The 60,020-nt window shown below is 53.0% G+C and overlaps 5 protein-coding genes across 13 annotated transcripts; 2 read left to right on the top strand and 3 right to left on the bottom strand.

Moving 5' to 3' along the window:
* Positions 1-16,202: 16,202 nt before the first annotated feature.
* LOC112656617 (protein TsetseEP-like) lies at positions 16,203-18,341 on the top strand. The gene is made up of 3 exons (XM_025442014.3): positions 16,203-16,395; positions 16,793-17,003; positions 17,613-18,341. The coding sequence occupies exons 1-3, from the start codon at positions 16,261-16,263 to the stop codon at positions 18,158-18,160; spliced, it is 894 nt and encodes a 297-aa protein (XP_025297799.2). The 5' UTR covers positions 16,203-16,260; the 3' UTR covers positions 18,161-18,341.
* A 10,796-nt stretch (positions 18,342-29,137) lies between these two features.
* Positions 29,138-36,789, bottom strand: LOC125755774 (translation initiation factor IF-2-like). Of its 4 annotated transcripts, XM_049114386.1 has the most exons (5): positions 35,619-36,789; positions 33,243-35,014; positions 32,853-33,051; positions 32,206-32,454; positions 29,138-31,955 (listed from the first exon to the last, which is right to left on the bottom strand). In XM_049114386.1, the coding sequence occupies exons 2-3, from the start codon at positions 34,101-34,103 to the stop codon at positions 32,869-32,871; spliced, it is 1,044 nt and encodes a 347-aa protein (XP_048970343.1). In that variant the 5' UTR covers positions 34,104-35,014; positions 35,619-36,789; the 3' UTR covers positions 29,138-31,955; positions 32,206-32,454; positions 32,853-32,868. The 4 variants fall into 4 exon arrangements, with proteins under 4 accessions (XP_048970343.1, XP_048970342.1, XP_048970345.1 ...); XM_049114385.1 differs by having other exon boundaries at positions 33,243-36,789; XM_049114388.1 differs by having other exon boundaries at positions 32,853-32,949; positions 33,243-36,789.
* Positions 36,790-36,936: 147 nt separating this feature from the next.
* On the bottom strand, positions 36,937-39,712 carry MRPS2 (mitochondrial ribosomal protein S2). Its single transcript, XM_049114389.1, has 4 exons — positions 39,584-39,712; positions 39,330-39,455; positions 38,652-38,781; positions 36,937-38,079 (listed from the first exon to the last, which is right to left on the bottom strand). Exons 1-4 carry the CDS (start codon positions 39,621-39,623, stop codon positions 37,488-37,490), a joined length of 888 nt encoding a protein of 295 aa, XP_048970346.1. The 5' UTR covers positions 39,624-39,712; the 3' UTR covers positions 36,937-37,487.
* Positions 39,713-39,832: 120 nt separating this feature from the next.
* Positions 39,833-43,886, top strand: PIERCE1 (piercer of microtubule wall 1). 2 transcript variants are annotated; one of them, XM_025475652.3, is made up of 3 exons: positions 39,833-40,417; positions 41,521-41,599; positions 43,512-43,568. In XM_025475652.3, exons 1-3 carry the CDS (start codon positions 40,272-40,274, stop codon positions 43,566-43,568), a joined length of 282 nt encoding a protein of 93 aa, XP_025331437.1. In that variant the 5' UTR covers positions 39,833-40,271. The 2 variants fall into 2 exon arrangements, with proteins under 2 accessions (XP_025331437.1, XP_025331436.1); XM_025475651.3 differs by having other exon boundaries at positions 39,883-40,417; positions 43,466-43,886.
* Positions 43,887-47,049: 3,163 nt separating this feature from the next.
* PPP1R26 (protein phosphatase 1 regulatory subunit 26) lies at positions 47,050-55,582 on the bottom strand. 5 transcript variants are annotated; one of them, XM_025475648.3, is made up of 3 exons: positions 55,492-55,534; positions 54,568-54,665; positions 47,050-52,632 (listed from the first exon to the last, which is right to left on the bottom strand). In XM_025475648.3, exon 3 carries the CDS (start codon positions 52,107-52,109, stop codon positions 48,561-48,563), a length of 3,549 nt encoding a protein of 1,182 aa, XP_025331433.1. In that variant the 5' UTR covers positions 52,110-52,632; positions 54,568-54,665; positions 55,492-55,534; the 3' UTR covers positions 47,050-48,560. The 5 variants fall into 5 exon arrangements, with proteins under 5 accessions (XP_025331433.1, XP_025331434.1, XP_025331435.1 ...); XM_025475649.3 differs by having other exon boundaries at positions 54,618-54,665; positions 55,492-55,510; XM_025475650.3 differs by lacking the exon at positions 54,568-54,665 and having other exon boundaries at positions 55,492-55,582.
* Positions 55,583-60,020: the final 4,438 nt, after the last annotated feature.

The following is a 60,020-nucleotide window of genomic DNA, read 5'->3' as shown; positions in this document are numbered from 1 at the left end:
CTACGTATTGCTAAGGCCTTTGAATGACACACTGGACCAGATAGACCTCACAGGTATATTCAGACATTCCACCCTAAAGACACAGAATACACATTCTTTTCAAGTGCACATGAACATTTGCATCACATACTGCGTCACAAGCCAGGTCTCAACCAGTACTAAAGGATTGGGATCCTTCCCTGCATAATATCAGATGATAATGCTTTGAAACTGGACTCAATCAAAGGAAATTTCAAAAGACCTAATATACATGGAGACTAAAGAGCATCCGTCAACCAGGAACTTAAAGAATTTTAAAAATTCATGGAAACAAATGAAATGAAAAAAAAAAAAACTGCTCAAACCGTTGGGATGCAGCAAAGATGGTCCTAGATGGAAATAATAAATACAAGCCTTTCTCAAGTTACAAGAAAGATCTCAAATACACAATCTAACCTTACACCTAAAGAGGCTGGAGGAAGAGAACAATAAAGCCTAAAACCCCGCAGGAGAAGAGAATGAATAAAGATTAGATCAGAAGTCAATGAATTAGAAACCAATAAAACAGAACACATCAAAGATTTTAGGATCTGGTACTTTGGAATAATTAGTAAGATTGATAAACTGTTAGCCACACTTATGAAAAAGAAAAGAGAAAGGACCCAAATAAACAAAATTATGAATGAAAGAGAAGAGGTCACAACCAACACCAAAGATATACAAGCAATTATAAGAATCAATATATTGTGAGCAAACATACGCCAACAAATTAGGTGATCTGGAAGAAATAGATGCATTCCTAGAAACATAGAAACTACCAAACTGAAAGAGGAGGACATAGAAAACCTGAACAGACCTATAACCAGGAAGGAAATTGAACAAGTAATAAAAATCTCCCAGCAAACAAGAGTCCAGGCCAGATGGCTTCCCAGGGGAATTGTACCAAATAGTTACAGAAGAATTAATACTTATTAACTGAATCTGTTAAAAAAAAAATAGATGGCAGCCCGGGTGGCTCAGTGGTTTAGCGCTGCCTTTGGCCCAGGATGTGATCCTGGAGACCTGGGATGAGTCCTGCATCGGGCTCCCTGCATGGAGCCTGCTTCTCCCTCTGCCTGTGTCTCTGCCTCTCTCTCTGTGTGTGTCTCTCATGAATAAATGGATAAAATCTTAAAAAAATAAAAAAGTAAAAAATTTAAAAAATAGAAAGGAAGGAAAACTTCCAAACTCTTTCTAAGAGCCAAGCATTACCCTGATCCCAAAATCAGACAAATGTCCCACCAAAAAGGAGAATTACAGAAAATATCTCTGTTGAATATGAATGAAAAAACTTTCACCAAGATACTAGCCAATAGGATCCACAGTGCAGTATTCACCACGAATAAATGGGATTTATTCCTGGGCTGCAAGGATTGTTCAATATCCACAAATCAATCAGTGTTATATATCACATGAATAAAGAAAGGGCAAGAACCATATGATCCTCTCAATTGATGCAGGAAAACCATTTGGCAAACTACAGCACCCGTTTTTTTTTTTTTTAAGATTTTATATATTTATTCATGAAACACACACACACACAGAGGCAGAGACACAGGCAGAGGGAGAAGCAGGCTCCACACAGGAAGCCACTCCAGGATAAAGCCCTGGACCGAAGGCAGGCACTAAACCACTGAGCCGCCCAGGGATCCCCTACAGCACCCTTTCCTGATTAAAACTCTCCACAGCATAGGGATAGAGGGAACATACCTCAATATCATAAAAGCCATACACAAAAAGCCTACAGCGAATCTCATTCTCAATGGGGACAAACTGAGAGCTTTTCGACCGAGGTCAGGAACATGACAGGGATGCCTACTAACAACACTGCTGTTTAACATAGTACTAGAAGTCCTGGCCTTAGCTATCAGACAACAAAAGAAATAAAAGTCATCTGAATCGGCAAAGAAGAAGTCAATTTTCACTCTTCACAGATGACTTGATACTCTGTGTGGAAAACCCAAAGGATTCCACCCCAAAACTGCTAGAACTCATACACGAATTCAGCAAAGTGGCAGGATCCAAAATCAATGAGCAGAAACCAGTTGCACATCTCTACACTAAGAATGAGACAGAAGAAAAACAAATTAAGAAGTCAATCCCATTTATTGCACCAAAAACAACAAGATATCTATGGATAAACCTAATCAGAGAGGCAAAGGGTCTGTACTCTGAAAACAATAGAACACTCATGAAAGAAATGAGGAACACAATGAATGGAAAAATATTCCATGCTCATGAATTGGAAGAAAAAATATTGTGAAGATGTCTGTGCTCCCTAGAGCAATCTATACATTCAATGCAATCTCTATCAAAATATCATCAACTTGGGATGCTTGGGTGGCTCAGCGGTCGAGCATCTGCCTTTGGTTCAGGGTGCGATCCCGTGGTCCCAGAATTGAGTCCTACATCGGACTCCCACAGGGAGCCTGCTTCTGCCTCTGCCTGTGTCTCTGCCTCTCTGTCTTTGTCTCTCTCTCTCTCTCTCTTCCTCTGTGCCTCTCATGAATAAATAAATAAAATCTTACAAAAATACCATCAACTTATTTTACAGAGATGTAACAAAGACTCCTAAAATTTGTATGGAACCAGAAAAGACCCGGAATAGCCACAGGAATGTCAAAAATGGAAACCAAAATGGCTTTCAACACAATCCTGGACCTCAAGTTCTGTTACAAAGCTGAGTATCAAGACAGTATGGTCCTGGCACAAAAACAGACACATAGATCGATGGACCAGAAGAGAAACCCAGAAATGGACCCTCAACTCTATGGTCAACTCATCTTCAACAAAGAAGGCAAGACTATCCAATGGAAAATTGTCAGTCTTTTCAATAAATGGTGTTGTGAAAATTGGACAGCCACGTGCAGAAGAATGATACAGGACCATTTTCTTACACCATATGCAAAAGTAGACTCAAAATGGAAGAAAAGACCTAAATGTAAATAGGAATGCATCAAAATCATAGAGGAGAACACAAGTAGCAACTTCTTGCTAGACACATCTCCAAAGGCAAAAATGAATTATTGGGACTTCATAAAATAAAAAGCTTTTGCACAGCAAAGGAAACAGTCGACCAAACCAAAAGACAACTGACAGAATGGGAGAAGATACTTGTAAATGTCTTATCAGAAAAAGGGCTAGTGTCCAAAATCTGTAAGGAAGTTATCAAACTCAACACCCAAAGAACAGATCATCCAATGGTCAGAAGGTACGAATAGATATTTTAGCAAAGAAGACATACAGATGGCCAACAGACACCTGGAAAAATGCTCAACATGGCTCAGCATCAGGGAAATATGAATCAAAGTCACAAAGAGATACCAATTCACATCTCGCAGAATGGCTAAAATGAATAAGCCAGGAAATGACAGATGTTGGTGAGGATGTGGAGAAAGGAGAACCCTCCTTTGGAGGGTTGATGGAAATACAAGCTGCTGCATGCACTCTGGAAAGCAGTGTGGAGTTTCCTCAAGAAGTTAAAAATAGGGGCAGTCCGGGTGGCTCAGCAGTTTAGCACCACATTCAATCCAGGGGGTCATCCTGGAGACCTGGGATCAAATCCCGCATCAGGCTCCCTGCATGGAGCCTGCTTCTCCCTCTGCCTGTGTCTCTGCCTCTCTCTGTGTGTCTCTCATGAATAAATAAATAAAATCTAAAAAAAAAAAAAAAAAAAAAGAAGTTAAAAATAGAGCTACCCTATGGCCTCGCAATTGCACTACTAGGGATTTACTCTAAGTGATCCAAGTGATGTAGTGATCCCAAAGGGTGCCTGCACCACAATGTTTATACCAGCAATGTTCACAGTAGCCAAACTATGGAAAGAGCCCAGATGCCCACCAACAAATGAATGAACAAAGAAGTGGAACATATATATATACACAATGGAATACAACTAAGCCGTCAAAAAGAATGAAATCTTACCTTTGGCAAGGACATGAATGCAACTAGAGGGTTTTATGCTAAGCAAAATAAGCAACTAGAGAAAGACAATTATCATATGATTTCTCTCATGTGTAATTTAAGAAACAAAACAGAGGATCATACGGGGAGAGAAGGAAAAAACAAAACATTTTTTTTTCTGACGAAATCATTAAGGAGGGCACATGATGTAATGAGCACTGGATGTTATACAAGACTGAGGAATCACTGAACTCTACCTCTGAAACTAATAACACATGGTATATAATTTCTTTAATTTCAAAGAAAAAAAAACAACAGTGGATGACTCACACTTCATGGTTTCAAAACATATTACACAGCAACGTTCATCAGAACAGTGTGGTGCTGGCTTAAAGACACATCTATAGTGTGGAAGTACAACAGAGAGATGGGATGATGGCTTGTATCCATGGCTAAATCATCTTAGGCAACATTGCCAAGACCACACAACAGGGAAAGGACCGTCTCTTCAACAAATGGTGTCGGGAAACTAGATATACCCATGCAAATATACAAAGACAGAACCTTCCATTTCAACATTTACAGAAATGAGTCAGCCATGGATCAAAGACCTCATTGAAAGTCCTAAAATGGTCAATCTCCCATAAGAAAACATAGAGGAAAAGCTCCATGACACAGGATATGACAATGATGTTTTTTAGATAGGACACCAAAAACACAACAATAATAATATGGCCAAATAGGACTACATCCAAGTTAAAAACTGTTGTGAAACACAGGACACAAGAGGTGAAAGGCATCCTACAGAAGAGGAGAAAATATTTGCAGATCATGGATCTGATAATGACTTCTTATCCAGTTTAAATACAGTACTCCTACAACACAATAACCAAACAATCAAATGACCTGATTTAACAATGGCCAAAGGACTGGAATTGACATTTCTCCAAAGATGAATGAATGGCCATCAAGCGTATGAAAATATGCTCAATATGACTAAAAATCAGAGATTAAATGAAAATCACAGACATAAAATCTCGTACTCAATGTGATGACTACTTGGGAAAAAAAGACAACCAGAAACAGAAAACACCAAACGCTGGCAAAGTTTCAGAGAAAGTAGAAGCCCTGTGACCCTCTGGTTGATTGCGAATTGGTGAACCACTATGGAAAACAGGATTGAAGAATCTCAGAAAATTACAAATGCAACTAAAGTATGATCCAGCAACCCCTCCTCTGGGTATATGTTCAAAAGAATTGAAAGCAGGGTCTGGAAGAGATAGTTGCACACCCACGTGCACAGCAGCACTCTTCACAGTAGCCGAAGGGTAGAAGTAACTCAGATGTCCACCAATGGATGAAGGGAGAAACCAAATGTGGTCTCTCCACCGATGAAATAGTGTTCAGCTTTAAAAAGGAAGGAAACCCTGACACCTGCTCCAGCATGCATGAGTCCTGAGGACACGAAGCCGTCACAGAAAGACAAGTACTGCATGAATCCACAGTGTGGGGCACCTGGTGGCTCAGTCAGTGAAGTGTCTGCCTTCGACTCAGGTCATGATCCCGGGGTTCCAGGATGGAGTCCCGCATGGGGCTCCCTGCTCAGTAGGGAGTCTGCTTGTCTCTCCCCCTCCCACCCTCTTTCTCAGCCACCACCCTCTTTCTCAAATGAATAAATCAAATCTTTAAAAAAATGAATCAACACCTGGGCATTCTCCAAAGTAGCCATATTCAAGGAAGTAGACACTGGAATGGTTGTAACCAGGAGATTCAAGGGAGGGGAAAAGCCGAAGCTGTGGGCTAATGAGCATAGAAATCATGGGTCAGTGAGAGAAAGATAAATACCACATGGTCTCACTCATATGTGGAAGTTAAGAAAGAGAAAGAAGAGAAGAAACAAAGCGTAAGAGACTCTAATGACAGAGAACAAACTGAGAGTCCCTGGAGGGAGGTGGGGGAAGGGGTGGGAGGTGATGAGCGCTCTGGAGGGGACTTGTTGGGATGGACTCTGGGTCTTGTATGGAAGTGATGAATCACTGAACTCTAATCCAGAATCCAATATCGCACTGTATGCTAACTAAAATTTAAATTAAAAAGTAAATAAAGCAGTTTTTTATATTAAAAAAATTACAATCCTGTGTATAAAATTTCATATTTGCAAGATGCAACTTTCTGGAGGTTGGTTTCACAGCAGTGTCAATATACTCAACACTACTGAACTTAACTCTTAAAATGTTTAAAAAGGGAATCTCAATGGTATGATTTTTTTACAATTAAGGAAAGAGTACAACCTGTAAGATTCCAATATTTATAACAATTTCCTTTATTTATTGGTGAGAGAGAAAAAGAGAGAGCACATGGCACAAGAGAAAAGAGGGCCAGGAAAGGGAAGGGAATCTTGATCAGCTCTGCACTGTACAGGGCACCTAACGGAGCTTACTCTACCCTCATACCATAAACAAATCAATACTAGGCAGATATTAAATATCAATGTGGAATTTTTGGACAACAGTCTTCGTAAAAGACACCTTAAGAGATAATTGCAAGATCTTGGGGGCAGCAAAGATGTATTACAATGTGCAGATTACTAACCATTACGAAATAATGGGTTCATTGGGAATTACTGAAATGAATGACTATTTTCAAAAAAGACACCTTTCAGAGAGGAAGGAAGGCAGGTACAGAGAGGGAATAAACATGTGTCATCTACTTCTTGGGCAGAGGACTGGTATCTAGGATTCGTACCTACCATACATTCATCGAAACAGACAATCCACCAGAACACACGGGCATAATCTGAGAGGCGTTTCCCAGGAAAGATAACAAAATGGGAACAAGTGCACGGAAAGGTGTCCGCCTCACTCCTCCTCAGGCAGGTGCAGGTGGACTCCACAGTGAGACACCTCCACACGTGGGCCGCACTGGGGACACACACACCTGAGCCGCCCCGTGTGGGTGAGGATAGGGTGCACTGGGGCTCTCACACTGGCTCTGAGGGTAGACCTGGAAATCTCTGGGGTCCAATCTCCCAAGAGTGCCACACACTTACTCCAGGACCCTCCCATTCTTCTCGCCCCCCCCCCACCCCAACTCAGAGGTGCCCCGGTGTGCAGACAGGGCTCAGAGCAGCGTTCCTCTCCTGTCAGCACAGGGCCACCACCCGGGAGTGTCTCAGCAGCGGCGTGGGGGATAGAGGGAGTGACACGTCTTATAGGGGAATCTATAGGGGAATACAAACCACCAGAGCCCCCCTGAGACTAGGAATGAGTCCCAGAAGCAGAATGAGAGAAGCCGGACGTGACAGAGACACTCTGATTCCATTTCTTGAGGGTCAGACACAAGACAAACCAACTTGGAAGTGACACTATGGGGTCCCCTCGGGGGACAGAGGAAGGGACCTGGGGTGTGCGCACGAGGGGGTGACCGGCGGGTCAAAGGAGGGTTCTCCCAAAGGTTCTCCCAACCCAAAGGAGGGTTCTCCCAACCCAAAGGAGGGTTCTCCTTTCTCCACATCCTCACCAACATCTGTCATTTCCTGGCTTATTCATTTTAGCCATTCTGCGAGATGTGAATTGGTATCTCTTTGTGACTTTGATTCATATTTCCCTGATGCTGAGCCATGTTGAGCATTTTTCCAGGTGTCTGTTGGCCATCTGTATGTCTTCTTTGCTAAAATATCTATTCGTACCTTCTGACCATTGGATGATCTGTTCTTTGGGTGTTGAGTTTGATAACTTCCTTACAGATTTTGGACACTAGCCCTTTTTCTGATAAGACATTTACAAGTATCTTCTCCCATTCTGTCAGTTGTCTTTTGGTTTGGTCGACTGTTTCCTTTGCTGTGCAAAAGCTTTTTATTTTATGAAGTCCCAATAATTCATTTTTGCCTTTGGAGATGTGTCTAGCAAGAAGTTGCTACTTGTGTTCTCCTCTATGATTTTGATGCATTCCTATTTACATTTAGGTCTTTTCTTCCATTTTGAGTCTACTTTTGCATATGGTGTAAGAAAATGGTCCTGTATCATTCTTCTGCACGTGGCTGTCCAATTTTCACAACACCATTTATTGAAAAGACTGACAATTTTCCATTGGATAGTCTTGCCTTCTTTGTTGAAGATGAGTTGACCATAGAGTTGAGGGTCCATTTCTGGGTTTCTCTTCTGGTCCATCGATCTATGTGTCTGTTTTTGTGCCAGGACCATACTGTCTTGATACTCAGCTTTGTAACAGAACTTGAGGTCCAGGATTGTGTTGAAAGCCATTTTGGTTTCCATTTTTGACATTCCTGTGGCTATTCCGGGTCTTTTCTGGTTCCATACAAATTTTAGGAGTCTTTGTTACATCTCTGTAAAATAAGTTGATGGTATTTTTGTAAGATTTTATTTATTTATTCATGAGAGGCACAGAGGAAGAGAGAGAGAGAGAGAGACAAAGACAGAGAGGCAGAGACACAGGCAGAGGCAGAAGCAGGCTCCCTGTGGGAGTCCGATGTAGGACTCAATTCTGGGACCACGGGATCGCACCCTGAACCAAAGGCAGATGCTCGACCGCTGAGCCACCCAAGCATCCCAAGTTGATGATATTTTGATAGAGATTGCATTGAATGTATAGATTGCTCTAGGGAGCACAGACATCTTCACAATATTTTTTCTTCCAATTCATGAGCATGGAATATTTTTCCATTCATTGTGTTCCTCATTTCTTTCATGAGTGTTCTATTGTTTTCAGAGTACAGACCCTTTGCCTCTCTGATTAGGTTTATCCATAGATATCTTGTTGTTTTTGGTGCAATAAATGGGATTGACTTCTTAATTTGTTTTTCTTCTGTCTCATTCTTAGTGTAGAGATGTGCAACTGGTTTCTGCTCATTGATTTTGGATCCTGCCACTTTGCTGAATTCGTGTATGAGTTCTAGCAGTTTTGGGGTGGAATCCTTTGGGTTTTCCACACAGAGTATCAAGTCATCTGTGAAGAGTGAAAATTGACTTCTTCTTTGCCGATTCAGATGACTTTTATTTCTTTTGTTGTCTGATAGCTAAGGCCAGGACTTCTAGTACTATGTTAAACAGCAGTGTTGTTAGTAGGCATCCCTGTCATGTTCCTGACCTCGGTCGAAAAGCTCTCAGTTTGTCCCCATTGAGAATGAGATTCGCTGTAGGCTTTTTGTGTATGGCTTTTATGATATTGAGGTATGTTCCCTCTATCCCTATGCTGTGGAGAGTTTTAATCAGGAAAGGGTGCTGTAGGGGATCCCTGGGCGGCTCAGTGGTTTAGTGCCTGCCTTCGGTCCAGGGCTTTATCCTGGAGTGGCTTCCTGTGTGGAGCCTGCTTCTCCCTCTGCCTGTGTCTCTGCCTCTGTGTGTGTGTGTGTTTCATGAATAAATATATAAAATCTTAAAAAAAAAAAAACGGGTGCTGTAGTTTGCCAAATGGTTTTCCTGCATCAATTGAGAGGATCATATGGTTCTTGCCCTTTCTTTATTCATGTGATATATAACACTGATTGATTTGTGGATATTGAACAATCCTTGCAGCCCAGGAATAAATCCCATTTATTCGTGGTGAATACTGCACTGTGGATCCTATTGGCTAGTATCTTGGTGAAAGTTTTTTCATTCATATTCAACAGAGATATTTTCTGTAATTCTCCTTTTTGGTGGGACATTTGTCTGATTTTGGGATCAGGGTAATGCTTGGCTCTTAGAAAGAGTTTGGAAGTTTTCCTTCCTTTTCTATTTTTTAAATTTTTTACTTTTTTATTTTTTTTAAGATTTTATCCATTTATTCATGAGAGACACACACAGAGAGAGAGGCAGAGACACAGGCAGAGGGAGAAGCAGGCTCCATGCAGGGAGCCCGATGCAGGACTCAATCCCAGGTCTCCAGGATCACATCCTGGGCCAAAGGCAGCGCTAAACCACTGAGCCACCCGGGCTGCCATCTATTTTTTTTTTTAACAGATTCAGTTAATAAGTATTAATTCTTCTGTAACTATTTGGTACAATTCCCCTGGGAAGCCATCTGGCCCTGGACTCTTGTTTGCTGGGAGATTTTTTATTACTTGTTCAATTTCCTTCCTGGTTATAGGTCTGTTCAGGTTTTCTATGTCCTCCTCTTTCAGTTTTGGTAGTTTCTATGTTTCTAGGAATGCATCTATTTCTTCCAGATCACCTAATTTGTTGGCGTATGTTTGCTCACAATATATTGATTCTTATAATTGCTTGTATATCTTTGGTGTTGGTTGTGACCTCTTCTCTTTCATTCATAATTTTGTTTATTTGGGTCCTTTCTCTTTTCTTTTTCATAAGTGTGGCTAACAGTTTATCAATCTTACTAATTATTCCAAAGTACCAGATCCTAAAATCTTTGATGTGTTCTGTTTTATTGGTTTCTAATTCATTGACTTCTGATCTAATCTTTATTCATTCTCTTCTCCTGCGGGGTTTAGGCTTTATTTGTTCTTCTTCCTCCAGCCTCTTTAGGTGTAAGGTTAGATTGTGTATTTGAGATCTTTCTTGTAACTTGAGAAAGGCTTGTATTGTTATGTATTTCCATCTAGGACCATCTTTGCTGCATCCCAACGGTTTTGAGCAGTTTTTTTTTTTTTTCATTTTCATTTGTTTCCATGAATTTTTAAAATTCTTTAAGTTCCTGGTTGACCCAAGGATGCTCTTTAGTCTCCATGTATATTAGGTCTTTTGAAATTTCCTTTGATTGAGTCCAGTTTCAAAGCATTATCATCTGATATTATGCAGGGAAGGATCCCAATCCTTTAGTACTGGTTGAGACCTGGCTTGTGACGCAGTATGTGATGGCAAATGTTCATGTGCACTTGAAAAGAATGTGTATTCTGTGTCTTTAGGGTGGAATGTCTGAATATACCTGTGAGGTCTATCTGGTCCAGTGTGTCATTCAAAGGCCTTGTTTCCCTATTCATCTTCTGTTTAGATCTGTTTATTGCAGTGACTGGGGTGTTAATATCCCCTACTATTACTGTATTATTATCAATGTGTTTCTTTTTTATTATTTGATTTAATAATTGGCTGCTCCCATGTTAGAGGCATAAATATTTATAATTTTTAGATCTTCTTGTTGGATAAAGCCTTTAATTATAATCTAATATCATTTCCCATCTTTTATTTCAGTCTTCAGTTTAAAATCTAATTTCTCTGATATAAGGATTGCTACCCCAGCTTCCTTCTGATTTTTATTAGTATGACAAATGGTTCTCCTCCCCCTCACTTTCAATCTGGAGGGGTATTTGTGTCTAAGATGAGTATTTTATAAACAGCATATTGTTGTGCCTTGCTTTTTTAAAAAATATTTTACATATTTATTTGAGAGAGAGAGAGGGAGGGAGGGCACAGACAGAGAGTGAAAGGTAGAAGCAGACTCCCCATGGAGCAGGGAGCCCAACATGGGGCTTGATCCCAAGACATGGGGATCATGACCTGAGCTGAAGGCAGACGCCCAAACAACTGAGCCCCAGAGGTACCCAGGGTCTTCTTTTTCCTCCAATCTGATGCCTGTGTCTTTTGATTGGGACATTGAGCCCACGTTTATTCAGAGCAATTATTGAAAGATATGAACTTAGTGTCACTTAAAGTCACTGTTTCTGTATATTGTCTGTGTTCCTTTCTGGTCTATGTTACTTTTGGGAACTCTGTTCCTCTGTTCACTTAAAGGAACCCTCTTAATAGTTCTTGCAGGGCTGGTTTAGTCATCACAAATCCTTATAGTTTTTGTTTGTCCTGGAAGTATTTTCTCTCTCCTATTCTGAATGATGTCCTAGCTAGATAAAGCACTTTTTCTCATTTAGCACCCTAAATGTATGATGCCAGTGTTTTCTGGCCTGCCAGGTCTCCATGGATAGGTCTGCTGCCAGTCTAAGGCTGCTACCCTTGTAGGTTACAGACCTCTTGTTCTGAGGTGCTTTGAAGACTGTTTCTTTGTCTCTGAGATTTGCAAGTTGCACTATTATATTTCATGGTATTAACCTATTTTTACTTAATTTGAGGGAGGTTCTTTTTGCCTCCTGGTCTTGAACACCTGTTTCCTTCCCCAGATTAGGGAAGTTTTCAACACTAATTTGCTCCAATATACTTTCTGACACCCCACCCCCCACCAATCTTTCCTCCTCTTCTGGGATCCCAATTATTCTAATATTGTTTTACATTTTGTTATCACTTATCTCTTGAATTCTCCCCATCGTGATCCAGTAGTTGTTTATTTCTCCTTTTCTCAATTCCTCTATTCTCCATCATTTTGTATTATAGATCACTGATTCTCTCTTCTGCCTCATGGATCCTAGCCGTTAGAGCCTCCATTTTTTATTGAATCTCATTAGTAGTGTTTGTGATTTCAACCTGAGTAGATTTTTTTAATTTTTATTTATTTATGATAGTCACAGAGAGAGAGAGAGAGAGAGGCAGAGACATAGGCAGAGGGAGAAGCAGGCTCCATGCACCGGGAGCCCGATGTGGAATTCGATCCCGGGTCTCCAGGATCGCGCCCTGGGCCAAAGGCAGGCGCTTAACCGCTGCGCCACCCAGGGATTCCCTGAGTAGATTTTTTTTTTATTTTATTTATTTATTCATGAAAGGCACAGAGCAGAAGGGCAGAGACAGAGGCAGAGGGAGAAGCCAGCTCCATGCAGGGAGCCCGATGTGGCACCCGATCCCGGAACTCCAGGATCACGCACCGAGCCAAAGGAGGATGCTCAACACATCAGGTGTCCCTCGACCTGATTAGATTTTAGTTCTTTCCTTTGTACGGAAATGGGTTCTCTAGTGTCTTCTGTATTCTCTTCAAGCCTAGCTAGTATCTTTATAATTATTCTTCTGAAGTCTAGTTCTGCCGTCTTATGTCCATACTGATTAGGCCCCTGGCAGTCAGGACTGCCTCTTCTCTTTTTTGAGATGAGTGTTTCCATCTTGTCATATATAATCAGAAAGTGGTTGCTTTTCTATTTGCAAGTTGCAGCTATGCTTTTCTTAGATCTCCGGTAGAATTCGCCGGAGATCACCTGTTCAGAATGATTTGACAGCTATCAAGCTGAATTCCTGGGACCAAGGTGACTCAGGTTTCCTATTGCTCCACCATCTTGGACCCATACCACCTTTCTTCCAAATTGTTTTGGTTATTTGAGGTCCTTCTAGATTCCGTACACATTTAGGATGAATTATTCTATTTCTGCAATAAATGGCATTGAGGCTGACAGAGATTGAATCTGGAGATTGCTGCAGGTAGTATGGAACTTTGACAATAGAAGTCTTTAAGTCTGAGAGCCCAAGAAGCCTTTATTTGCATCTTCTTTCACTTCTGTCTGCAGGGTTTTATAATTCTCTATGTGTAAGCCTTTCACCTCCTTGGTTAGGTTTATTCCTAAGTATTTTATTATACTATTGTAAGTTGAGTTTTCCTAATTTTCTTTCTTTTTTTTTTTTTTTGATTCTTCATGTAAATTGACTCAAATGATTTTTTTCTTAGTTGAATTTATAGCCCGCACACTGCTGAAGTCCTCTGCTGCTTCTAAAAGTGTTTGGTTGGACAACCCGGGTGGCTCAGCAGTTTAATGCCGTCTTCAGCTGATTATATTGACCAAGAAACTCCACTTTCTAGAATCTGTTGCAAATAAAGAGAGGTTTATGGACAGGGGTGTTCCCCTCAGTAAGATGGAAGTGAGACCTGGGGCACAGTCCATGTTCCAGAGCCGGGGCTCCTTGGAAATCCTGATGTGGAGAGAGAGACAATGGGAGGAGGGAGAGGATGGAGGGGCTGGTGTCCTTCCTTCAAGAAAGCAAGTTCGGAAGATCACACACCTGACATGTGCCATGAATGCACAGTAACAGGTGCACACACAGTGCCAGAGTTTATGGGGTGATCCCATAGGGATGGCTAGCTGATGCCAGTGGGATGGGTGCTGATCCTTGTTTTGCAGACAGGGGTGTGTCACCCTTGTCTCCAGGGCACCTGCGGGGTCTCCCCTTCCTCAGGCCCCTGAGGGCCACCCGGGCCAGGCATTCACCTTTTTTTTTTTTTTTAAGATTTTGCTTACTTATTCATGGTGGGGGGGGGTGCAGAGACACAGGCAGAGGGAGAAGCGGGTTCCATGCCGGGAGCCCGATGAGGGACTCGATCTCGGGACTCCAGGATTGTGCCCTGGGCCAAAGGCAGGCGCTGAGCCACCCAGGGATCCCCAGGCATTCACCTTCTGCAGGAGAGGACAGATGGGGCATTTCTGTGCCCAAGAATATGAACCCTGACCCAGCCAGGAGAGCTCTCCTGGGACTCCTCACCCAGCCAGGCGGCCGGGGCCACCAAGCAGGTGACAGAGCCAGAGGGGCTGGGCCTTGGAGGGAACATGTGCCTTAACCAGGCTGCTCCGGGTGGTGAGAGAGCACAGCTCCTGCTTCTCGGGAAGCAGTGATGTGTGTGGAGGAAGGAGGTGAGTGGAGCCTTCAGGGCCTCACCACAGTCTCTCCCTTGGTCCTGAAAGCCACAGATGAGGAGCTCTGAGGGGCGAGACGAGGCTCCAGGAGGATTCCCATCCAGGGAAAGGGGAGGCCGCTGACCCCTGGAGGGCACTGAAGCAGCCAGCCCCCTGGGCTCCAGGCCATGGCACAGCGTCACCTCCGGCTCTTCCTTTGCCCACCTTCCACGATCGTGTGTGTATAGTGAGTGGTCCACTCCCCGCTGGGGCACTTCCAGGTCTGGGTTGGAGTCCTTCCAGTGCCTGATAGGGGGTCACATGCCAGTGGCCCAGAGAGCAGAGGATGACCCTCTTCCTCAGGAGCTGTGGAAGGAGCCACCGTCCTGGGGCAGGACCAGGTCGAGTGAGCCTTCCCTGCCTGCCCAGCACCCACTGGCCCTGAGCTGGAGGATGGCCTATGCTCCTGGGCTGAGGGCGTGGCTGGCCAACGAGGAGGGGAAGTCCGGCGGCAGGATTGTCTTAGAGCAACAGGAGAGCGTGACCCCTGTGAGTGAGCAGGACCCACATCTGGTCTCCTTCTCAGAGCCCACCCAAGACCTGGAGTCGGGGCGCCCATGGGCTCAGCTGGCAGCAGGGTCTGTCCTGACCAGGGAGCCATGACCCCAGGAGAGTCCAGGCTGCCCTCTCCCCACACCTGCCTGGCCTCACCTCTCCTTACCCCAGGACCCCAGAATCGGAACCTGGCCCCACAGGGCTGCAGGGCTCCAGCTTGTGATGCTTGTGCATCCCCTAGAGCACCTGGATTGGCTGGGCTGGAGGGAGGCCTGGCTGCAGACAAGGTCGGGGTGGGGAGGGCTGGTCCAGGCCAATGAGGCATGCAGGGTCCCCGGAGCAGGGCTGTTCTCCAGTCCTTTCTAGCCTCACACCCCATGAGGTTCGCCTGGGGACGAGAGCCCCCTGGTCCTCAGGGACAGCCTCCCACCGCATCCCATGTGAGGACATGACCCCGGGCTCCCCAGGCAGGCAGAGAAGCACACCTGCGTGCGCACGCGCACACACACACACACACACACACACACACACCACTTTGGGTGCCCAGCTGAGGGGTCAGGAGGGGTGCATGTCCTGGGAGGGGAGAATGATAAGGGGGAGAAGGAAGAGGAGGGGCAGGGGCATAGGGACTCCTGACAATAACTCAGATCCACAGCAGGGGAGGAGGGGTATCTTCCAGGTGAGTGTCCAGGGGCCCCAAGGTGCCCAGGGGCATTGCCAGGGCACTGGGAGGGGACAGGGTCTGGGGTCCGCTGTCCACCACCACCCTGGGCACCTGGAAATAGGAAGAGACACCCCCCTAGTGGGGTGGGAGCTACTGCCCAGGAGACCTCGGCTGAAGCCCAAGTAATTGGGCTGCCTAGGTGGGGGTCAATGGGGTCCCAGAGGCTCTGTGACAGCAGGGACAGGGCAGAGCCATAGGTCCTACCCCTGACGGCATCCCTAGAAGGAGAGCCTGAACCCCATTGTGCAGATGGGGAGCCTGAGGGGCCCTGAGAGGCACAGGGTCTGTCTGGGTCACAGCCCTGGGCAGGAGAAGGCAGGTCTGAAACCAGCTGTGTCCTCCACGCGACTCAGGCTGCACCCAGGCCTCCCCGTGGGGAGTGGGTGGGCTGTGTTGGTGTATCTGTATGGACGGGATTTAGGGTAGACGGTGAGTACAGAGCTCCTCGGAGGAGCCCTCAGGGGCCTCCTGTGTGAGGAGGAAGTCTGGTGATGGGACCCCAGGCTGTGGTGACCTCACTTCCCTGATGACACAGTTGCCCGGAATTTGGAACCCAGGACACCAGGCAACTGCATTTCCATACACAGCCTCCTTACTCGCTCATTCGCTAGGAGATCCTGTGAGGAGCAGGATGTTCTCGTGCTGTTTTCGAACCTCTGGGGGCCCCAGGCTGAGGACAGCGCGCCCTACTAGCAGTGCCCCTCGTGGGGGGTGTCCTGTCAGGGCTCTCCGGCGCCTCTGGCCATTTGGCAGAAGGGGTCGAAAGGTAACACCCCAGGGCTGTCCCACCCAGCCCCACACTACTCTGCTGACCTGTGCAGCCTCAGTTCCCCTGAACATGCATGAGGGAGAGAAAGGAGACATTTAGGGTGGGCCCACCCTGAACAGGCGCAGGCTGATGAGGGGTCAGAACCTGGTAGGCAGTGGTGGTCACTCCCCAGGTCCAGTCTGGCTGGTGGGATGGGGTGTAGGGATGGTACCCTTCTGCCCAGGGCTGACCTTGGGCCCTGCAGGAATGGGTCACTGCGTCCTGGGTGCAGGGCTATACACACCCACGTCTGTGTGTGATCTGGGAGCAGCAGGGGGAGTGGGCAGGAGCACAGGGAGGAGGGCCAGGCGGGGCTGTGAGGTCTCTGGGCGGCTGCCCGTCCCCCTCTTTGCAGAGCACCGCAGAAGATGTTGGAAGGAGGCTCGCGGACACCAGGTCCCACCTCCCTCCAGTGGTACAGTTGTGCCCCGCCGCCCAGCAGAGCCAGCGTGGACGCAGGGACAAAGTATCAACAGAACCATCTCCAGGGGCAGGTACCCAGGACTGCCTGGAAAGGCCCCTGACCTCGCCCAGGCCACAGTTCCTGTACCTCCTACATTTCACAGGTGGGCCCAGGAGCCAAGACTGGGCTCAGAGCACCTAGCTGGGGGATGGCCATTGGGAAGACGTCCCGGGGGGGGGTGTTCCTTCCTGGCTGTGGCCACTCTAGGATGCCCTGGGTGGCTCTGTCCCTGCAGGGTTCACAGAGAGCTAGGCATGCGGTGGCGGAGGGGGGGGGGCTCTCTCTCCTCTCATGGGGACTCCATCTGACCCCTCAGAGCCCTCTCCCACGGCCCCCCTCACAGAGGTGGAGCAGCCAGGTGCAGGGGTGGGAGTCCTGGCCCTTCCAGAGCCCGAGTAAAGTTTCCCTGCATCCTGCATCTGGAGGGCCCCCTTCAGAGGCTGCTCCTGCATCAGCAGGTCTAAGGTGAGAAGGGGTGTCTGTAGAGACTCCTGCAGGGGCCCCACAGCCAGCAGATGACCTGACAGGGGTGCTTGGAGAGCTGCTACTCGAGGAAAAAGAGCTGGATCCCAAGCAGGAGGGTTGGCCTCTGTTCTTGCCTCAGGCCCTGCTCTAGCTCCTGACCCTGACCCTGCCCCTGCTCCAGCCCCTCACCCTGCCCCTGCCCCAGGCCCTGCTCCAGCTCTTGACTCTGATCCTGACTCTGTTCCAGATCCAGAACCTGTCCCTGTTACAGTTGATGCCAGTGCTCCTGACCGAGAGACTGACCCATATTCTGATGGAGACCTTTGCCTTGACCCCTCTCCTGACCCTGCTGTTGCCCCTGCAACAGCTCCTGCCACTGATGCTGCCCCTCTACTCATTCCTGCTCTTGACCCTGACCCTGCGCCAGCTCCTGACCCTGAGCCTGACCATGACCCTGCTCCTGACCCTGATCCTGAAAGTGACCAGGACTCTGCTCCTGACCCTATCCCTCCTTCTGATCTGGACCCTGGCTTTGCTTCTGCCCCTGACCCTGCTCCTGACCCTGCTCCTGCTTCTGTCCTTATCCCTTCCCTTGCTCCTGATCCTGCCCCTTCCCCTGCTCCCGACTCTGACCCTGACCATGCTCCTGTTTATGACACTGACCCTGACCCTGCTACTGCCCCCGCCCCTTACGCTGACCCTTCTCCTTCCCCACCTCTGCCACTGCTCCTGCCCCTGCCCCTGCCCCTGCCCCTCCTCCTGCTCAGCTCCCAGAGGGCTCCCAGGAGCCCATAGCTCTTTGAAGATAATTGCTTGTGCAATTACCCTTCATTCCATCACCTGACCCCAATCTCCCACCCGCATGTGTCATCCCCTCACCTTATATTCTTTCTAGTATCTATTCACTGTGTTTGTATCTTTACACATTCTGTATGGCATATACTATTTCTTTTAAATAAATTGACTTCTTTTCAATTGAACAAATTATGAGCATGAAGTGTGTTCCTGCAGCTGTGCCGTCACATCACAGGACTTTGCTGCAGAATATCTCAGGCCCCAAAGGACACCCTATCCCTGAAGTCCTCCTTGAAGGCGATAAAGGAGAAACAAGGGAACACAATGACATGAGACATATAGAAAACAGATAGTGAGAGGGCAGACAAATCCCACCACTGGGTGTTACATGAAACTGATGAATCACTGACCTCTACCTCTGAAACTAAAAATAAATAAATTAAATTAATTCATTGAATTTCAATAGACTAAAATAAAATTATCAGCTAATATAACAACAAAAAAAATAATTCCATTAAATGTGAATGGATTAAACTCTTCAATCAAAAGGAATATACTGTCAGATTGGACAGAAAACACCATCCAGCTCCATGGTCTACAAGAGAAATGCTTCAAATTCAAGATACAAGTATACTAAAATAACATAATGGAAGAAGAGACGCCATGTGAACAGCAACTGTGAGAGCTGGAGAAGTCATATTAAAATCAGAAAAATAGGCTTTAAGGCAACAGAAATATTAAAAGAGGCAAAGAAAGATAATCCATAACCAATGAAACCTGGATTCATCGGGAAGATAAAATATATAAATGTCTATGCATTCAACACAGAGTCTTCCAAATTCATGAAGGTTCTCTCCTGTACACTATGACCAAAAAGATAGAAAGAGAGAGAGAGGCAGAAACTAGGGAGCAAAGTCAAAACCAAAAATGAGAAACAGATCAAAGCTCCCAGTTGGAAAGGAAGAACTGAAGTGGTGTCTCTTCACATACAGCGTGATTCTGTGCAGAAGATCCCAGGGAATTGACAGAAACCATAAAAACCAATAAATGACTTTGCACAGTCTCAGGACACAAGATCAACATGCATGTTTCCACTGTATTTCTATATACTAACAATGAACAATCTGTAAATGAAAGCAAGAAGACAATTCCAGTTGCAATATGCTCCCAAAGAATAATGTTCTTAGAAATAACTTTAATAAAAGATGGGCAAGACCTGGGTGCTGACCCATAAAACATTGCCGAGGGCTCCGATGTTACAAGGAGATGAGATGTCCCATGCACATGGATCAGGTGACTCAGTGTTGTCAGGATGATAAATCTCCCCAAATCTCCCCAAATCAATATGTAGATTCAATTCAACTGCTGACAAAATCCAAGGGGGATTTTGGGTTGATTCTTGTTTTGTTTTGTTTTAGAAATATACAAACTGACTTTGAAATTTATATGGGATTGCAAGGGACCCAAATCGCCAAAAAATCTTCAGAAAGAACCATGTTGGAGATCCAGTAAGAAGCCCAAATACTTATGGCTCATTGATTTTGACATGGTGCCAGAGCAATTCAATAGAGAAAAAGAAAAATTCCTACTAATTCTCCTGGGATAATTGTGTAACCACTTGCAAAAAGATTACTTCAGGCTTGACCTCACAGCATATGAAGAAACAACTCAAGAGAGCATAAATAAGAGAGAAAGTTATAAAACTCAAAGAAAAAAATAAAACAGAGAAAATCCTCATGACCTTGGGTGGGCCAGATTTCTTACATATACACCAAAAGCATGATCCATTTAAAATAAGACAAATGGGACTTCATCAAAATTAAAAACTTTTGTGTTTCAAAAAAAACCATTGTACCCAAAATATCCAAAGACTTCTTTAAAAAATTAAATAAACAAAAAGTTAAGAACTCTAGAGAAAACACAAAAATAGTGAAGGAGGAGGAAGAGGCAGGGGGAGGGGTTGGAGGAGCAGGAGAAGCTATAAAAATGAACAACTCATCTAACTTTTTCGCAACGGGTTTGCCACCAGAACACAGGTGTCATGAAAACCACCGCTAAACCTAAACCAAAATGGGAAAGGAAAAGACTCCCATCAACATCATCATCACTGGACACGTAGATTCGGGCAAGGCTACCACTACTGGCCATCTGATCTACGAATGTGGTGGAATCGACAAAAGAACTATCGAAAAATTTGAGGAGGCTGCTGAGATGGGAAGAGGCTCCTTCAAGTATGCCTGGGTATTGGATAAACTGAAAAATGAGCATGCCCCTCTGGCTTACACACTGGGTGTAAAACAACTAATTGTTGGTGTTAACAAAATGGATTCCACTGAACCACCCTACAGCCAGAAGAGATAAGAGGAAATCGTTAGGATGTCACCACCTATGTTAAGAAAATTGGCTACAACCCTGACACAGCAGCATCTGTGACAATTTCTGGTTGGAATGGTGACAACATGCTGGAGCCAAGTGCTAACATGCCTTGGTTCGAGGGATGGAAAGTCACCCGTAAAGATGGGAATGCCAGTGGAACACACTGCTTGGAGCTCTGGATTGCAGTCTGCCACTGCCTCGTCCAACTGACAAGCCCTTGCATCTGCCTCTCCAGGACGTCTACAAAATTGGTGGTATTGGTACTGTCCCAGGGGGTCAAGTGGAGACTGGTGTTCTTAAGCCTGGCATGGTGGTCACCTTTGCTCCAGTCAATGTTACAACTGAAATAAAGTCTGTTGAAATGCATCATGAAGCTTTGAGTGAGGCTCTTCCTGGGGATAATGTGGGCTTCAATGTCAAGAACGTATCTGTCAAAGATGTTCGTCGTGGCAATGTGCCTAGTGACAGCAAAAATGACCCACCAATGGAAGCAGCTGGCTTCACGGCTCAAGCGATTAGCCTGAACCATCCAGGCCAAATCAGTGCTGGATATGCACCTTGCTGGATTGTCACACAGCTCATTGCTTGCAAGTTTGCTGAGCTGAAAGAGAAGATTGAACGTTGTTCTGGAAAAAAGCTGGAAGATGGCCCCAAGTTCTTGAAATCTGGGGATGCTGCCATTGTTGATATGGTTCCTGGCAAATCTATGTGTGTTGAGAGCTTCTCTGACTACCTTCCTCTGGGCTGTTTTGCTGTTCATGACATGAGACAGAAGGTTGCTGTGGGTATCATCAAAGCAGTGGACAAGAAGGCAAGTGGAGCTGGCAAAGTCACCAAGTCTGCCCAGAAAGCTCAGAAGGCTAAATGAATATTATCCCCAATACCTGCCACCCCAGTCTAAATCAGTGGCAGAAGAACGGTCTCAGACAGTTTGTGTCAATTGGCCATTTAAGTTTAATAGTAAAAGACTGGTTAATGATAACAACGCCTCATAAAACCTTCAGAAGAAAAGGAGAATGTTTTCTGGCCCATTTGTGTTTTTTTGTGCGTGTGTGGCATTTTAAGTTATTAGTTTTTAAAACCAGTACTTTTTAATGGAAATAACTTGACCAAAAATCTGTCACAGACTTTTGAGACTCATTAAAACAAAAGTTTAATGAGAAAAAAAAAAAGAAAAAAATATGTGTCATCTACTTCTTGGGCAGAGGACTAGTATCTAGGATTCGTACCTACCATACATTCATCGAAACAGACAATCCACCAGAACACACGGGCATAATCTGAGAGGCGTTTCCCAGGAAAGATAACCAAATGGGAACAAGTGCACGGAAAGGTGTCCGCCTCACTCCTCCTCAGGCAGGTGCAGGTGGACTCCACAGTGAGACACCTCCACACGTGGGCCGCACTGGGGACACACACACCTGAGCCGCCCCATGTGGGTGAGGATAGGGTGCACTGGGGCTCTCACACTGGCTCTGAGGGTAGACCTGGAAATCTCTGGGGTCCAATCTCCCAAGAGTGCCACACACTTACTCCGGGACCCTCCCATTCCTCTCGCGCCCCCGCCCCCCAACTGAGAGGTGCCCCGGTGTGCAGACAGGGCTCAGAGCAGCGTTCCTCTCCTGTCAGCACAGGGCCACCACCCGGGAGTGTCTCAGCAGCGGCGTGGGCGATAGAGGGAGTGACACGTCTTATAGGGGAATCTATAGGGGAATACAAACCACCAGAGCCCCCCTGAGACTAGGAATGAGTCCCAGAAGCAGAATGAGAGAAGCCGGACGTGACAGAGACACTCTGATTCCATTTCTTCAGGGTCAGACACAAGACAAACCAACTTGGAAGTGACACTATGGGGTCCCCTCGGGGGACAGAGGAAGGGACTTGGGGTGCGCGCACGAGGGGGTGACCGGCGGGTCAACAGTGTGGTGTCTCGTGGGCCCTGTGTCCCCGCTGTGCTCCCGTTGGTCAGTCCACACAGGCTGCGAGTCTGAGCTCAGACCGTTGGTGCGTGTGCTGCGCTCCCACCTCAAGCCCAGTCGCATGATGATCAAGCTCTTTGCGGGTCAGTGCCGAGGCCCGACCGCACCGTGGGGGCTCTGACTGGCACGTGGGGGACGGGTTCATAGCCCGGATCCCACTCTTCCTCTCTGGAGACCCTGGCCCATGGTCAGCTCGGGGACTCGGTGGTTCCATGGTCAGGTGCGGTGCCCTGTCTCCCTCAGTGAGAGGACTGAGTCCTGCTGGGCTGGGCAGGGATCCATAACTGGGGTCCGGGTGGGTCCTGCCGTCCATCCCTGTCAGGCAGGGAGGGAGGTGGGAGACGGTGGCTTGTGACAGAGGGAGGAGCATGACGGGGATGGAGTCCACGTGTCCTCCAGGTGAAGGGCATGGAGACGAGCCCGGGCCTCGGCCACTCCCCATCCCAGCCTCCTGCCCACCTGTAAATCCAGGGCGAGCTGACCAGGTGACCTCTAGGTGGTCGGTCCCTCTAGCTACCACACTGGGAGTAGGACGGTGAGACCCAGGCAGGCTGTTCCCATTTTGATCCCAACTCCAATGCCCAGCACTGACCTGAGTTGGGGGGCGGGATACAGCAGGGGGGGGTGAGTGGGGGCGGATTTTGGGTTTCTCTGCCCATCTTGGACCTTTTCCTACTTTCAGACACAGTTCAGTCTACACCAGGGAGTCGCGCAAACTACCACACGCCATCTCTCTGTAACAACCTCCTTCTGGGTTTTCTAAACAAGAGACCCTACAGTCAGAGGCAGGGCAGCTGCCAGGGCCCGGCGAGCACCGTGCAGGAGACATGGGTCAGATGCGCAGGGTCGAGGGGCTGCGGGCAGGTGCAGGGTTGTGGGGACGCTTGACTCTCCTGGAGCCTCGCGCTTAGCATGTCTCACCCCTCCCTGCAACGTGTCCATATTAATTATTCCGCGGGAAACTGGCCCCATCCTTTACACAATATTTCCCATCGCTGTAACAGCGGGGACACAGGAGTGCGCAGCCAGGTTTTCCTATAAGCCGGGCCTGGGGATCCTGCGTCCTCTGGTCTCTTTCCCAACTGTCCCTGAGGCCTGGATCGAACCGCATCCCTCACTCAGCATTGCCATGAACCCGCTCTCCGCATGGTGGGGGTTTAGCCTGAGGTGGGTGGAGGGGGGCGCTGGCCATGACCCGGGAGGTGGGGGGGCGAGGGGTGTGTGCTTGGCAGGGGCATGCTGGGGCGGTGGGCGTGCTGGGGGCGCAGCCTCTGTCCACAGCCGCTGAAGCCCGGGACCTGCCTGAGCACGCGCTTCCCCAATCCTGGTGCTGGGAGGTCCCTGTCCCTTGGGGCGTCGGACGGTTTCCTCCAGCCCCTATGGGGTGTCGTCCTGCGCGCTGTGTGTGGGTCAGAGGCGGGGTGCAGGGTGGCCCTTGCCTGCCAGGGGCATGCACAGTCCCTGGTCCGGGTCACCCAGTGCCCAGAGTCCCTGAGGAGTTTCTCATGCTGGGGCAAGGATGGGTGCCATTTGCTAGCCGTGCCGCACTGGGGAGCCTCGATCCTCTGTCTGGGACTGACTGCCCTCGTTCGGGTGAGGAGGGACGAGCTGGAGATCTCCATCCCTCTGTGACCGCCGGGGGACCCCGACTCCAGTCAGCCTGCCCGTGAGAAGACTGATCTATGTCACCAAAGAGAGTCCCCTCTTCCAGCACTGCCCTCCCCCACCACCTGGGCGCCTGTAGGGAGAGAGGTGGGCCTGTGGGCAGGGGCACACCTGGGGTCACTTCCCTATGGTGGCCTGGTAGCAGGTGCATAGCTGTAGCTAGGCTGTGTATTTCGGACCTTTTGTATATACAGAATATACAAGACCTGCTGTTTTGTGAAGGTTCCTGTAACATAGCCTGATGGTTTCAAAGTCCACCCATGTTTGGAGCAGTATCAATAATTTGGTCAGCCTTATGCCAAGTAAGTTTTATTGGATAGATACACCACATTTTGGTTATGCATTCATCAGCTGGTGGACATTTGGCTTGTTTCTACCTTTGGGCAAGTGTGACTAACCATGCAAGGAATATTCTTGGTCAGGATTTTCATATGTGTTCGTTTCTCTTGGGTATACCCCTAGGTGCGGAATATTGGGTATATATACCTAGGTGTGGGTTATACCTAGGTGTGGAACCTGTGTTTACATGTTGAAAAATTGCCAGACTGTTTCCCAAAGGGCCACACACGTTATTCTACATTTCTACCAGCGGAGTAGGAGGATGCCAGTTTCTCCGTATCTTTGACAACACCTCTTAATAGCTATCTTTTCAATTACAACTATCCTAGTGGATGTGAGATCATATCTCATTAGTTAATTGTGGCTTTGACTTGCATTTGCATCCCAAAGAGTGGTGTTGGGCATTTCTCATGGGCTTGCTGGCCACTTGTATGTCTTCTTTGGAGAAAAAAATCTATTCAGCCGTATTAATCCACTTTAATTTTTAAAGTTTGTAAAAAGATTTTATTTATTTGAGAGAGAGCTCGAGAGCGTGCGCAAGAGTGAGCATAAGCGGGGGGAGAGGCAGAGGGAGAAGGAGAAGCAGGCTCCCCGCGAAGCAGGGCTCCATCACAGGACCCCAGAATCATGGCCTGAGCCGAATGCTTAACTGATGAGCCAGCCACTCAGGTGCCCCCGCATTGCCCATTTTTAAATTGGTTTATTAGTTTCCTATTATTGAGTTGTAAGATTCCATCTATTTTCTACACATGAGTCTCTCATGTTATGTGTAATGGGCTGATAGGTTGTCCTGTTTAGTAGGGTGTCTTCTTACCTTTTTGATACTGTCTTTCAATCGAGCTATTTTTAACCATAATGAAGTCCCATGTCTGTATGTAGTTATTTTTAAAATTTAGTTTTTAGATCTGTGGTTTTGATGTCATATCAGAAGAGCCACTGCCTAATTCATGGTCTAAAACTTTTTTATTTCCTTATATTTTCTTCTAAGAGTCTTCTCTTATGATTAGCTGTAATCTGTTTTGTTTGTCGGGCTGTAAGGAAGGGATCCGACTTCCTTCTTTGCCTGTGGATATTCGGTTTTCCGCGTGCCACTTGTGGAAAAATTTCCTTCTCCCTTGGTCTCATCATTCACCAAAAATCAGGTGACTGTAAATGCGAAAGTTTATTTCTGCACTCTTAATTCCATTCCACCAATCTGTAGGTCTATGTTTATGCAACTACCACAGGGTCTTCCTTGCTGTGGTTTTGTAATGAGTTTTGAAATCAGGAAGTGTGAGTCTTCCCTCTTTGTTCTTTTTCGATATTGTTTTGGCTGTTCTGGCTCCCTGGAATTTCCATATGCATTTTATCATTGGCTTGTCAATTTATGCAAAAAAGGAAAAAGAAAAGAAAGGCACCTGATATTTGCTGGGGATTGCACTGAAGCTGCAGTTCTGTTTGTGGAGCATTGCCATCTTAATACTATAAGGTCTTCTGGTCCGTGAATATGGGATGACTTTCCATTTATTTTGGTCTTCTTGAGTTGCATTGAATAATCTTTTGTAGCTTCCTGGTAGCTTTCATGGTACAAGTCTTGGGCTTTTTATTCTCAATGTCACATTGTTTCAGATGCTATTATAAAGCAACTGGCTTTCTTCATGGAGTGTATAGAAATGGACTTTTCATTGATATGTGCTGTTCTTTTGGTTCCAGATATACGTGATGGCTCCATGGCTGAGCATATTGCGGAATGATCACGCAATAGGTCCAGCTAACATCTATCGCCTCACATAGTTGCACATTGTTTTCATGTGACGAGAACGTTTACAATTTACCTCTCTGCAATTTCCAATGTGCAACACAGTATTAACTATAGTTACCATGCTGTGTACTACATGCCTGTAACTTATTTGTTTGAAACCAGCAGTTTGTACCTTTTGACCACTTTCACCCAATTCAGTCATCCCCCAGCCCCTGCCTCTGGCAACCGCCTGTGTTCTCTGTATCTGTGAGCTCTAATTTTTTTCCTTAAGTTTCCACATATAAGTGAGATAATATGATATTTGTTTTTCTCTGACTTACTTCATTTAGCATAATATCCCCAAGTTTCCTTTCTTTTTTCTAATATCCCAAGTTTCCTTTCTTTTTTCTATTTATTTATTCATGAGAAACTCAGCGGGAGAGGCAGAGACACAGGCAGATGGAGAAGCAGGCTCCCTATGGGAGCCCAATGTGAGACTCGATCTCAGGACCCTGGGGTCATGATCTGAGCCGAAGGCAGACGCTCAACCACTGAGCCACCCAGGCATCTCGATATCTTTGGTTCATCACCCAGTTTCATCCGGGTTGTCACAAATGGTAAGATTTCCTGGGTAGTATTCTATTATGTATTTACACACACACACACACACACACACACAACACACACACCCATATGTATGGACACACAAGCCCCCCATCTTTATCTCTCCACCCATCATGCACACTGTGGTGGTTTCCATGTCTAGACCCTTGTAAGGAATGCTGCCATGAACATGTTGGGGGAGATATCTTTTTGAGTTAGTGTTTTTGTTTCCGGTAGATAAATACCCAAGAGTGGGATTGCTGGATCATATGGTATTTCTATGGTTAATGTTTTGAGGAACTTCCATGTCGTTTTCCACTGCGGCTGCCCAAGTTACGGTCTCACACAATTGCTCTTTGTGTCTCCTGCAGCCTTGCTGAGCTACTTTATTACTTCCAGTAGCTTTACTGGGTATTCTCTATGATTTCCTATATACATGGTCATGTGGTTTGCAAATAGAGATAATTTTATTCCTCCCCTCCAATCGAAAATGAATTTTTTTCAATTCTTTTGCTTAATTGACATGAATGAAACCTCCAGTAGAGTGTAGACTTAGAATTGGGGAAAGTGCACATTGATCATCTTGTTCCTGACCTCAAGGACAAAGCTTCCAGGCTTTTCTACATTAAGTGTGATATGAGTTGGGCATGGTTCACAGATGCCCTTTATCAGGCTCGGGAGATTCCCTTCTGGTTCTAGTTTCTTGAGTGTATTTATCGTGAAATAGTTTTGGATTTTTGTAAAGGATTTTCTGCACCAAGTCATCTCTCGTTATCTCTTCTTCTGTTTATCTCTCTCTCTCTCTCTCTCTCACACACACACACACACAGAGAGAGAGAGAGAGAGAGAGAGAACTTCTCTGGAAGCCAATCCAAATCTAAATATTAAATCCTTGCTGCAGGATGGTTAAATGAAAGTTCTGGATCTCCCGGCCTTGGCTGTCCCTGTTCTGGCTGCTGTGTACCTGGGCGTGGGCTGCTTTAGTTGACAGCCCAAGTGAGTGAAGACTAGAAACTGAATTATTAATGGTAATATCCAGGCCTTGGTTCCCTCTTCTCCTTACTGATGTGCAAATCTTTAGCATTAAAGGAGAGGACTGTACGGGACACAGAGCGTATCAAGTGTGTGTCCTCACAGGTAATAACCAATAGGCCACCTCCCCTGCGTACCCAGCATGCATCCTTAGAGGGAGGATAGCATATTCCGTACTGACCTCCTGTTGTGGACATCCACGGTGTGAAAATACTGTTTTAGGTATATTTTCAGAGGTTGCACGTCTCCTCTGTTCTATTCCAGGAGTTTGGATGCTGATGGTGTTGCCAGCTGGCCTCAGGAGTGAGAGCCCCCCAGTTTGGCCCGTTACAGGTAAGAGAGCTTGGAGCATCATTTGTATGTCTGAGGCCGGGAAAGCCAGGCTTTTCTCAGAATTCCCAGAAAGAGGGTGCAGAGCCCACTATGAGGTGTGAGGTCTGGACTGGGTAGACACTTTGTCGGCACACTACCTGGCAGTCAGTCTCTAAGGCTCATAAATAACAGTGATTCTAAGGTGGGATTGAGAAGGACAAAGATATTTTATCATTGTGTTAGTTGGGGCTCTCTAGGGAAACAACCAATAGGACACATGCATGCACATGTGTACACTGTGTGTGTGTGTGTGTGTGTGTGCAGAAAGAGTTGAGATTGCTTTTATTTAATACGTTGGTTTGAGTGATCGTGTGGGCTGACAAGTCCAAACTGTATAGGCTTTGCAGACTTGAAAGTCCGGTGGGTTTCCAGTTGTTGCACGTCCCAAGGCAGATTTCCTTCTTGGGAAAACATCCGGTGTGGCTCATAAGGCCCTCACTTGATGAGGTTCAGCCATACTGGTGACGGCACTCCCCTTAAAGTCAACTAACTGTGCACGCTATCTGTGTTTACAAAACACTTTTCCCGGCAAGGAGATTAAACATCCAATAACATTGGGTCACTTCACGCCACGGCCTGGTCAGGTTGACATGGAAGACTGAGGGTCACAGCCCACCCAGCCTTAACTTGGCACCCACACATCCCCTTTAGCCATATGTAATCTCCAAATGAAGAGAATACCTAAGTCATTTTCCTCCTAGCATGGCACATCTCTCCAGTGTACAATTCAAACCACACAAAAACTCTCCCAACAAGGATTCAAGGTTCTTGGGTGAAGTCCACTCTTTTCTTTGATATCCTGTAACTTGCATACTATGATGTGAAGTTAACTATTCTCAATGCATCTATATTTTGCCACGTGACGAAATGAGATTAGATGAGATGAGAAGATAAGGAAGGGAAGAAAAGAAATTTATTTGATAGGCATACACACAGTCTATAGGGGAGGAAGACGTCCTGGGGTGGGTCCTGGGTTGTGGCTTCTCTGCAAGGCACTGGAAAGTAGTCTGTTTCCGGACAGGCACGTGGGAAGGGGATCATGTTGACAAACCTCTGTCCTCTTGCAGCACCAGTACCAACTCTGGTGCCTGCTCCACCCCAGCTCCAGAGCTAGCACCACTTTCATTGCCAGCTCCTGTCCAGCACCCGTACCAAATCTGGAGTTAGAGTCATTTTTGGCACCAGCCCAACAGCTAGATATGGTGCCAGGTGACAAGTCCAGCACTAGTGCATGCGACAGTTCCAGAGCTGGAGCCAGTACCAGCTCCAGTGCCACTTCCAGATTCAGAGCCAGTGCCAGTTGCAGACACGGTGCCAGCTTGATCACCAGATATGGTATCAAATCCAGAGCTGGTGTTCTAACCTAAGCTCCTGTAAAAGCCCTAGAACTCTAGCCAGCTCCAGAACAAGTTCCAGCCAGCTTCAGGGCTAGAACCAGGTCCAGCTCCAGCTTTGTCACACTACTGCAGAGATAGAGGCAGCTCTGCCAACATCCTTGCCAGCTCCAGTGCCAGCCAGCTCTAGAGTTTGGATCAGACCCCACATAAATTCCAGATTAACAGATGACAGAAACGAACTGGGGCCTGCTCCAGTATTAGCGCTGGCAACACAGCTGGAGCTACAGGCAGCTGTAGAGCTAGAGCCATCTCTAGAGCTAGTGCCAGCGCCAGAACTAGCTTCAGCACCAGCTCAAGAGCTTGAGGGAGCTCCCGAGCCAGCTCCAGCCAAAGCTCCAGACTCAGTCAATGCTACCACCAGCTTCTGCACCTGATCCCCTGCTATAGCCGGTTCCATTCTCAGCTGTAGCAACAGAGTTCAGGCCAGCTCCACAGCTAGAGTTAACTCCTGCTCTGACACTTGCATCAACTCCGGAGTTAGACGCAGCTTTTTTTTTTTTTTTTGCCAACTCTAGTGCCAGCCCAGTGATAGTTCTAGTGCCCACTTGAGAGTGAGAATCAGCCTGAAGCGCATTCAGAGGCAGTGCCAGGTTCCAAGGAAGAGCTCGCTCCAGCACCTGTTCTAGCATTGGCTCCAGAACTAGAGTCAGCACCAAGATCAGAGCTAGAGGCTACACCAGCAACTGTTCTTGTACCAGGTCCAGAGCTGGAGTTCTCACAAGTGCCAACTCCTGCACCAGCTCCAGAGTGAAAGCTGGCGCGGACACCAACCAGTAGCAGACTTAGATCCAGTGTCCCCTCAAGAGAAAAGAACCAGCTTCAGCACCCACCTCAAAGCTACATCATGCTCTGGCACGAGCTATACACCAACTCCTGGGCCAGATCCTGTCCCTGCTCTCGTGTTAGCCTCTGCCCTGATGCCAACCTCATCGGTGGAGCCTGCACAGAGCTACAACCAGCTCTACCACCCATTTTACCACTGGCTACAGAGCTAGACCTAGGACTGGCTATACACTAGAGCCACAAGCACCAGATCTAGCATGCAAAGCCAGAGTCAGCTCTAACACTAGCTCTCACACTGGTGCAGCTGGTGCATCACTTCCATGATTAGAGCCGTCTGTAACTCTAGTGCCAGCTATATCACTAGCCCCAGAGCAGCGGCCAGCTTCAGTACAAGATCCACAGCTAAAGCCCCTCCAGCACCCACTCGGAAGTCGGAGCCAGCTTCAGTGTCAGCTACAGAGCCAGAGCCACAGTGGTAGCTCTAGCTTCAGCACCAGAGGTAGCGTCAGCTCTAGAACCATATCCAAATGCAGAACCAGCTCTAGATCTTCCATGGAGGTGGACTCAGCATTCTCACAGCTCTAACACCTGCCCCGGAGCTAGAGCCAGGTCCAACGCTGATGCCTGCACCAGCTCCAGAAATTGGGGCAGCGCCAGTCTCAGCTCTCCTGCCAGTTCTGGGATCAGATTTCAATATTGAATAAGGGGAAACCTGGTCAAATAAACACACACATAAGGGTCCCTTTGAAAATACGTGGGCAGAGACACAAAGGTACCTGTTAGGTGAATGTACTTGTAGGAAACATCCAGAACAGGTAACGAAACAGAGAGAGAAAGCAGCTTAGGGGTTCCAGGGGCTGGTTTGGGTAGAAATGGGCAGGGAGGGCTTCTGGTTCAGGTGGTCCTTTGGGGAGCGATGAGGGCTTCTGGTTCGGGATGTCCTTTCCGCACCTAAGTTCTGTGACATTGTGTCTTAGCGTTGGAAATGTACTTAATGCTCATGAGTTGCTCAATTGAAAATAACTTAATCTATTTAAAATCCAAAGTAGAGAACAGCAGAAAGAATGTGAAAAAACAAAAACAAAAAGAGACAAAGCAAAAACAAACACAAAAGCAAACAGAAGGCACAATAGGGGAGAGGAACACTCCACAGAGTGTTGAGTGGGGCATCGGGCTGAAACCGTGCATTGGGAGCTGGCAGTGAGGGTAGCTCCAGGGCTGGCGCTCCCTGAGGGCTGCTGGGTCCCAAGCTGGCTCCATCTCTTCTGCAAAAGGAGGTGCAGAGCTGGCTCCAGGTCCCCAGGTGGTGGATCCTGCCCTGGCTCTAGCTTGCTTTCTGGAGCCCCTGCAGGAGGCGGGCACTAGAGGCGGAGCTGCTGCTGCAGGAAGCATGACGCGGACTGATGGAAATGCCTGTAGATCCCGAGCTGGCGTTGCTTCTGCTGCTGCTTCTGCGGCTGGATCGAGATCTTCAGATTGTAGAGGATCTGTGGCTGCAGCCACCACGAGCTGCTGAGGCGACCATGAAGCTGCAAGAGGAGATCAACATGTCTGCCTTCCAGAAGGGCCTTTCCAGAGTAGGAATATCCCACTGCATTTTCTAGAAGCCGCCGCCAAGATCCCACCATGGAACGTCTCCCCGACTGCCATCCCCCAGCTGGGTGCTCTGAGCCCAACTGTGGCTCCTGGCCCCACCCCAGCCTCTGGGGGCGCATCCCTGTGGGTCCCAGCACCCACCCCTGCCCAGACACCCCAATTCCCCAGCCCCAGGCTTATCACCCTCAGGCTCGGCCTCTGTTAGCTCCTCCTCTAGGACCAGAGTCCGGTGTAGGACCTGGACCAGGTACAGTGGCTTGGGCAGTGTCACAGGCCTTCCCAGACAAGCCCCGGTCCCTTGTGAGGGGAGCCATGTGCGGCTACTCTGCGTCGGATTCCATGCTGGCCCTGCTGGGCAGCCTGGCACAACTGCCCCTCGGTAAGGGTTGAAGTGGGGTCTGCCAGCCTCCTTTCCACTTCATTTTTGATGTTCTGCAGAGAGGGGGACGGGCAGCCGCCCAGAGACCTCACAGCCCCGCCCGGCCCTCCTCCCTGTGCTGCTGCCCACTCCCCCTGTGCTCCCAGATCACACACAGACCTGGGTGTGCACAGCCCTGCACCCGGGACGCAGCGATCCATCCCTGCAGGGCCGGGGTCAGCCCTGGGCCGAAGGGCACGGCCCCCCCACCCCATCCCACCAGCCAGCCTGCACCTGGGGAGTGACCACCACCTGCCCACCAGGTTCTGACCCCTCATCAGCCTTCTCCCGTTCGCATGCCACATGACCCCTGCCGCCTCCCACATGCACCCTCGGGGAGGGGACCCGGGGCTGCAAAGGTCTGGTCAGAGGGGTGTGGGGCTGGCGGGATGGCCCTGGGGTCCCGTGTTACCTTTCGACCCTTCCTTCTAAGTGGCCAGAGGCGTCGGGGAGCCCTGCCAGGACACTCCCCGCGGGTGGCACTGCTGGCAGGGCGTGCAGTCCTCCCTCTGCAACATCCAGACATGTGGAAGCAGCAGGAAAACATGCTCTTGGATAGATGATCTCCAACCAAGTGAGCATGTAGAGGCCTGTCTCTGGAATGCGGGTGCCTTGTTACCCGGTTCCAAAAAGGGGGGGTGGTGTCTGGTCAGGGAGGTGAGGTCAACATGGCCTCCTCACCCAGCTAATCCTCACACAGGTGCCCCCGACCGCCCTCCACCCGAGGGGCTCCTTGCTCACCATGCACCCCTGCCCTGTCCACATAGTCTCACCCACACAGCCCCCCCACCCCTGGGCTCACCCTCAGGCTCGGCCTCGTGAGCTCCGCCTCTAGGAGCAGAGTCAGGTTCAGGACCCGCAGGGCAGTGACCCGGGCAGCATCTTGCCAGGAGGACTTCCCCGGCCTTCTCCGGGCCCTGGATCTGGAAACCCTTCCTTGGCTGCACCCATCCTGAGCCTCTACTGGCCTGCACTGGCGGGGTGGTGCCCCTGCCCTCCCTCCAGAAGCTGGAGCAGGTGTCCGCTGCCCAGCCCCCTGCCCATCTCCTGTGTGGTGCTCTGCAGAGACAGTGCCCGGCAGCCCCCCTGGAGGCATCGCAGCCCGCCTGGCCCTCTCCACTGTCCTGCGCCCCGACCTCCTGCTCCCAGGTCGGACACACACGTGTCTGAGGGCTGACAGAGGTCCTCCGAGGACCGGTCCCGCCAGGTGCCCTGGAGGCAGGAGGGCAGACAGCAGCTCAGGGGCCTGGCCCACCCTCCCACGCAGACCCCTGAGCCCCTGGGGATGGTCCAGCCCGACCCCGGGCCCACCCCAGCCACCCCCAAGGCCACCCAGGCAGGGGCAGGCCTGGGCAGCAGGCGGGGCTGGATGTCCCCACAGGGGGGAGCCCTCCATCCATGGTGTGAGCGCCCCTGCCTGCCTCCGGGGAGCTGACCCCCCTCCCACCTCCCTTGTCTGTCTGGGTCCTCCCTCTGCACTGGAGGTGCCAGGCACAGGGTCTGTCCTGTCCCTGCCCTGGCCGCACACAGTAGGTGCTGCTACTTCTCTATGTGAGGGGGAGGCACAGGCGGATCCCCTGCGCAGCCTGCCCAGTGTCCCTGTCAGGGCCCTTCGCCGCCCCGCCCCTGCACCGACAGCTGTCCCACTCCGTTCAGGGCACATGGGGTCTCCTCCTCTCCCTGAAGCTGCTCTGGGTGACGGCAGCCCCCACCCCGTCCACTTCCCACATGCCGCGGGGCTGGGGGACTGAGGTGTGAGGCCTGGATGTGAGTGGGGGGCCCAGGGTCGGGTCAGGACAGGCCGGGCTGGGGTGGGCAGTGGAGGGGCCACTCCCCTCAAGGCACAACCTCAGCCCCCAGCTTCCCTGCCCCTCCCCGCTCTCTGACTCCCGTGCTCCTGCACGAGGGGCCCCCACACCTCAGCCCTGCAGCAGGAATCAGGATGTGGGGGGCCAGGCTCTGTCCCCCCCCACCCCCAAAGCCCCGCATGTCCCCCACCTCGGAGACGGGGTCTCTTCGTCCTCGGGTCCCTCAACCTTCTGACAAAGAGGCAGAGGAATCCCTGTGGAGAGGAGGCCACCAGGCCCAGGTCCAGGGCTCCCGGTGACCCCCGACTCGAGTGGCAGCCCCGAGCCCAGGGAGCTGTGTCTGCCGCAGACGCTGAATCATGCACAATGTCCTGAAGGGGCTTCGTGTCCATTTGGCGACTGAATGAAGCCCACCCAGCAGCTTCCAGGTGGCTGAGTGGGTCTGGGGCCCCCTGCCAGCCCCCAGGGCTCCCTGCTCTGGGACACCCAGGATGGGGCCCCGGATGGAATCTGCGACCTCGTCACAGCCAGACTGTGAGGACAGCGGCTTTGCCCCGACACAGGATCCGGGGCCTGAGGCAGAGAGCTACTCCGGGGCGGAGAGGACCCACCTCAGCCCTGGGCCCTCCGTGGGCGGCCACAGGACAGGTGACATAGGAGAGGGCGCTGCCCTGGCTCCAGCAGCTCCCAGGGTGGCAGCACGGACCTCCACACCCTCGGGCTCTCACCACCTGCAGGGCTGACTCATTGTCACTACGGGGCTGAGCTGTGGACAACGGAGGGACACTTCACAATATAAACCGTGCAAAAATATTCCTGTCGCCTCCTGAAGGGCAACTGTTTGTGAACAGGTGATTCGGATCATCTTACACGTGTGTGAAGAGTGGTTTGTCCCTGGTCAGGGCTGGGGCTGACCGGGGTGGGGAGGGCGGGGGTGGACGGAGGGAGCGGCCCAGACTCCTTGGGTTGAGGTCATGGCCACATGAGGGGCAAAGCCCTTGGGGAACCCCGGGGAGTCAGTCTCCTGGATGACCTGGGGCAGGAGGCCCTCCCTTGGTCCTCCCCAAGCCGGGGTCTGGGGACCTCTCCACATCACAGCCCCCTGAGCTCCCCGGCCCCTGGTTGGTGGCATGGTACTCATCGCACCGTGGTCCTGAATCCCTAGCCCAGCCCTCCCGGGTCATTGTCCTGGTGACCGCCCCCAACACCGTCAGGTCACCAGGTGGTCAGGGTGCGTCCCCGCCGGGGCCCAGAGGTCAGATAGAGCGGGCTCAGCAAGCACTGCAGCAGCAGGGGGAGGGCTGGGGGCGACCCTCCTCTCCTCACCCGGAGGCCGGTCCCTGCCTCCCTCTGGCCTTAAGCACACTCACCTTCTCCTTTGGCTGCCTGGGCTCTCTTGGGGTTCATCTCCAGGGTGGCAACCTTGCAGGTCCCCTCCTGCCAGGATCATCCTTCTCTGTCGGTTTACAAGTAGCCCCCAGGGCCCCCTAGATGTTCTTGGAGCACCCCAACCCCACCTGCCTGTCCCAGAAGCCCGCCCGTGCCTTTGGGTCCTTAGTGCCCTGAAAGTGTCTTGCTCAGTGTGGCTGCGCGTCCAGGTTGCTATTCACTTGGCAGGGGCTCCCCCCCTCCCCTGTCCTGTGTCCCCAGCACCCCCAGTACCAGGAGCATAGCGGTGACCAGTAACAAGTCCCATTACCCCTGGGTTTTCACCAGCCTTCACCCTGCAGCATTCCAAGGGACCCTCTGGGGACAGGGGATGACGGGGGCCAGGTGGGGCACCAGCACAGTATCCTAGGTGGTGTGGGTGGGGGCCGCTGCCCTGCACCCAGCCCCTACATCCAGGGCAGGACGGGGGCCTCCTCGTGTCGCTGACTATGCTGCCCAGACCTGAGTAGTCCCGGGGGCAGCCTGGGCCGCCCCTCCCCACAGGGCCTGCTTCTGCAGCCTGGCATGCCTCTGTCCCCCCACCCCACCCCCAGGAACCGCTGCTCACAACTGGGTTGTATACTGTGTTTGCATTTTGAGGTCTCCTGGCTCCTCACGGCTGGCCTCTCTGCAGCTCCGAGCGGTGGGGGGCCAACACCTCCCTGAGACCTCAGGGCCATGTCCTTCCCACAGCGGGAAGCACCGTCTGGTGAAAGCCACAGAGGGACCCTCAGGTCACCTTCCTGAAATCTGGATTTTCATTCTGAAGTGTGCAAGTTAAAGCGGTGCTGGTCAGCCGGTGCTCCCTTCCCTGCACCTTGTAAATCTCATGGGCACATGGCACCCGCGGAGGACAGCAGGGACGCCCTGCCATGCACCCTCACCTGCCCCAGGAAGAGGCCAGGTGGACGCCGGAACCCGTCTCCCTGTGCCTCTTTGCACAGGACGTGGACTAGCACAGGTGGCACGTGTCCACCTACAGGTGGGCTGCCTGGTCCCAGATTCCACTCCTGGATGCCCCCTGCAGAGGCCTCCCAAATGAGCAGGTGTCGCCAAGTGCCGCGTTGCTTGAGCACCGAGAGTGCGGGCTGTGTGGTGGCCTGCCCCTTGGTGGTCAGACCCCTGACCCCTTGGTTCTGACCCACATGAGGCTTGAGAGCACTGTGTGCTCTGTGGGCCCTGTGGGTGTCGCACAAATGCCATATCCACAAGCAAAAGCACATAAACCACAACGTGGAACTCGCAGGCCCCAAACGCTCATTTGTTCAAACCTAAATTTTATTCTGTGGGAATCCTGGGGTTTGCTTTGCTGGTTTGTTCCAACCTGGGTGTGCTCCTCTGCGGGGACTTGCCCTGCAGCCTTAGGTTACAAAGCAGCTCCAGAAACAGTGAAGTGGAGGAAGCCGCCCGGCCCTGGCATAGTTTGGTAGGGAACGAAAAGTCACCTGGCATGGGAGCATCCGATGCACACAGGACCCGATTCAAGGCATGAGTGAGGCTTTTCAGAGTCCAAGACAAGCGTGTTTCCTGCCGGGTCCTCTCTGGACAGGCTGCGTGTCCTCCGTGGGCCTGCTGGGCCCCAAAGGTCTCAAGTGGAGCCCTGCGGGGGTCGGGGGGGAAGGGGGCAGCTGCCAAATGGTGACCAGAAGCAGGGACCCAATCCATGCCTAGAGCAATGGGGAACCTGCTAAGGACCCAGCCAGACATGGGAAGAGTCTTCCTGCTCAGGGTCAGGGTGGGCTGCCACTCTACTTCAGGACCAGAGCAGGCAGGTCCCCAGGAGTGTCCCAGGAACAGTCTGGTCTAAGCCTTCAGGGAAGGAGGGGCAGCCGTCCCCTGGCCCCCGGCCCCTCCTTGCCCTGAAGTTCATACAGGGCCTCAATCTGCCTCCGCTTCTGCTTGGCCCGGTTGATGGTGGTCCGGAAGAGCCTGCAGAAGAGGTGCACAGCCGGGGGCGAGTCATCATTGCCAGGGATGGGGTACGTGATGAGGCATGGGTTGCAGTTGGTGTCCACGATGCCCACCGTGGGAATGTGCATCTTGGCCGCGTCTCTCACAGCCACATGGGGCTCGAAGACGTTGTTGAGTGTGTGCAAGAAGATGATGAGGTCCGGCAGGCGGACCATGGAGCCCAAGAGGAGAGAGCTGTTGGTCAGCAGGCCACCCTTGAAGTAGCGGGTGTGGGCATACTCGCCGCAGTCCTGGGCTGTGGTCTCGATCAGGTGTGAGAACTGCCGGTTGCGGCTCACGAACAAGATGATGCCCTTGCGATAGGCCACATGGGCCGTGAAATTCAATGCCAGCTGCAGGTGCACGGCCGTCTGTTCCAAGTCGATGATGTCCTGGCCCAGGCGGCTCCCAAAAATATATGGCTCCATAAACCTGCCATAGACCCCACCAAGGCTAGAGTGGGCAAAGGGCATGTGGCCAACCCCCCACCCACCAGCCACAGCCTTGGGGGCTGCGAGGCCTGTCCCTCCTGGGGCTCCCCAACCCTGGGCACAATTTGCGATCCTGCCACTGTGACAGCAGTGTCCAGAGACAGTCAAGCGGCAGTGAGGATAGGGTGAGGGTGCCCCAGCTCTTCTGCCCCTGGGAGCTGGGCCCCATTGCTGTTCCCCTAGATGTCTTCCACCACCTCCCTCCCTGGCTTCCCAAATGTCCCTCCAAAACATCGTCAAGGCAGTTGAGCCTTATCTCAGCAACCCTGGAGTCCCCTGGCCCCAGCTCACAGGACTTGTTGGTGGTGGGTCTGCCCCGGGTAGGACCCTGAGACACAGAGGAAGAAATCTGGGGTGGGGACTGAAGTGGAGTCTGAGGATAGAGCCCTGTTTCTCCCTGAGCTTCAGGGGCCTTGTGTGGAACAGGATGGGGCTGCACGCATACTGATAGATGCCTTGGACTACGAGGACCCCAAGGCAGGAGTGCCCCAGGTCCCGCAGGTACCCCCACACTGGGCCCAGGGTGTCCGCTACCTGTGCCGACAGCCGGCTTTGTGTCCCAGGTGCACCCGGGCGTTGAAGAGACTTCTCACAGAAAACAACTCCTTGACGTTGAAGAAATCTGAGTGCTTGAGAGGCTCACTGAGGATATGGTGGCTGATATCTGGGGCAGGGAGAGGATGCTGTGCTCTGCGACCCCTTGGCTCCCACTGTGGAGGGGAGCTATATGGGGGCGGGAAGGCCCAGCAGCAGATGGTGATGGCCACCGGGTCCTCCCCACACATTGGGGCTGGAGCCAGGTTCTGACCCCGGCTTTGCTCCTGGGCAGTCCCTGTCAAGTCTTCACCCAGAAAGGAGGGGCCCAGCTGGCTTCTGAGGTCCTTCTGCGACGGCCCAGCCCGCAGAGGAAGGAAGGTCCCCATCAGGAGTCCCGGGAGGGCCCTTGCAAGGAGCCAGGCCGCACGTCTACCCCCCCCACCCGCCGCTGCAGGTGCAAGTGACCCCTGCCCCCAGCCCCCAGCCCCAGCCCCCAGCCCGCGGGTCTGCTGCCTGCCGGCCTTCCGGGGCCCGCTCCCCGCTGCTCCCCGCTGCTCCCCGCTGCTCCCCACCCCCCAAGCTTCGCACTCGGGACTCCTCGTGGCAGACGACTCAGCCCCCGTGGGAGGGCCAGGCGCCCCCTCCCCCCCCCCGCCGCAGGGGAGCCTGCCTTACCCGCGCTGCCCTCCGGCTCGCCGACCGCGGGGATCGCGGCGCCTGCCAAGGTCCTGCCGCCGGGCCGGGCCCGCCCCGGGGTCGCCGTCCCGAGCAGAGGCGGCCGCAGCGCCCGGGGCCAGACACCTGCGGGGAGAGCCGGCCGTCCTCGCGCTGTCCCCGCCCGCCCACCCCGCTCCCCGCGGGCCCCGGGCAGCTCCCGCCCGCACCCCCACGCCCGCCGCGGTCCCCGGGGCCGCTCCGCGCGCACTCACCCGCGCCGAGCAGCCGGGGCGCGGTCGCGGCGGGAGCCATGGCGCGGAGGACGACCCGGCGGGGACACGCTCTCGGGCCGCGCTGCTTCCGCCCCCGCCGGCGCTCCCGCCGCAGCGCCGCCTGCCGGCCCGGAGGTGCCCCTGCGCGCCCCGCCCCGCCCCCACAGCGCGGCCCCGCCCCCGCCCCGCCCCCGCCGCTCGGCCCCGCCCCCGCCGCTCGGCCCCGCCCCGCCCCCGTCCGCGCGCGCCGCGAGCCCCACTTCGGCCCGCCGCGGGCCGGGAGTCACCGGGGCGCGCCCCCCGCCCTGCCCCCGGCTCGGCCCCGCAGCCCGCACGAGTCCCGGCCCCGGGGCGGCCTCCTCACCTCCGGCCGGTCTAGCACAACCTGCCGCTCTCCCCAGGAGCATCCCGGAGGACCAGGCGCAGGTGGAGTCTGCCCTGAACCTCCGGGCGCCGGGCGGCCGTGCGGAGCTGGGCGTGGGCTTCCCGCTCCCCCGCCTGAGCCGGCCCGGGGGCAGATCCGCGCTCGCCACCCCACCGCGAGGAGCCGCCACGGTCGCCGGCCTCCGGGAGCGCGGCGCCTTCGGGGCGGGGCCGCCCGGGCAGCTGACCCGGCCGTCGCCTGGCAACGGGACGCCGCGCCGCCTCTCGCGGCCTCCCACCCGCCGCAGCGCGGGAGCCCAGGCGCATGTCGGAGCCGAGCCCCCGAGAGTGCGCGGCGGCCGAGGAGCCCCCCGCCCCCGCGGGGCCCCCGCCGAGGACCAGCGACTACTACTGCGTGGACGAGAACCTGCCCGTCAGGTTCAACAACCCGGCGTGGTTCCGGGGCTACGGGTGAGGACGGATCGGGTCGGGGGCCACCGGGCCAGCGCCGGGCCTGGAGGGGGCGGGGGGCTCCCCAGTCCCCAGCCCGCCCTGCAGCCCAGGTCAACGGACTTGCCCGCGGTTAGCACCCAGGGAGCGAGGAAGTGCCGCCCGAAGCTGCAGACCCGCCTGCGGGGGTGCTCGGGTCACTGCAGGAGGGGCGGGGTGGCCAGGCAGCCGCACCCAGCCGCACGCCTCTCCAGCTGAGCGCAGTCTCTGCAGAATCCGAATCCCGCAACCACCACCCCACCCCCCCGTAGCTGTTCTTGCAAAGCCTTAGACCCAAGTAGTAGAACACCCGCCACCACACCTGCCCTGCCCTCCCTCACCTAGTCTCCTCTGCAGGCCGGTAGACCAGATCTGTTAGTATTCTTGCTTTCCAGGAGAGACTGCTGAGGGTGGAAGCATAGCATCCTGCCCCAGATCTGGTGGCATAAGGCACGGCTGACATCCCAACCACAGCCTGGGCTTTAGAGACTGTAGGCATGTTTTCTGCCCAGGGCTCTGAAAGTGAAGGGACCCTCCCACCCTGGGGTGGCAGGGTGTGGAGGCTGAGCCCTGGGTCCTGACCTACCCATCTTCCCCGGGAAATGACGGTATGTGCCAAGCCTCCACCCCGGTTGAGGTCTGCATTTGCCCTCCAGGAGTTCTTTTTTTTTTTTTAATTTTTATTTATTTATGATAGTCTCACACACACACACACACACACACACACAGAGAGAGAGAGAGGCAGAGACACAGGCAGAGGAAGAAGCAGGCTCCATGCACCAGGAGCCCGATGTGGGATTTGATCCCGGGTCTCCAGGATCGTGCCCTGGGCCAAAGGCAGGCGCCAAACCGCTGCGCCACCCAGGGATCCCCCTCCGGGAGTTCTTTAGGGCTTTGGCCTCCCTTGGGGAAGAGCCAGGGTGGAAGTGAGCCGAGGAGGCAGGGAGGCTCATCGTGCCTCCCGCGGCACCCCACCTTCGGAGCCTCAGCACCAACCTGTGGCATTCCCAACAGAGCGCCACCAAGTGAATATTCTAAGACTACAGGCTTGGGCAGAATTGGAGTAACTGTTTCTCATCTGCCAGGACCAAGGAGCCTGTCTCCATGTACAGGACCAGTAACCAAGCTTACGGGAGCAGGGCCCCCACCGTGCATGAGATGCCGGTAAGCCAAGCTTGGAAGCACCTGTGTGTCATTGGAACATCTCCAGGAGGAGGCTGTGACCCTGGATTTCTCATGAGGGGCGGTGGGGAAGGGCCCAGATTTCCAACCTCACAAAACTGGAGGTGGCACATCAAGTCCTTTCCAGACAGAGCAGAGCGGAAATGAGTGAGTGAGCAAACTTAGCGATGGAATGTGTCAAAGATGGAAAAGGTGTGTGTAGACTGGCTTGAGACGTCCCACCCCCTCTGTCATCTTAAGGCCATGAGTTTTGAGGCAGACAAGTGAACAGTTGCTTTCTTTCTGGAATAATACTTGATTTTAATGAACTTGTGGCCTAAAGAGACAGGACGGGCCAAAATCACAGGTGGCAGGAGGACAAGGCATCCTCTTGGCGGACAAGGCATCCATCCCCACGTGGCTGGATGTGGGGATCTGTGCACCTTTGGGGAATCCTCACCCCCTTCTGGAGGTTGATGTCACAGTCTGGAGCTCTAGAACCCCCTTCTGAAGCCCCCTGGTGTCTCTCTTGGGCCCAGGTGAAGGGCCAGGCTGACCAGCGTAAGCATTCCCTGGATAACTCAGGACAGCAGGGCCACCCACTTTGGGCTGATGATGCTGTTGTTTCTTTTGAAATACTCATCATTTAGAGATCTGGCCAAGTTGCTCATTTGCTTGTTTCACATGGGAGATACAGCCCTTGTGAGGAGATTATTTATCTAGAAAGTTTCTAAAGCATTTAAGGGTCACTCACCCAGAATCAAAATGATTCCACATTTTTCCCAGGATCAGGTATTAACATGAAAAATACCAGCACACTCAACTCACTAACATGGGTCCAAATGTTTTACTTTTAGAAACAAGACCATTGAAAAAAAAAGTTCCTAATTTTTTTTTAAATTGTGGGGGTTTGCCCCTCGCTGGTCTTAGCAGGTGATGGGCCGTGAAGCACTAGATGCTCTGCAGGCAGGGTCGGAAGGAGGTTCTTCCTGCTGCTAATTGACGGGCTTTACCTGCAGACTCAGGTCAGGATACCGAAAAGCGGGCTGCAGCTAAAGCTGGTCAGTAAGCAGCAGGAAGAACCTCCTTCTGACCTACAATCTTTTTTTAAAAAAAAAAGAAAGAAAAGAAAGAAATGCACTGAAGACATTTATTTTTGCCCCTGCCTCCTGCCAAGCAAAAAGAGTATCAGGTGATCTTGACACGAGGAGAGCTGAAGAGCGGGTCACCTGTCCGGGGTAAAACACCTAGCCCTGGCCCTGTATGTCAGAAATCTCAGGGTCTCCCCAATGACGCTGTGCTGCTGGTCCAATCACCACCCTGGGTGCCTGCGCACACGTGCATGGACTCGGCTGTGCTCCCCACCGCGCCCTCACCTCACTAGGGCAGCGCCTCCCCATGCCCCTGGGCTGGTGGGGTGTGGGCATCAGAGGCATCTTAGAGCTCTACAAGGGATCTGAGTGTGCAGTCGGGGTTGAAACCCACGGATGTGGAGTTCGTCTCTTCTTTACAGAAGAGAAAAGTGTAGTTCAGAGAGGTCCAGCAACTTGCCCGGTGGCACCATTGGCAGGAACAGAACCAGCTCTACTTGGGGTCAGGTGTGGCAGGGTTGTCTATGCCCGTGTATGATCCTCCTGTCCGTGTAGGGTGAATGGAGGTACTATTAGTGGTTATTCCCAGACATCAGGTATAAACGGGGATGGTCTGGGGCAAACCAGGCCATCCTGCCCACCCTGGCTTCTCTGCTTCCTAGGAACAGAGATGACATTTTCTTACAAATTCTTATCTTTCTTCCAGAAATGCCTGATGGCTGACTGCTCAGGGGCGTTCCCACACCCTATTAATTCCAGTGTCCCTTTTCGCTTCCAGAAAGTATTTTATCCAAATTCAAGTAAGTTTTCCAGACAACTTGCAGCAGGTGGAATGTTCCGGAACAACACTTTCAATGTCTACATGGAGAAGAGCATCGTGACAGGTCCCGACAACTACATCACCTCCTATGACCGGTTCAACTTCCACCCCAGTTACAACATCAATAGGCCATCTATCTGTGATTGAGGGACCTCGGGATGCCAGTAGGGGTGACCTCAAGTGTGACCCCTAATCTCTCATCATTTGCCCGATTGTAAAAGTACAGACTTCACTGCTTTCTCTGGAAACATTTTTTCTCTCTCTAGATTAGAAAAATATGCAGATGGCGCTGTAATGTCCTATTTGCTCTGTTTTAAGTGTAACATGGAAAAGATCCTCATGGCTTGACTTTCCATTAAAAACGTTGCCACATCCTGAATTCCTGACTCATTGGCAACTGGAGCAGGGCCATCCAGGGACCCAAATCTTGGCCTGATGCTAGGAATGTCTGGGTCCCCTACCCTATGTCGGGAGCCGGTTTATACTCGTGACAGGTTATGGAGTTCTAACGCACCCTGGCGGAAATCCGCACAAACTTGGCAAGGCCATGGCATGGCAGGAGGCTTGGGTGCCCTGCCTGGGGTGAGAACGGGGGTTGCTTGGGGAGGGAAGACCGTCCCTACCCATGCTGGCCAGCCTGTAGTCCCCGGGAATGTCCTGCAGGCACCGAGGGGGCTGGGCCGGGAGCCCTGGTCAGTGGTGTGGGGTTGGCAAGTGCCTCTTGTTGTTGGCCGGGGGGTGGGGGGGGAAGGGACTTCTCCCATTGTGTGCACTTTCAGTTTTCAATAAAAAGTTCAAAAAGCAGCAGGCAGGGAATGACACACTCTTATCTCTGTAGCTCTCGATTGATGTTTGCTATGCTCTAGGGGGTCCTCAGTGAGAAAAGTTTTCCTATACCAGAATCTTCCTCTTGGGCCTCAGTGTCCCTTCTCCCTTCCTGAGAGCAGGGCAGGTTCACCGTAGGAAGCCTGGAAAGCACTGTCCACGGGCAGCATCATCGTTACCGACCACTGATGGTAACTTGCTTACAAAAATTCTAGTCCCATGAAAATGGCAAGAAATCAAACACCCTGCCTGGTTACTTCTTTATTAAAACCTTTTAATTTTTAATACACAAAAGTAAACACGTTGGCAACATTCCTGGTGTCCAATTTGGGATGGAAATGGTTTCCAGAGAAAATCGATACCGTTGATGAAAAGACACGAAGCGGAGCCTGATGCCAGGACCGGTGCGGCACCTTTCTTAGCTGCAGAACCAGTGGGCTCTCCGGGCGTCAGACTGGAAGGGAATTTGTACAGCCCTTTGCTAAAAATACCAAAATACTGAGGATACTTCTGTGTTTAGCTTCTGTTGAAACCAAAACAAGAAATAGAGTGCCTTTTAAACCAAGTTTCTAAACTCACCAAAAAGAATGAATTCCTTCCTTGGTGGTTATGAAAGGCGGGTTAGCGACTCCGGGGAAGGACGAAGTGCCAGCTGGCCAGTGGGCTTCCCAGCGTGACCCGTGCCTCCTAGGGAGCGTGGGTGCTTTCACGCGTCCTAGCCAACAAACTGCTCTCTGTGTCAGAGCTGCGAACGAGGTAAAGCTTAGACTCTGCATGTATTCTAAGTAGAATCCTCTAAATAGAACAAATGTCTGGGAAGATGGAAAACAGAAGTAACTTTGATAGAACATATGTGCCCATCTTGAGGAAAGACCGGGAGTGACTCTGGCTCGAGCTCCCCATGGCCACATCCTGGCGTCGGGGTTCTGGAGCATGGGGTGGCTGTACTCCTGCTCCTGTCTGTCCACTGGGGTTCTGGACGAAGGTGACATCATCTCCTGGGGCAAGTCCCAGCCTTGCAGCCCCTGGATTGAAGCCCACCTCGGGTGGCCCAGGGAGGGGAGGGTCCGGGCATCGGGCATCAGGGCCTGTGGGCCTGGCCTCGACTCTGCACACAAGTCATACAGAAACTCTGGTGATGATGAATGTCTCTTTTTTGGTACGTTTTCTGCCTGGAATCTCTACGCATGGAGTGAGGAGAAGAGTCTGTCGGCGGGTGGTCCTATGGGGGCTACAGGAGCACACCCCAAGTCAGCCTGCGGGGTGGGGGTGCTGAGGGGCGGGAAGGACCTCTCCACTCTCTGACCTGGGTCCTGACTTCTCTTGAAGTACTTGCCGCAGTTACAAGTTAGCTAAGAGGCGAGTGCAGCATCTCCAGACTGTGTGGCCGGGGAGGCCTGTCTTCACCCCCGAGGAGGCCTGGCCCCGTGGGGACAATTTCCCCACCAGAAGGCTAAACCCCGAGAGGTAGGGCTTCAGAAGACTTTGCTACTTTGTCACTCGGTGTGGCTGTGGGTGGGGCCAAGAGCAGCGACCTCCTCACTGGACAGGGGTTTTCACATCCGTCTGTAGACTTCTCTCCAGTAGCTTTTCACCTTTCAGTTATAGTCACTTAGAAGAAACAGTTTCAAACAGATAGGAGGTTCGTCAACACGGCGGGGGGGTGGGGGGAAGAGTATCCCTCTGTCCAGAACACAGAAGAGCAGAAGTACCAAAGATTCTGGAAATAACTGCTCCCCACTGCTGGTCAGCCTCGCCTGGAGCAGACCTGGCTGTGGTTTGCAGATAGGGATGGTGGGTCCCTTAAGTAGGCCCTTAAATTAATTTGGGGGAGGGGGATTGAGAATCGAGGTGGCAATACTTCCATGTTTTTATAGGAGCAGGTGCTAGTTACTTAGATTTAGGGCCTGGTTTCCTGATGCATGTGTGTCTCAGCTTGGGAAAACCTGACAATTCAGATTCTGAGCAACAGGAAGAACTAGTGACCCTTGCCTGTGGGAGAAAGACCCTTCTTCTCTAGATGTGGGTGGTGGGCATCACATATTAGCCAGCAGGGCCCTCCCTCCCCTCCCACCTCCCTTCTATTCCACCTGTGTCCATTCTTTCCAGAAAGATGCAGTGAGTCCCAGGATGACCTGAAAATCAGGCTTCTCCCCTTCTTTGCATGAAATGAATGAACCTCTGGCCCTCCCACCCCACAAACCCCTCCTTCCCTGGGAAATGAGGGTGTAGCTTGGATGTGACTCATGGAAGCTCCTAATGATTACAGCTTGACTTGGTAACACATCATCCCTCCGATGGCCCAGGTGGGTGCCTATCTGGAATCCCACGCGGGAGCTCCCAGGACACTGCCCTTTGCAGCTGCAGCGCCAGGCCTTCCTCGCTCACCCTACCACAGCCCCCTTTCCAGACAGGGTGCAGGGGCCCAGCGTGCGCCAGAGTTGACTGTGTGGGTGCAGAAGCAAGAGCTTTTTGGCAGTCCCAGGGACAGGACCCACGCCCAGCGTGTGTGAACGGCTTGGCCTGCACTGCCCAGTAACCACGCAGAATGGAGGTGGGTGTCGCAGAGGCCGCAGGAACCCAGGAGGCAGGGAGGGGGCATGTGCAGAGGGTACTGGGTCTGGGGGAGACCCACCATGCTCAGAGCTAAAGGCACGAGTGGACCCTATCACCATCCCACAAAGGCCACCCCAGGGAAGACAGGCTGGGTCAGCTGATTCATGAGCAGTGCTTCATTTATTAGCATTTTAAAAACCCATTTCTTATGTACAAAACAGGCTGATTTTGATTTTCAAGTGTTAAAAGCACTCCTTAAAAAATTAAATAAAATTTAAAGCATGGATTACAGGAATTGAATTATTTTCCCTAGAAGCCAAGTGAGCTGGAAAATGCACCCCTCGAGAGCCAGGCAGGCTGAGGGCACACAGGTGCTCACTGGCATGCGGGTACAGGGGTGGATCGCTGCTAAACCCTGGGAAATTCACTTGTATGTTAGAAGACCAACTAACCTCGGCTGGGAAGTCAGCCTGGCTCCAAACCCATCATGCTAAATTGCTAAGATGGGTGGTAAAAGTCGGGGTCACTAATGAACGTCTGCCACACAATGGCATGCCAACACTGTGACTGCTGAGTGCCCAGCCCATGGGACAGGGCCCCTCCTGTCTTCACAGCGGCCACAAGCACAGAGCCTCTGGGCAGAAGGCACTGGAAGCCACGCTCTTCTCTACCCTGCAAGGCCCTGGCTTGGCTATGATGCAACATGAGGCCCCGTGCCCTGCCCACCTTGTGCTGTGCAGTGTGAGCTTGCCCTGAAGAGGCCCTGGTCCCTGGAGGGTGCTGGGCCTCATCCTGGGCTCTAGAGGCGTCTGGGCACCAGAACTTGTCCAGCAGTTCTCACCTCGTGTATTCCTGCACACGGATCAGGACGGGGACGTTTAATACATACACATTGTCTGTTAAATTTTGGAACCGTGACTGAAAATGGAGAACAGTGGCTCCAATAGAAAAAGAGCTTTATTAAGCTGTTAGAATCACGCAGGGGTTGCACAGGGCTGGACGTTAAACCCCATGGGCCGGGACATGGACCAGACGTGCCACCGAGCCTCACTCGGTATTTCCACATGCAACTGGGGATGGCCGGCCTGTGCGCTCGCTGGCCTTTGTGCTTTGAGATGTTCTCCTATCGAGGCCACAAGTGCTGTGTCCAGAAGGCTCACTTTGGCCTTGTGGGGCTGGGGCCTTCATGTTGCAAGTGCTGTCCAGCAGCTTCCCAGAGGAGACCTCTGCAGGTGCTTTTGTGAACCTTGGGGCGGGTGGGTGGGTGGCGACTGCTGCTTCCCAGATACTACCAGCCCTTTCCAGCAGCGATCGGCCCAAACTATCAGTCAGGGTCACTTTAACCCTGGCTGCGGTGGTCAAGTGTCCACTCGTCTAACACTCACATGGACACCACGCAAAGCTGCAGGTAGGCACGTCCTACGAAATCCAACAACTGTATTTTCCAAAAATACTTTTTACAGCACTTTAAATAATTTACAAAAAAGCTACAAAAATCATATTTTCCAGGACACATCTGTTAAATAACACCATCACTCCCAGCGGATATAATATGTACAGGGCGGCACAGAGGGATTTCTGGTTTCTCTCCTGGGACGGCGAGCGTCATGGCACACACACGGATACATGTGTGTCTATCTGCTTCCCATGAAGACGGAGCCTGCAAGTGTCCTTACGGCTGGAGGGCTTTGCCCTGGGTCTCTGGGCCACCACCCTCCTCCATGGAGGTGTCACTGAGCTCGCTGGAGTCACTGCCCAAGGCCTCCCGGGCCTCATCGCCTCCACTGATAACCCTCCGCCTATACCTCAAGTCTAGAACGTCCTCCTCGGAGCCTGAGTTCCTCCTGGTGGGCAGAGCGCATGCCACCTGGGACTTGCGGGCCGGCCAGTGTCCACCCTCCTTCTTCGTAAGTAGGTGCGAGCTCCCAAACACGGGGCTGTGGCCAGCAGGGGTCTCTCTGAAGGCTGAGAAGGACGGGCCCTGCAGGGGCAGACTCAGGGGTGGGCTGAAGACACTGGCCTGCCTGCCCCCCCAGGAGACACTCTTTCCAAAGTGGAATAGCTGTGTGGACAGCAGCGAGGAAAAACCTGTGAAGGGCAGGCTTTTCTTGGGGTCCTGGCCCTCTGGCCCGTGGTCTCTCTGGCCCCCGAGGCCCCCCCTCCACGTGGCCTCTCTGCCTTCTGGGCTCAGCGCCCATGTGCTCTGCAGCCGACTCTGGTGGGCGAAGTCGGCCCACGGGAGGGCGAGGCCGGCCTGGGGGCTCCCTGGCCCATCTGCTCCCAGCTTCCGAGTCCGTGGGCCCTGGCCCTGTGTGGTTGCAGCAAAGGCCACACCAGGGCTTTCTGCCTGGGCACCCGCTTCAATTTGAGTGGGCAGGGGGCCGAGAGCACGTTGCCTGGCACACTCGGTCCCTCTTGAGCTCTGATCTTTGTGAGTGCAAACCAGTCTCCGACCAGCAGCTGACCCTTTGGCAGACAGGGCCCCTGCCCCGCTGGTGTGCCTGGCCACAGCTGCAGGGAGGCAGGCCTGCTCTGCTCGGGGGCCGCTCCTCCCGCCCGGAAGGAAGGCTCTCCCTGTGCCCCCCAGACCTCTGGCCGGCTGCAGGCTGCCCCTGCCCCGCTGGCTCCGTGTGCACACACCAGGCTGAAGGGCCAGGGCAGGTGGCGGCACCTTCCGACAGGGCAGCTCCGGCCTGGGCACGCTCCCCATCCCCAGGGCGGCAGGGCCCCCTCCTGGGGCTTCTGAACCGCTTCCGGACTCTTTGGCCTTTTCAGCCAAGAACTTCCTGATCTCCAGCTCGATGCTGTCATCACTGTCCACAGAGCTGCTGTCGTCCGGCGGGGGCTGGGAGCTGGGGGCGGTGGCCAGAGGTTCACAAGCATCTACTTCCGGGCAGAACAGATTCCCTTCGGAGACTTTTCTCCTGAGCTGGAGGGCCGGGGCTGCATCCCTGGGGCCGTCCACCCTGCTTCTCTCCGTGTCTCTGCAGGAGACGCTCAAAGGCTTTTTCCCCAGGTTCTCCCTGCCATCTCTTTTGGGCTTTGAGAGGCAGCTTTTCAACAGATGGGGGCTTCTGTCCTTCCAGTCCTTCCGGAAGCTGCCTAATTTATCCAAGAACTGGGGCTCAGTGGTGCTGAACCTGACCTTCCTCTTACATGCAGCCCTGGGGTCCTTCCACCTCTTCTTGAGCCTCCGCCTGGACCGCAGCAGGTCCTTGATGGCAGTGTCCAGGTCCTCGTCGCTGTCCAGCGAGCTGCTCTTGTCCTCGGAGCTCCCCCGCTCACCAGTGCTCCTGGCTGGGGCTGCCTTCCCGCGGCTGGGCCATGTGCTGCCCCTGGCATCAGGGGCACCTTGCTGGTCACTTAGCTCAAGTGGCCTGCAGGGGATGGGCTGGCCCCTGCTCTGGCCTTCCACCCTGGGGGCCTGGCCAGGCTGTGTGCTGGCTGGGCCGTGGTCCACATCCCGGGCGGCCTCTTGCACTGCCTCTCTCGCTTTCTTAGGTGTGGATGGCGGCACAGCGTGGCTGCCTCCTCTGCGTTTCCTCTTGCAGCTCAGTGACAGGCCCAGCGTTTTAGAGCCGGGGACCCTGGGGCCTGGTGGTGGCGCGGGGCTCTGTGTGGATGGTGGGCAGCTCTCCGTCCGGGCCAGCCAAGCCCCCGACTGAGCCTTCAGAGCCAGGAACGTCCGGATCTCCTGCTCTATGCTGTCGCTGCTGTCCACAGAGCTGCTGTCCCCGTCGCAGCGGGAAGGCACGATCAGGGGGTAGGAGAGTGAGCTGGCAGGTGGGGGTCTCTCGCTGCCCCCCACAGGGGCCGGCAGGATCGTCTTGGAAATGTCCAGGATAGCTTCAGCGCACATCAGCTCGGCGGACGTGTCTGCCCGGCATGGTGGCCGTTCCAGCAGCTCGTTTTCAGTGGCTCTGGGATCCTTGGGTGGCTTGGAGGGGTGGTCAGGGTCAGGGCCACCTGGGCTGAGGTCCACAGCCTTCGGGGCCACTGGCTTCTTCCTGCCTGGTGTTTTCCTGTGGGTTTCCGGGAAGGCACTTTTTGTGGAGTGGCCTGTGCTGTGTGCAGGAGGCTCGGGCCCCTTCCCCTCCCCGAGGGGCGTCCTCTGTGGCAGGTCTCCGCCTGCCTCCTTCCTTTTCTCCAGCTGGTACAGCTGGATGGCCTCCTCAATGCCATCGTCACTGCTGGAGCCGGATGCCTTACATACCAGGGCTGTGCTCTTGGCTCGCTTTGCCCTCCGCCCGGGGCCCACACTCCTCCTGACCACACCTTTACTCGGGGCTGCTTCTGCAGGGTGGCTGGCAGTGGCAGCTGGCTTCGCGCCATCCACACTCTCTGGCTCAATGGTGGCCCTGGACCCGAGGCCTCGGGGCCGTGTGCTCACCTTTGCTAGCCTAGGAGGTTTCCGGAAGACAAAGTCCTTGTAGGTTCCCATCACATCCTGCCGATGTGCCTTGGCCGTCGGCTCTTTGCTGGATCTAAATGCCAATCTGGCTGCATTATTGCTGGGGTCAGGTTTCATGTCCATGGAAACATCACATCTTGGGGTCTCATGCTGTCTTTTCTCATTCAGAAACTGTTCGATCTCTGCCTGGATGCTCTGCTCAAAGGAGTCGTCACTGCTAACACTAACTGGGGAGGCGGAGCCCCGGTCCTGGCCAGCTCCCACGCGGCTGCCAGGGGCGCCTCCTGAGCTGGGTGGGAGCTTCAGAGGACACGGGGCAGTCGGGGTGCTACTCAGACGAACCTCGAGTTTGGACCTCCTGCCCCCGTCTGTGGCCCCAGGCGGCTGGGTGGCCCCACTCTTGGCCTTTAGGTACTCTTGGATCGCTTCTTCGATGTCCCGGTCCACGGAGTCATCGCTGTCTGAATCCAGCACCAAGGGGCCAAAATCCGCTGCTTGTTCCTCCCTGGAGGGCACAAAATCAGCAGCGAGACCACAGGCGGCAAATGCAGGGTTGGCGGCCAGCCTGGTGTCCCGGCCTTTCTCTGCCCTCTGGCTCCTCTGTAGGGCAAGCTCATCGCTCATGCCCAGAGCAGCCTTGTCGCTCTGGAGCGTGCTGATGACCATCTGCACTTTGGCACTCACAGAAGCTCTCGAGACACCCTCTTTCGGCTCCGAGAAGCACCCGGGAAACCTAAAGCTCCCAGGTGTGCCAAAAGCCTCCCATTTTGACTGGAGAGCAACCACAGGAGGAGCGTTCATTAGAAACATTCTAGCAGATAGGGAGGGATGTGCAGAGAGGTGATTCTTTATTTTTCTGCCTGTTTCACATCTTGCGAGGAAAGAGAGGATGTTGGTAGGATGCTACCCTGCTGGCACACACGGCCGCCGAGGAACAGTGTACCGGGCTAGAGTCCAGAGGGCCGGGTCAGAGGCCGATGCCGGGTAAGCTGGGGGTGCCGGGCAGGTCACTCATGCTTCCTAGGCTTCGGTGTGCTCAGCTGCAGGGGAAGCGCCGGCTGTGGAGACCGAGGAGGGAACCGCTCTGAGCCACAGGCACCGCACTTACACAGAAGCACACGCCACGGTCCCTTCCTGTCCTGTGTCCCTACTCTGGCCTTCCATCTTTTTGGTAAGAGAATTGAGGTTTTATCTACAGTGAAGGCTGTCAAGAGGTGCCGGCGAGAGATCAAGTCCAGACGTGCTTCCTCATGGGTTAAACAGAATGACTATGTGAATCTAAGCTTAGTGAGACTTCGTGGGTCATTTCACTCTTGATGCAAAAAACAAGCTCCTGAAATAAAAAGTGATATGATATGAACAATTAAAAAATTACTTCCTCGAACATCTTGAAGGAGTCACTTATACTAAAGCCTTTTTATTTAAAGACATCAAACGTGTATCTGTCAGGTAGTCTTATGGGCTCGTATTGCACTATCTAGCTAATTAGTAGAGAAGCTGCCCCAAACGCTGCCGTTGAGCCCTTTTTCATCCAGTGCAGTTACTCGGGCTCCCGCATCTCAGAGCAAAGGTGGCTGCACCAGCAGAGCTACTAGGCCTGTCTTGGGGACACTTTGAAGCCATGCTCGCACACAGCCTTTCCAGTAAAGGTTAGGACCACTCCTGCAGAGGGGAGCACGGCCTACACTGGAAAGAGTCACAGAACTATTCATTCCTAACCTGCTCTTCTGATCTCTCCTGACCACCTGCCTGCCCATGCACCCTCACACTGGAATGCAAAATAGCTGAGATGCAAGAGAACAGCTCCGCAGCATTTATAGGAACAGGGAAGTGGATTTCCACCCCAAAAGAGCACCATGTAAGGCACCCATACAACCCCAGTGGGTAGGCTGGAGCTAGCCTGCCTCTCTGCTTTGCTTTCAACTTGGATCCTCTTCTTGGATCCTCTTCTAGCAGGAGCTTTGGTCCTGACAAGCACGTGATCTTGTATCTACGTACCATAGTCCTTTCTAAGAAAGGGTGGCCAGCCACCTAGGTACAGACATGCCCAGGCAGTTGAAACCAGCAATTAACCAGAGGGCACAACAAATTCAGAAGGAAGCCGCTGGCTATGACAGATCCGTGCCCAAAGAGTGAAACTGTAATGTAAACACATTTGTTGTAATTCCTTGAAATTCTCAAGACCAGTTTTAGTGGGAAGATACAGCAGTCAATGTTTGCAAAGCATTTCAGGGATTCTCTCTTCACCCCACCCCCCACCCCCCTGCATCCTTTGTCCACTTCTGAAATAGACTTTTGGCTGCCAGGGTAAGGAAAATCAGAAACACCTAGTTTAGAGGCTGAAGCTTCAGCTAGTAAAGATTTTTTTTATTTTTTTGAGGGGGGGGGGAGCGGGGGGAGAAAGAGCATGAATTTAAGAACTTGAAATTAACATTTGGAAAATCTTAATCCTCCGGTCAAAGGCAGTTAATCACAGCTAATTCACAACTGTCCTGGGCCACAGCTCTGATGCCAGGGGCAGCGTGTGTATATCTCGCTGCCGGCCACAGCCTCTCCTGAGACATCACCCTCTGAAGAGGTTCCCAGTCACAGAGCAGTGGGTATGACGAGGGTGGGTGGGGGGCTCCTGCATGGGTCAGGGGCCCATGCCCACCTTGTTGTGCTCATTATCTGAGCTGCCTGGGCAAAATGACAGATCGTGAGATGTTCACATCGGCCTTGGGCTGCAAAGAGTCTAAATCAAGAATGTTAACTCCTTAAGCAGCAATACGGTGTTTAAAAACAGGCCCAGGGATGAACCCAAAGGTGCTGGGTGGCAGTAAATTCTACTCTAGAGCAAAGCTGCGGGAGGAAGAACTCTGGTCTCTACCAGCCATGTTCCCTGTGTTCCCCATGGGACTCCCAGTGAGCGATTTTCTGAATTGTCAAATCACCTAGTGCAAGAATGAGGTTAAAATTTCAGAGGGAATCTCCAGCGACCGCTTGTGGCTTTAAAACAATCAACTACGTAAGATGAATCATTCTGAAAAACTCCCCAAAACTGTACTTGGAGAGAACCATGAGCTGCAGCCAGGGGCTCTGGCTTTGTAAAACGGCCGCCCTTAGCCCCAGGGCCCGGACCAGGTGTGGAGGGTGCCTGCAAGGACAGCCAGCCCCGCACCGAAGCCAGGTGGTGCCAACACAGAGAAAGCGGCAGAGGGCACAGGGACATCTTCCCGGTCTGGACAGCAAACCCCAGGGAGGAGAGAACCTTGCTTATGCTCGTCACCTGAACACTCTGCTCCCGGCAGCAACACCCCAACACATCTCTCAGCTCACCAAAAGGCGGTCCAGCTCCCGTTCTTCCCTCTTGCGGCAGCTTCGCCCCTGGGTGAGGGAGGCGAGGGTCAGGGTGCCAGGGCCGGAGGAGGGCCGGGGAGCCCGGGGCGCCCGGAGTGGGCGTGGCCTGCGGGAGGGGAGCTCTGCGGGGTCGCCGCGACCTCTCACCGGGAGAAGCCGCCCGGCCTGCGTCTGCGCCTGGGGGCGCGGCGGGCGAGTCCCCCCGCCCCCCCCGCCGGCCCTCTGACCCCTGGCACCCAGGCCCCCGCCCCCAGCCCCGGGGCGCCCGGCCAGGTAAGCGCGAGCACCTCCCGCGGGGCGGGCCGGCCTGCGCCGGGGTCTGCGCCGGGGATGCGCGGGGCCCCGGGCGCCGGGGGTGGGGGTGGGGGTGGGGGTGGGGGCCGACGAGGCGGCCGGGCCCGCGACCCTCCCGGAAGCCGCGGCCGGGGCGGGGCGGGGCCGCCTTTCCGCCGGAGGGTCGGGGGCGCGGGGGGGCGGGGACGCCAGGCCGGAAGCGCCCGCCGCGGGGCCTCACCTGCGCGCACCTGGGCCCGCCCGCGCCGCGGGCTCCGAGGGACGCGGGGCCGCCTCGGGGGCGCACCCCCGCCCCGCCCCGCCCCAGCCCCCGCCCCCGCCCCCGCCGGGCGGCGGCCCCGGCGCTCCCCCCGCGCCTGGCCCGGCCGCGCTCGCCCCGCCCGCCGCCGCCCCCGGCCCGCCGCCCGCGCGCGCCCCGGGGAAGAGAGGGGAGGGCGGGGGCCAGGGGCGGGCGCGGCCGGGGAGGCGGCGGGCGGGCGCGGGCCGGGGCCGGGGCCGGGGCCGGGGGCGGGGCGGGCGGGCGGGCGCGGGCGGCGGCGGCGCCCCCTCCCGGACCTACCGGCGGCCGCGCTCCGGAAGCCGTGCCCGGTGGCTGGGCATCATGGGAATGGCACGGCCGAGTTCCGGGGGAGGCGCGCGGCCCGCCGGACCCCCGCCCGCGAGCGCGCGCCCACCTGCCGGCCCCTGCGGGGCGCCCCCGCCCGCGCCCGCGCCCCCGCCCCGCGCCCCCCGAGGCCCCCCGCGCCCCCCGCGCCCCGCGTCCCCCGAGGCCCCCCGCGGCCCCCGCGGCCCCCGCGGCCCCCGCGGCCCCCGCCCCCGCGCGCCCAGCCTGGCTCGGGCCGGGGCGTCCCCGCGCCTGGGAGTTCGGGGTGGCTGACGTGGGGCCCCCGCCCGCCCTGCCGGAGGCGGGACCGACCCTGGGGGCCCGCCCTGTCCCCGGGGTGCCGGCGCGGCGGGGGCGCGCCCGGGGAGCGCGGGAGGTGGGGAGCCGGAGGGGCTGCGGCCCTGCCCGGTGCCGCGACCACCAGGCTGCAGCGCTCCTAGAAGTGCCCCGTGAGGTCCCGCCCGTGCGCGGCTCCGAGCCCGGCGCGGTCCTCCCGCCGGGGTGTGCGCCGAGCTCCGCGCCGAGCCCGCCCGCGGGCCTGGCCGGGCCGGGCCGCAGCCGCGCGCTCCCAGCCCCGCACGCCCCGGGCCGCTGCTCTGCTCCGGGGAAGCTGACCAGGCCGCCAGCCTCCTGGGCCTTTAGTTGCGGCCATTGCTTCCCGGCCTGCGCGCTCCCTCGCCCCAGAGTAAGACGTCGGGACCCCAGGAGGTGAGGACAGGCCAGTCACCCTCCCCTCCCAGGGAGGCCAGGCAGGTAGGAGGCAACGAGGCTCAGTCGCTGAGGATGGGGTCTCCGAGCACCTGGGCGAGCACCTGGGCGTGTGGTCCCTGGGCTGGCCTGGGGCTGGGGTTCTGGGGGAAGGTGGGCAGGGGGGTGGAGTGGAAGGGGTTGCATGGCTGGCTTCCTGTGCAGACCTGCAGCTGGTTCTAACATGAGCAGATACATATTAAACAGACATCCCATCCCGGGGGCCTGTTCAAGGGGAGGGGAGGAGGGGAGCCAGTCTTTTGACGCCCCCCCCCCCCCCCCACGAGGAAGTTCTGTTTCCCTCTCTTCGTTCATCTTTGCAGTTTTATGTTTCAGACGTCCCTGCTCACAGTCTGGGTGTCGCAGGTTCTGCTCGGGGTCCCTGGGCCCATGTGGCCAGAGCCTGCCTGGTGGCAGAGGCAGATGGAAAGAAGACACAGTGGCCATCTGTCTGTACATCCCCACTGGCCTCATTGGCCTCCACCCAGATGCCTCTGGGGGGAACTGGGGTTCGTTTCCCGTCTAGTATGTTCCAGAGGTTTGACAGGATGAAAGCCAGAGGCTTTTTCTCACAGGGAATAAGAAGCGGGCAGGGGGGTGGCAGGGGGAGAATTTCTAATCTTGCCAGTCTGGGGAATTTGGGGGCCAGGTGTCAGGAAACCCATTAAAGCATCATTGTAATGCCTTAGTGAGTTGTCTTAATAAATCACATCTTTTCGCTGTAAGAGTAATACTCGTTCATTAGAGTTTGAGAAAGTGAATCTAATTAATAACCTAACTACGTGGAGATGTGGACTATAACTGTCTTGGCGTGTTTCTTCCCAGTTTTTAAATAGTGCTGTGATGAACATTTCTGATGATATTATAGCCACCCCCCACCCCTTATCCGCAGGGGACACGCTCCAAGACCCCCATTGGCCTCCTGAAACCATGGGCATTGCGGACCCATACGCAGGCTGTTCACTCCGGTACATACACACCTGTGATTAAGCTTGGCTGGTAAACTAGGCCGAGGTCGAGAGTGACGATAACATAATAAAATAGCCTGGTAGTAACGGCATGCCGTGCTGTGGTTACGTGGCTGTGGTCTTGCTCTCCTGTCGCCCTGTGCTCACCCCTCTAGGATGCCGAGGGGTACAGGCGTGGGGTGCCGTTGGGGGGCTGCTGCTGGCCTGAGCGTCTGGCAGAAGCGCCTGCTTCTGGACCGTGGCCACCGCAGGAACGGAGGTGGGGGGCTGCTTGGAAGTGTCCTTGGAAGTGGCCTGAGTGTGTCGTCCGGGTAAATTCCTCAAACAGGCACTACTGAGCCAAAGACTACCACACATTTTGCCACGGGGCCCTCTGGAGGCTCTGATTGATGTGGTGTCCCACGCCCTGTCCCCACATCCCCCTGTCTCTTACAGGCCACACTGTGCATTCCGGTTCAGGCTGACTCGAGGAATGGGCCTTTCTTTGCTTTGATTTTCATGCCTTTGACTATTGGTGATGTTGGACATCTTTTGATTTTGCTGGCAGCCGTTTGGAAGGTTGCCTGTATGAGTTCTTACGCATTTTCTTATTTCCTCTCTTTTTTGTACTCTAGAGCTCTACTCAAGGGCTTAGCCCCTCTCAACGATGTACTCATGTGCATCACATCAATTTTTCAGCTCGTCTTTTTAACTTTGGAATTCACCTTTTGTTTGTGATGCATAGATTTTAAATCTGTCAGGTTTCCTGATATGGATTCTAGCTTTGGGGAAAAGTCTAGGGTAGCTTTCACCACGCCAAGATTTCATAAGCCTTCCCCAGTTCAGTGGCTAGATTTCCAAATAAGAGAACTAGATAAGACACGAGGGGGACGAGAGTTCACCTGAGGAAATCAGAGGCCAAAGTGTGTGGTGCGGAAGAAACAGTCTCTTCCAAGGAAGGGTGCTTTCTCCACTTCTGTCCAAAGGCACGACCTTCAGATAGATATATATGAGCCCCTCCCTCACACACACACACTCACAGATGCATACATGCACACACATGCATGCACCCACAAACACACACATGCACACAACAGAGGCATGCATGCATGCACCCCCCACATACATGCACATGCACGCATGCACGTACAAATGCACACACATGCACATACACGCACTTAAAGGCGCGCACACACACACATGCATGCACACCCACACATATTTTTAACTTTTGGAAACCTTATCTCTTGCATATTGTAGGATCTTCATGGGAAGAACAAGAAGCAGCATCTGTTTTTCATCAAAACTCTCCTGTCAAGACTCCTGGATGGCTCAGTTGGTCAAGTGTCTGACTCTTGGTTTCGGCTCAGGTCCTGATCTTGGGGTGGTGGGATTGAGCCTCACATTGGGCTCTACATTCAGCATGGAGTCTGCTTGAAATTCTCTCTTCCTCTCCCTCTGCCCCTCCTCTCCTTGCTCCTGCCTCTAAAATAAATAAATAAATAAATCTTTAAAAACAAATACACGACAAACCTCTCTTATCCTAAGAGGTGTTGGCTTTGGTGGTGGGGACTCTGGTCCACCCCTCCCACAGGGGGCCTCCAGTCAGCCCAGGCCCACTGCTTTGAGGAAGGAGAGTCCATGACTGTGCTTTTGGCTGGCTGGGCCACTGTGGGAGCAGAGGCAACAGTGGCAGGGCTTCTGGTCAGGCCACTCTCCCCAGAGATGCCTCTGGCCCTCCGTTTGCCCTTTTGTCATGGGAACAGTGGATCCCTAGGGAACTTACTGTCTACATCTGCAAGGAAATGGCCAGGGACACTGGGGACCAGAGTGGTGCTAGTAGAGAAGCTGGGGCCCTTCGGATTGTTTCCCTTCACAGAGATAATGATGCTCTCATAAACTCAAATGAAAGAAGGCGCCCCCAACTCGAAGTTTGACAGTCTCCGAAGACCTGGGGGAGGCGGGTCCTGCTCCTCCTCATCCCTGTCTTTGTGAAATGAGAAATGCACTGGCTCTACTTGGAAGCTGGTCTGAGGCCACACTCACACCGTTCATACAGGGGGTCCCTACGAAGACTGTTCTTGGCTCTTTAAAGCAGAAGACCCCCCAGGGACCAGCAGCAGGGTCAGTCAGGTAAGTATGGGCATGAACCTCGTTGGGAAAGAGTGGGGTCTGCCCTTGTGCCCCTAGGACAGGTGGAGGTGAAGCCCCCCACCCCAGGTGGTGGCAGTGGCCGGACAGACCTCCAATCTCAGGCTGTGGGGTGTGGCCTGCAGTGGGAGCAATGCCCAGCTGCTGCGTGTTCCTGCCGACTGCTTTCATGCTCGTTTCCTTTGAAGTCATGGGCATTTTTGCTTCTATGCATACAAAACTTAGGTGAGATGTTTAATGCACATGGATGCATTCTTGCATGCTCCTATCTGCAGGTGGGGTCGTACAGGTGCTCCTCCTAGAGCCAGGGATGGGGCTCGGCCCGTGCCATTCCGTTGTTGGAAATTCTTTTCCTTCCAAACCACTATAAACATCTTTCACCTCAGAAATGGCTTTTAATGGCTTTGCTCAGTTTTATTTCTTGAGCGTCAGGTTCGTAGAATCACCCTGGCATGGATTTTACCCAATTTATTACTTACCGTTGCAGGGGCTAACGTGACTTTTACGATTGCTTGTTTATAAGATGGCATCCCAAATGAGAACACAAAATAAGCCTCCTGAGACGAAATTATTCTGGAGGGCCCAGTACATCGTATATGAGGAATGAGGACATGTCACCCCAGATTTATTCAAGAGGGA

This window comes from Canis lupus, chromosome 9 (assembly GCF_003254725.2).
Source record: "Canis lupus dingo isolate Sandy chromosome 9, ASM325472v2, whole genome shotgun sequence".
Lineage (NCBI taxonomy): Eukaryota > Metazoa > Chordata > Mammalia > Carnivora > Canidae > Canis > Canis lupus.
Note: the sequence above shows the minus strand (reverse complement) of the source record. Positions and strands in the feature narration are given on the sequence as shown.

Coding starts and splice junctions, on each gene's coding strand:
- LOC112656617 (XM_025442014.3), top strand. CDS start 16,261: ATGTTCTCGTGCTGTTTTCGAACCTCTGGGGGCCCCAGGCTGAGGACA. Junction 16,396..16,792: donor TTGGCAGAAGGGGTCGAAAG/GTAACACCCCAG, acceptor CCCTCTTTGCAG/AGCACCGCAGAAGATGTTGG. Junction 17,004..17,612: donor GTACCTCCTACATTTCACAG/GTGGGCCCAGGA, acceptor ACTCTGTTCCAG/ATCCAGAACCTGTCCCTGTT.
- LOC125755774 (XM_049114385.1), bottom strand. CDS start 34,103: ATGTGCCCTGAACGGAGTGGGACAGCTGTCGGTGCAGGGGCGGGGCGG. Junction 33,052..33,242: donor TCACGAGGCCGAGCCTGAGG/GTGAGCCCAGGG, acceptor CCGGGTAACAAG/GCACCCGCATTCCAGAGACA.
- MRPS2 (XM_049114389.1), bottom strand. CDS start 39,623: ATGGCTCCCGCCGCGACCGCGCCCCGGCTGCTCGGCGCGG. Junction 38,782..39,329: donor CGAGCCGGAGGGCAGCGCGG/GTAAGGCAGGCT, acceptor TCCCTGCCCCAG/ATATCAGCCACCATATCCTC. Junction 38,080..38,651: donor AAAGCCGGCTGTCGGCACAG/GTAGCGGACACC, acceptor TGCCCACTCTAG/CCTTGGTGGGGTCTATGGCA.
- PIERCE1 (XM_025475651.3), top strand. CDS start 40,272: ATGTCGGAGCCGAGCCCCCGAGAGTGCGCGGCGGCCGAGGAGCCCCCC. Junction 40,418..41,520: donor GCGTGGTTCCGGGGCTACGG/GTGAGGACGGAT, acceptor CTCATCTGCCAG/GACCAAGGAGCCTGTCTCCA. Junction 41,600..43,465: donor CCACCGTGCATGAGATGCCG/GTAAGCCAAGCT, acceptor TTTCGCTTCCAG/AAAGTATTTTATCCAAATTC.
- PPP1R26 (XM_025475650.3), bottom strand. CDS start 52,109: ATGTTTCTAATGAACGCTCCTCCTGTGGTTGCTCTCCAGTCAAAATGG.